Raw genomic sequence first — 64,550 nt, 5'->3', positions numbered from 1 at the left:
TTTGTGACCTTCGAATTCGACAATTTCATCCGTCTGACAGAAATCCATCCATTTTTTTATATCTATCAAGTTTCAGTATTACTGAGCGATAATTGTGACAGCCTCCATGTGGATTACGTGTACATAAGGTTTTATTAACAAAATGTTCCCTGAGCAAACGAATTACCCTAATAATGTTTTCAAGGCTTTGGATTTGTTTTGTTTATAACAACATTGCTGGTAACCACACCGAAGACATCATATGTGTGAACATATACATAAGCATATATAATCTAAATAGTAGTTTTTGTTGTATTTTTTTCTTTTTGGTATGAAATCAACAAATTAATAGCATTATCCAAGCACTCGTATTGTAAACTTTTAGGCGGCAAGTCTTTTCTAAGGCAAAGGGGCATGTAAAACGCTTTCAATATACATGCACACATTTGTATATATATTTAACGACGGTTGGCGGAGAGGTGTGAGCGCACCAGCTAATAAAATCATTTACTTCTGCTGCCATTCAATCGTCACGCTATACAAATGTCTTCATACGGAGAATCAGTATGCTATTTGAAAGAGGAGCAAAGCGACTCCAAAGTAGCAGGCATATATTTAACCGTTAGGCAGACAGGCAATGCACATATGAGCGTATGGAGATATGTAGACGGAGGAGTGAGGCAGTTAGTATGTTGATTAGACGGGAATTTGTAGGCTGGCGAGACTCTGCCATAAAGGAAGTTAGATATCAATCAAGCGCAAATAGCGATACAATATGAAATTCGAAATATGCATACCCGCTGGCATGCATGTGTGGTGGTGTGTGTGGTAGAGCCTGGTTTATGGTTTTTATTGTAGGCGATTTGTTGTTTGCTGCCTGCTGTCATTATTGCATGATTGACGCGCATTTAGTCGGTATTTGGTATTGTTGTTGTACATTACTTTGTTCACTAGCGAATTTTTATGCGATTGTTACCTTTTTTCTATTACTTTTTTCTACTCATATTTTCACTTGCGACATACTAAACATATGCATAAATGTAAGCTTTTTAATACTTTTTTTTGTCTCTTTTGTTGTTTTTCACTCCTTTAGTGGTAACAAAAACAGCTTCAGGTGCGAAGGTGGTAGCTGGTGGTGGCGCCACTAACAATGGCAACAGCAACGGTGCTGCACAACGCAGTCCAACCGCTGAGCCATCAGACGGCGCTCGCCCACCACAAACGGGGGCTAATGGCAAGTCAGGCGTCTCGGCGGGTAAGGAAAAGTCAGCATTGCTTACCAACAAATGTATACTGAGGACCATCACCGCATTTCTGGCGAGCAACAAACGCAACTCCTACAATGCACAAATGCGCGCCAAACAGACGAATAGACGACGTCGCCAGCGCAAGATGGACGAATTGAGCGGCAAAATTAATCCGAAATTTTTGGAGAACTTGCGCAAAAAGACAAAGTTCACCAAGTGAGTGCAAGTGCATAATTGTAGAGTTGAAGTAATAAATTAAAAACATTTCAAGCGCAATTATTGTAGTGAAAGAATTCTATGTATGTTTCGTGACGTGGCGTATGAGTAACTTTTAATTAGTGCAAATAGTTGGTTATAAATTTGTAACGTTCACGCTTCGTCGTGACATAAAACGTTACTGGCTTTTATCTAAAAAACTTTTATATGAAAATTTCAAAAAAATGCTAGATAATTTTTGTAAAAAAAGTAATTTTATATTAGCGTTCATATTATCAGCACTTAAAGTCGAACATGAAAATATGTTATATTAATTTTTTTGTTGTACGAAGATGATTTCTGCTCGGAAAAAAAATTTCATACCTACTCCCTATATAAATATGCAAGTACCACATGTCGTATAAGCAACTTTTAATTAGTGCAAATAGTTGGTTATAAATTTGTAACGTATACACACTGACGCACCTATTCGCAGTTCATGTAGGGTCCCATAAAAATATATATATTTTTTTTAATTTTATACCATATATGTATTAAATGCCCAATTGTATTAAATATATTATGGTTACAGGCAATGGAGACTTAAAACCCTTTTAAGAAGAAAAGTCTAGTGTCTGGTTGTAATTATTCATATGATCAAGTCTCATCTCCTAAACGACTAAAACAATATCAGTTTATATATTAATTTCAAAATTCAATCGACTTATTGGTGATGGAGTTAATATGTTTTGAAAGTAAGCTAATTTACTGCCGGAATTTACTTGTAAGTAGAATTTATTCAGAAAATTTTTTTACACTCCGCGATCTAAACGAATTTTTAAGGGGTATTATTATTTAATTTTATATTAGTTATCATTATTTACTTATTCTTTACAACTTTTCCTATAGCTAATCATTCCAACCAGATACAAAGTAAATATTTTCTTTTGATTGAAACAAACGTTTCGTTAGACTAAGTATATGTAGAATTATTTTGATTTGTATTTAAACTACCTTTTTATAAATAATTTTCTTTTGCATTTTCTAAAAAATTCTTACTCTGCCCTTAATTTGTTTATTTGCAGAGATGAAGTCGATGCTTTGTGTCGAATTTATCGCAAACTTATATCGAATTGTCAATACTCAGCAAAAGCATTAGCCACCGGTAGTTCGACTGCGGCAATAGCAAAACCGCATGCAACAGTGGAGGTAAATCACACAAAATCATTAACAATAAACTAAACAATAAAAAACGTTAACTTCGGTTGCACCGAAGCTATAATACCCAAATACAAAATATTCGTTACAAGAACTTTATTTACTCGATCTGAACAAGTTCATCGACGAATCCGACAAATCAACAGCTTTTTGTGGACTAGTTGACTTAACAGACAAACCGACGGGCGAATAGTCAGATGGACATGACTAAATAAACTCAGTTTCTCACGGTGATCACAATGAGCAAAAAATAGTAAATTCTTTAATTTAAATTTCGCGAGGAAACCCATTAATAGAAATATGTTTTTCTATGTTGGCATGAGTTCCAGTAACATCTATGCCAAATATCACATAAAAATAGGCATTAGTGTTTAGTATACGCTTCACTTTCTGAAGTACCTAAAGTGAATTCGGCGATTTTTATGATAAGTGAAATAATTCAGCAAAGAATTAAATTTCAAAATCCTGGAAAAGGCCTTCAGTGATATTTGTTTGTCGCGATCAAGTGCTTTGATTGATACAAATTATTCAAAAAGAAGTGGTGAACCACGTTCACGATGGCCATCACATCAACTGATGATCAACACGTCAATAAAATAAAGGAATTGGTGCTTGATAATCGACGATTAATAGTCAGTGCTCTTACTGGCAGCGTTGGAATATCGGAAGGATCAGTGAAAACCATTTTGAAAAATCATTAGGACCTAAGAAAAGTGAAAAATTTTTTCGAAAACGTCTGTTAAACAACACTTTCCTACTACCAGGATGTCATGAAGCGTATTAATAATAGCGATGAGTCTTGGATCAATCAGCCGAATAACGTGGCAAAATAAGCCGAAGCCGAAACAGTCACGTCAAATCAGGTACAAATTCAAGGTTATGTTGTCAGTTTTCTTCGATTAACGAGGTGTGGTGTACGCCGAATACCTTTCGACCGGTCGCACTGTCAACAAGGAATTTTATTTCAGTGTTATGCGTAGTTTACGCGAAGCTATTCGTAAAAGGAGGCCGGAATCATGGATCAAAAACTGTTGGTTTTTCCACCATGATTTTCGTGATTATTCGTGATTTTTTCGTCAAAAACCGCATTCGCATGATTTAGCTCTGTGTGACTTCTGGCTATTCAGCAAAAGACCGTTTCGGGGAAATCGTTTTGAGTCAATTGAAGCCATTAAGCATGAATCACTAAGCGCATTAAAGACTATTGATTTTAACAACTGCTTCGAGTATTAGAAGAACGTTGTCCTATATCGAAGGAGGATTACTTTGATGGCGACGACAAAAATTTAGGAAGAATAAATTAAGAATTTTAAAATTATGAAGTCTTACTATTTTTTGCTCATATTTTATTGATGGGATCTCCAAAGATTCCTTCAGGACATTGAAAACTTCGTGGGAAACTTAATATACCCTATTTAGGGTATAAAAAGTAATTCATTTTATAAAGGAAAAGTATTTTATATTTAAAATATAATAAGTCTGTTACTATTACAATTTTTCCCATTATGTTCTTTGCGTATAAAAGACCTTTTTTAACGTATTAATTTTAATATATTTCGAACTGCTACAGGGCATTGATCGCATTGTGTTCCGGGAACTGCTGCACAGCACATTCGATATTGTAACCGAAGAAATTCTCATGGAGCGCATATTTTGTTGTTGGGATCGCGCACACGAGGGCATGCCATTGCGTTTGGAGGGTTGGTTGACCGGCTTGTCGATATTCCTACGTGGCTCATTAGCCGAGCGCGCAAACTTTTGCTTTCGCGTCCACGATTTGAATAGTGATGGGTTCATCACGAAGGACGAGATGTTTACATTGTTACGTAACTGCCTTATTAAACAACCACAGGATGAAGATCCCGATGACGGTGTTAAGGATTTGGTAGAGATTGTGTTGAAAAAATTCGATTTGGACAAAGATGGCAAGGTAAAAGAGAAAACTTTATATATTTTATTATAAACAGATATCTTCGGCTGTATATTTTCTGCTTTTGTAAGTGTTGATGCTAAGAAACTGTTTCAAAACTTATAGATCTGTATATTTTTGTTTGAAATTTAAAAAAAAACTTAATCGCTTATTGATTTTCAGGTTTCAATCGAAGATTTTATGGGCACTATTGAAATCGAACCCTTGCTGTTGCAAGCATTTGGACAATGCTTACCTTCTGAGACGGCCACTGTTTCATTCTTTTCAACATTACAAATATAATATACATTTGCAGTTCTGCTTTTCAAGTATATTAAAACAGCTTGAAATGAATGAATAAATGGATAAGAAAAAAATATGTTATATCGAAAATATTGAAGCCGACTAGGTTGGATACGTAGCAAAAGAAAAAACATGATTTGAAAAAATAAAATAGAGAGGCTCAATAGACCTCTTCGTTAATAGTATATTTCTTGTGAAGTTCGTATAAAGTGTAAACAGTTCTAATTCGATTTGTACCCGAACACTCTCACCCGTTCTGTTCATTATCATCTCAGATATACATCTGTATGAATAATAAATCGAAACGGAGATTTATGTGAGAGTCCTCTTGATGACAAAATCGGACACGGAGCTTTAGATATTATTAAAAAAAATTAAGATTTTTTAAATGATATGCTCCATAGGCTTGAATATTGAACCAACTGATATTTAGCCATTAATGCGCTCTAAATAAACCACGATTATTTTTTCTTAGTAATCTAGAAAATAATTTTCAGACTCCTTTAAGAAGGTTTCTCCTAGTATGAAAAGCATTTCTTGCACTACCATTTCGATTTTTTCCAACCTAATCTTGGAATTGTGAGTGACGAATAAGAGGACGCTTTCACCAGGTTATTAAACAGATAGAAGAGCGTTATCAACAAAGGTGGAATGCTAAAATGTTAGCAGATTACTGCTGCTCTTTTATGAAAGAGGGAAAGTTAATACAAGGTCTGTGGCAAAAGAAACAGAACTTTTTAAATATAACTGTTTCTGGTGGCGCCACCTACTGATGGGTATATGAAAAAGTTTGATCTCTTGTTGACATTTCGTAAAACTTTTAAGACAATTAGATAACTAAAATCGATGTTATCGATCAAAAAGTGACAGTAGCTTTTGGTCATCGGTCGTAAAATGCATTTTGAACAAAGAACAAATATAAAATTTTGTTTTAAACTTGGGAAAACGTTTACTGAAACATTTCAAATGATGAAAAAAGTTTATGGTGATCAGTGCCTATCCCGTAGTAATGTGCATGAGTGGTTTAAGCGATTCCAAGAAGGTCGTGAGGACCTCTGTGACGATCAGAAGTCGGTCGTCTTCAGAAGTCAAAAATAAAGACAATGCTGATTTGCTTTTACGATTCCGAAGGTTTTGTACACCGAGAGTTCGTCCCACCTGGCCAAACAATTAATGCTGTGTTTTACCTTGGTGTTATGAAGCGTCTTTTGCCACGCATTCGTCGTGCTCGACCACAATACCGTGAGGCAGGGTCCTGGCGCCTGTTGCACGATAATGCGCCGTGTCATCGATTGACGCTTGTCACTGATTTTTTGTCAAAAAACTCCATATTAACCATTATTAACTCACCCTACTCACCTGATCTGGCACCCTGTGATTTTTACCTATTTGGAAAACTTCATTTGCCTATGAAAGGACACTGGTTTCAGGGCATTTCAGCTATCCAAAAGGCGACAACCGATATTCTCAAGAGCATTCCGAAAAATGACCTTAAACGCTCACTTGAAATGCTAATTGACCGGGCTAAACGCTGTATCGAAGCACAAGGAAACTACTTTGAATAAAAAAATATAACTTTTGAAAAATATTAATTTTTTGTTGTTTTTTTAACAGTCCTGTTTCTATAGCGACAGACCTTGTATATCATCATTTTCATCAAAATATTTGTGAATGAAATGTTGTAGATTTTTAGTTTTCATCTTTAGAGTGCTTGCTACCTCAAGCAACTTCACTTTACGGTTATCAAAAATTATTCTGTGGACTTTTTTGATGTCTTCGTCTAGCGTCCTCCTCTTTTGGACGTCCACTCACCACTTTTAAACAAAGCATACCATTCCTCCTTGACGGTCAATTTTCCAGGGCAGTGTCCGGAACAGTGCGGATAGACGGGGCGGATCCACGGGAGAACTATCTGCCCCAAAACTTAAAAGTTATACGTTATTTCCTTAATGAGTGACATTCCGCAAAAAAACAACCCAAGAGCTCCCCCACCTTCCCCCCAAATTCTACTCTGTATCCGCCCCTGGTCCGGAACCTCGTCATCTAGTCAAGTTTCTTCAACTGTATTTTTTTTTTCAAAAATCAATATTTTATCACACGCAAAATTTCTTTTTATCAATTTTTTTTTTTACAATAACGAAAGTTGCTTCACTCAAAATGATAAAGTGCTAATGATCCGGCAGCTATACCTGCGTCTTTTGAAGGTTAAGGCTGGCTAAACATCATACAGATTAAATTCTGGTAGAGTCTTTTATATGTATGTCATTTATATTTTACATTTTATTACATGTAGTTATATACATATGTGTATATATGATATATGCGCGCATGCCCACTGACATGTGTATTTGCAAAGTGGCAATAATTTCAATTTCTATTTACATTTTAATAAAGCCTTAAAAAAGAAATAAAAGCAAATAATTCATGCTTGCCGCCTAGTTGCGCTAATTATTATTGTTACATAAATTACAGATGCATATGTATATGTCTGTAAAGTATATAGTATGTGTGTCGACGTGTTTATACCATATACCCTGACGTGTTGATCTGCAAACTGTTGATCTGTAACAACTCGCTTTGTTGCCGACTTTATCAGCAACTAATAAACTAATGCGTTCCGATTAGAAAACACCGTCTATGAACGCTTAATAGCAAAATCATACATATACATATGTATATGATACATATCATATATGATATATGACATATGTATGAAATATTTCAATTTTAAATAGTTTTTGCTTTGTTTCTCAAACAGCGCGCGCAACACAACGACAGCACCGCTGACAGTGACTTATGTGATTGAAGAACGACGCCGCTACAACAGCGTACGCCGACAGCGCTGGCAACGGCCGCTGCATGAGCACAACTGAACTCCGTAATATACATATACTATAAATAAATAGTGGCGTTTCTGTCTTTAATTTAGTGTTTTCAGTTAGAGTTCTGAATCGACCGGTTACGGTTTATTGTTACTCTAATCTAGCGAAAGTCCAAACATTTACTAAGGACACGCAGTTTTGTATTATCCCTGACGTTCCAACTATAATTTGTGATTAAAATTTGTGCGTTTAAAATGGTGCAACCGTCGAATTCTGTGTGGTGAGTGAGTGTGTGTATTTGGCTTTATGTAGTAAAGTGTCCAGGGCGTATGAATATTATTACTGTCAGTGACCGGTGTTTCAGTGGTATGAACAACATATGAAAAGAATTTTGTTTATATAAAAACTAAGAATTTGAGAATCAATGTCAAGTGTCATCAGAAACTTCAAATTCAATGGGGAATATTTATTATCATTCGAAAGAACATTCTTTGGCTTTTATTTTTTGATCTACGTCTCAGATGGTCCATTCGTTGAGTCCGATTTTCGATAACTCGTTCGAGCATTTCGACTGGCGATTGAATGTATCGGCCCAAAACGTCAAATTATCTGCTCCCCAAAGTGTTCTCTCAATAAATCCATTGACTAATGCATTGTGTGGGAAGTGTGGACGACTTCTTGTAACCAAATGTCGCCGAAATCACGAGATTCGATTTCAGGTATCAAATAGTTGGTTATCATGGCGAAGTTAGATCTTCAAAATAACTGTGCTTGGCCGGATAAAATTTGGGTCAATTCCGGTGCATACAGTCGGCTGTTGTGGGAATTGGAGCGTAACTGTCGCCGTTAATGGTTACTTTTTCCCAGACATCATTTTTGAAGAAATATGGACCGATGATTCCACCAGCCTACAAACCACACCGAATTGTTGTTTTTTCTGGATAAAATGGCAGCTCTTGAATCTCTTCAGGTTGCTTTTCGCACCAAATGTGACAATTTTGCTTATTTACATACCCACGGAGCCAGAAATGACCCTCATCGCTGAACGAAATTTGGGTCGAAAATGTCGGATCTTCTTGGAACTTTTCAAAAGGCCATAGAGCAAACCGATGTTGCTTGAGAAGGCCTCAGTAGGCCGATAATGTTGACCATAAGTTGAGCGAAGTGCGCGAAACACATTCTTTACAGAATTGTGAATTTTCGTAATAAAGTTTGTAAGTAAGATTTGTAAACGTTATTTAGGCGTAATTCTTTCCATGATGAAATGAACAGAACTAACATGACAGCTTGACACAACTCACACGTGTTCTATCAAAAAAAGGCTGTTACAAAAAGTACCTCTACTTGGATCACCCGTTACTTGTATATGTACATTAGAGAGGTTTTTTTTATGGAGAGCCAAAAAAAAGAAAAAATCTTCTATGCGGCAAATGTTCTGTACAAATTTGCCTAAGAGACTATGGGTATGCAAGCGGTTTAGGGATCGTAAAAAAATGTCTTCGGCAGTTTTTAAGATATCAGAATGAAATTCAATGCGTAGGTGCATTTTAATTTTCGACTGATCATTTGTCAGAGTGGTCCAGATCGGACAACTACAGTAGAACTCCAATTATCCGAATTAATGGGGACCGGGACAAATTCGGATAATAAAATATTCGGATAATCGGATTTAAAAAAAAAAATGCCATTGGAGAGAATAAAAGCTACGTTTTGATATTGCACTATTTTTTATTGAATTAAATGAAAGAAACATGAAATTTTCACATGTTTTAAATATAAATAAAATGCACTTATGTACAAGTTTAGAAATAAAAATCATTGTTTTTTAAACATCTTCGTCAATTCAAAAATTCGTTTTCGGGCAGCCAGGTCACGCATTAGCTTGACGGTGAGCAGTTGCAAGTGGTCACACTCGGGCTGACGCTCCATCCACTTCAAAACAGTCTCGAGGCCGGCAAATGCTTCACTAGCTGATGGTCCAGCGTCTACTTCAACATCAGCAGAAAGTTCTTCTTCCACTTCCACTTCAACACCTTCTCTCTTGTGATTCGGATAATCGGCGATTCGGATAGTCGGAGTTCAGATAATTGGAGTTCTACTGTATATCACATATCACAGATTATTAAGATTTTTTAAAAGTAAGAAACTGAATAACAGAGGTCTTAATGTATATTATCGAATATTTGGAGTTTTATTTTAAATTTTCGGGTACCTTTTTGTCACAATGTATATACGCGTCGGTATTTTTTCTAACTATGTAGAAATATAAATATACAAAATTAATTTTATTATCTCAAAAAAACGCTACGTCATTGAGTTTTAAGCAATTCTAGCAAATTTATTGATCGTTAATTAGATACGTATCAGTATTATTCATCACTTATTAAATCAGTAACTGTAGGTATAATTATTTAAAAACAACTCGTAAGTAAAAGGGATTAATAACTTTCATAACTTAATCAACGATTTGTGTATCTCTATAAAAACAAGAAAAAACGTTAACTTCGGCTGCACCGATGCTAATATACCCTTCACAGGTGCATTTCTTTTAGTAACTATGTGTTCAGTTTGTATGGAAGCTATATGCTATAGTCAGCCGATCTGAACTGACTTAGAAAATAATCTATACCAAATTTGGTGAATATATCTTGTCAAATGTGAAAGTTTTCCATACAAGAACTTGATTCCGATCGGTCAATTTATATGACAGCTGTATGTTATACTCGTCCGATATTGGCCGTTCCGACAAATGAGCAGCTTCTTGAAGAGAAAATGACGTTTGCAAAATTTCAAAAGGATATCTTAAAAACTTAGGAACTAGTTCGTATATATACAGACGGGCGTACTGACAGACAGACGGACATGGTTAAATCGACTCAGCTTAAAATACTGATCATTTTTATATATACTTTATAGGGTCTCCGACGCTTCTTTCTGGGTGTTACAAACATCGTGACAAACTTAATATACCCTGTTCAGGGTATAAAAATACTATGCACTGGTATATATCCTCTACAATAGAAAGTTTCCTTAGTCATTCGCATCCCTAAATCCCTAATAAAACTTCTTCCTACATTGAGAATTACAGGCCCATTTCCCTCTTATCCTGTATGTCTCCAAGACATTAGAAAAAATAATTTCCTCCGATCACCTACCATTTTCTCCTTCACCTGGAAGAATATTCATATGCATCAAGATCGAACATACGTTTGCTACACGTGGAACAATTTGAATGGTAGAAACAAACCCATATGTACCTTATCTGGTTCGGAAGATTTCACAATACCTCATATCCTCGTTGACTAAATAAATAAATTTAAATAAGTATTTATTGCAAGGGTAAAATGGAGAAAAATAAATAAATAAATTTAAATAAATATTTTTTTATTTTTCTCCATTTTACCCTTGAAATCATCGCAATAACTTTCCTCAATGACATGTAAAGAAACCAACACTTTTACAAGCAATTAAATTATAAATACTGATAAGATTTACATGTGGGTTCTAGATTATGCTTTAAAAATGTCATTAATGGGGTACTCACAACGTGTCATAAAGCATGGTAAAATCATAAAATCACAAATTTTTATACCAGTTTTAAAAATTTGTTATTATGACTCTAAGTGAAACCCTAATAAGGGGTTTAGCAGCAAATATTTGAACGTGAACTTACTGCCTTAAACGTGTTTTTCGTAATATTGTGGCATGTCATTTAAAAACCAACGGCTTTTATTGCCACTGACGGTTACGTTCTCACCGCCATCAATTTTGAAGAAATATGGACTGATGATCCCACCGGCCCACAAACCACACCATAACGTTGTTTTTTTTTGGATGAAATGGCAGCTCTTGAACCTCTTCAGGTTGTTCTTCGTCCCAAATGCGGCAATTTCGCTTGTCTACATACCCATTAAACCAGAAACCATTGAAAGAATTTTGACTCGAAAACGTAGGATCTTCATGGAACTTTTCAAGAACCGCTGGGGAAGGTCTAAAGGATTTTAACCATTTTTTGTTGAGCGCAAAATTTTGTGTTAGAATATTCCTTTAATTTTAGATTAAAAAATCAATTGTCACATATGGTACATGGAAAAATTAAATTGAATTGTAAGTAAAGAGCTTGCTTATGATAATTTGTTAGGGCAAAAACTGCAACTTTATGATGTCAGGAAAAACGTCAATTTGAGCAACTTAAGGGGATGTCAACAATAAAAAAATCAACTTGGAGAAAAACGAACACCCTAATACGAGTATATATATCTATATTCATCTGTCAATGTAAAATTATATTTTGTCAAATATACCCACAAGCCTCATATTTCCAAACCCATAAGCCACAATATGGCAAAAGAATCACAATTTCCCAGGCGTAAACTTGCATAGTCATAGTTGTTAAGAAAAAACACATTTGATTGGTTTTTAATGGCTTCTGATTAACGATTAATGTCACATTTTCATTTTTAGCATTTATATTAAAAACACATTTTAGCTTAATTGCGTATATTCTTCTTTTTCTTTTGTCGTTTCTTCCTTTGGCTATTTGACGCCAATTCGAGATACTAAGTGCAGCCAGGCCCTTCTCCACCTGATCTCTCCAACAAAATGGATGTCTTCTTCCGCTTCCACCGGCGATCATTGAATCGTAAGCCTTCAAAGCTAAGTGTTCTCGTCTATCCGAACAACATGACTTTGCCAGCGCAGCCACTGTCTCTTGATTTGCTGAACTATGTCAATGTCGCCGTATATCGGGTACAGCTCATCGATTGCGGTATTCGCCATTGCCAATACGCAAAGGACCATACATTTTCCACAAAACCTTTCTCTCGAAAACTTCTAAGGCCGGCTCATCAGATGATGTCTTTGTCTACACCTTCGCACCATATAACAGGAGGGAGATAATCTGAGACTTGTAGAGTTTGTCTCTCTTTGTGTGAAACCTCCCTTGGTTTCAAACTGTTAGAGAGGTCCTTCCCGATCCTGACGGAAGCTTTTGGTGATACACAACGTCAGCTTATACCGCAGTATTAGCTTTTCGGGGAAACAAAGTTCAGACATAGCGTTATAGAGGCAGTTCCTTTTCATTCTTACGAAGGCGAATTTAAAATCGAAGAAGAGGTGGTGGTGTAGTTCTTCTTTTCACGAGTCTTTCCCAATATTTGACGCATGGTTAAAGTCTGATCGATAGTAGATTTTCCAAAGCCACACTGATAAAGTCCAAGCAGTTTGCTGACGTTGGGCTTCAGTCTTTCACACACTACGTTCGATAAGTCCTTTTAAGCGATATTAAAGAGGCCTAGTGAAGTATTCTCTCCATAACTTCAGTATGCTCTGAACATCAACCACTAGATCACTTTTCTGGGTCCTACAAGAGTATGCTTCGGTCTTGAAACCTTCCGTTAGTCGCTCCATCCTTTCGTATTACCTGTGGTCAGCTTCTAAAGCTCTTCATACTCACACATTTCGGCCTCTTTCTTTTTTGGTCTCGGTATCTATCCCACACTACTCGTGTTGTAGTTGATCGCAAAATTGCGACGTAGATTGTCCGCTTTCTCTCCTCTGCAACACGATAGTCATCATCGTACCAGTTGTTCTTTTGAACTTTCCATATACCAATGGTTTCGCTTGCAGCTATATTTAAGGAGCTTGAAATGTTGTCCCACAGAAAATCAGATGGATAAAAGAAAATTTTCCCCTTTTTTGAACATTGGAGTTCTTTATTTATTTATGAGAGGATCTAGGGTTTGAAACCCCTCTGTATGGTTCATATGATCAGTCTTATTTTCTCGAGTTCTGAGTTCTACACTAGCACACGATAATTTTACATTTTTTACTTTCTCCTCCCCCACAGCGCCAATAACTCCGGCAATAACAATAACAGCAGCATTGATATTTCCAATATAATCAGCTTGGTATTAGACATAGCACTGCTGATATTTAAGTTCTGGGTTGCGATAATCCAGTCGATAGTTTGGACATTTGTGCCACAAGAGATCGATGTCAAAGGTCAGACTGTACTGATCACCGGCACCGGACATGGCATTGGCAAGGAGCTCGCCCTGCAGTACAGCGCACTTGGCGCTAAGCTCATCTGCTGGGATGTGAATGAGGAGGGCAATCAGCAGACAGTCAAGGAAATCAAGGCTTACGGTGGGGAGGCGTACGCTTATACGTGAGTTTATTATTGTTTACATATAAATTGTCTTTATTTAGATGTAAATGTCTTCCCTCATAAAGGTGCGATGTAGCGAAACGCGATGATATCAACGTCTTGGCTGAGAAGGTCAAGCAAGAGCATGGCTTTATCAATATTGTTGTAAATAATGCTGGTATTATGCCCTGTCATCCAATTCTTGAACACACCGAGACTGAGATTAGATCTATGTTCGATATTAATGTGCTGGCGCACTTTTGGGTGAGTAAATATATAGAAATATGGCTTAAAAATTAATTCGTTACCTAAGAAACAAAAAAATTGGCCCAACAATCGGAGCTGTATGTGATCAAGACATTTCATTTTACCTTCCGAAGAACAACTTTTTTTAAAACTAAAAAAATTTAAAATATGGCGTATCTTATCTTTGCTGTGGTGTATCTCTTTCTCACGTATTCACAAAACTGTATGAGGAATTTTTAATGCGAGTTTTATCTTTTTGTTGCCATATAGCGCAACTCGATCACATAAAATACAGTTAACCAAACAAATCTATTGAAAAAATTATAAAATATTTTTTTACTAGATCGTATATTAGACTCTTTAAAAAGATACAATTAAATTTTTTATTACAGGTTATCCAAGCTTTCCTCCCCGATATGCTGGTACGCAACGAAGGGCATTTTGTCGCTTTGTCATCGTGTGCTGGTCTCTTCGGAGTACCTAATTTGGTGCCTTATTGCGGTACAAAATTCGCTGTACGCGGTTTCATGCAGGTAAGTAGTAGAAGACATGTCATCGTTGGCGTCATTTCGCCAATGAAGAACAGCTTCTAAGCCATGCTTTTAATATTGATCTATTTTCAGGCGCTGAGCGAGGAATTGCTGCTCAAGAATCCACAGAATAATGTGAGTACTCACTTTTCTGTGCACAATTAATTAATTTTTTTTTTATGTTTTACAAATCGTCTTTCTCAACACATATTTTCAGATTAAATTTACCACCATCTATCCATACATGGTCGATACCGGTCTCTGCAAGCGTCCACGCTATCGCTTCCCCAACCTACTCCACCTAGTAAAGCCCTCAGACGCGGCAGCGAGCATCATTCGGGCACAACGCACCAGCCTGGAGCACGCCAGTGTACCACGAGCATGGTTGTATGTGGAAAAAATTGGACGTTTACTGCCACGTAACGCTATGCGTTTAATTGATAGCTTCCTCGACTTTGGCGTGGACTCAGATAAATGAAGGAGGACGTTGGAAATTCGATAAATGTTAAGCGATTTTTCATAAAAAAAGTATAGGCCGTATTTATATGCCATTTTGTTTTTTTTCATAAAATACCAAAAATTTAGACCTTATAAGGTTCATAGTTTTTTTCTGCTGTTCTCTGTTTCTTTATTTAACATAGGAATAGCTTGAAATGGATGATAAGTTTTTTTGAGAATATATAATTAACACTTCGAATTCGCTGAGGAAGTGAAGCATAAATACTAGGTTAAAGAAAGAAACAGAGAACAGCAGAAAAAACTATGAACCCTAAAACCCATTAGCTAATTTCTTGCTACTGACCATTAAAAAGGAAAGAGCAATATATCACTGAACAGCCTCAAATATAACCTTGAGCTTGCTTAGTTTTAAATTGGTTTAAAGTTATATAGTACATTGAACAACCATATTCAATAAATAAAGATATATTAACAAAAAATGTTCAAGTACTAGAATTATTTAGTAAAATTCTTAATCATTGCTAAAAATACTTAAGCAACCTTTTGTTCGTATGAAGTTTGTTTCCCTTAGTCAGTTCGGATCATATTTTTAGACATGGCGTTTTCAAGATATTGAAGGACACATCATGCATGACGCAAGATAAAGCGTTCACCAAATGCGTAATTCAATACTTAGTCTGCTTCGTTGGGTGAATAACACGTGGGGTCGTCTTATTGTCACAAAAATGCATGTCTCTATATCGTTCTCCATTGACTGTACATTATGGCCGTCTACATTTTTGTAGAAATATGACCACTGATTCACTCTGCTCATAAAGCACACCAAACAGTGACTTTTTGATGATTTAAAGGTAATTCAACAATGGCTTGTGGTTTATCATCACTCCAAAAGTCCAAACCAAAGGTAAGCTTCATCGCCGAACAAAATTTTCTTGTAAGAATCGTTCACATCTCGTACTGGGCCCATTCACCAAACGTACGAAGCACTTGATGATCATTCACGCACGATTATTGTTAAATCCAAAGTCTATATTTTTTTAAAAATCTGTAAATTGAATGTTATTTTGAATGAAAGTGAAATGGACCTGAAGTGGACAGATCTTTGAATTGTTATAACTGACCTTTAACTTCATTTATGGTAGGAATATGATACACTTAAGACATGCACTCCATACGAATTTTCTACAGGCTTGTCTTCAATCTTTTATTCAGCTGAGGATAATAATTGCTGAATAAAACGCTGACAGCAAAAGCGGCTGGAATGCTTGTTTGTATATAAATCATATACATATATTTATAAGAAGTTAGTTAGTTATGGAAACATTTCGTTTTGTCAATAACATAGCAGGTTCAAGGCAGGGGCAACAGTTATGCTCAATCGTTGCATCGGCATTTCTATTTAACGAAGCATAGCGACTTGCTGTCCTACCTTAACTCATTCAACGGTATATTATACGAGTAATGTGGAGAAATTTGTGCTACTTGCCAAAGTAAACATTACTTTTCCGCGCTGTTTTTGCATAAAATTTCCATGGAAACCGGAAAACTTTGTTTATTTGGCAACAAAAGTATGTTTTCGCTTCGATGTTACGGAATGTAGAGGAATTTTTGTGAAATATCGAATTAAGCAAAATGGTTGAGTTTGGTTAACTAAATTAAGAATAACTGGAAAATACTTTTCAAACTTTTTGTTAAAGTGACTTTTAGGGGCATAGATTTTATAATAATGTTTTCTTCCAAACTCATGTGAAATGCAGATAGTTTTTAGTCTTAAAATTTCAACGTAAAGTGGGAAAAAATTCAAAAAGAATTGCTTAAATTAATATATAAATATATGTAAGTATGAGCTTTGAGAATGGAACACCAAAGTTAAAAACCAATTTATAGAGATAATGAATATATTTAATAGATCTTTATCCACTTGGTCTTTCAAATGGAGTGGAGGTCTTCCTTTTCCTCTGCTTTCCCCGCGGTTACTGCGTCGAATATTTTCTGAGCTGGAGTGCTTTTATCCATTCGGACGATATGACCTAACCAATGCAGACACTGTCTCTTAATTCGCTGAACTATGTTAATTTCGTCGTATATCTCATACAGATCATTGTTCCATCGACTTCGATATTTGCCGCATATCTTCCGCAGGATCTTTCTCTCGAAAACTTCTAACGTCGACTCATCAGATGTTGTCATCATCCATGACTCTGCACCATAAAGCAGGACGGGAATAATGAGTGACTTGTAGAGTTTGGTCTTTGTCGTCGAGAGAGGACTTTACTTCTCAATTGCCTACTTAGTCCGAAGTAGCACCTGTTGGCAAGAGGTATTCTGCAGCTGACATTGTTGTTGGTGTTAATACCAAGTTAGACGAAATTATCTACGATTTAGAAGTTATGACTGTCAACAGTGCCGAGAATAATAATGACACGTGATATTTCGTGTTGCCCTTATGCGCTACCAGAACCATTTGCTTCGCTTCCTCATCCAGTCTGGAGTAAGCAGAATTAACGGTCCTTCCCGATCTTGACGGAGCTTTTGGTATTGCTAAATGTCAGTTTACACAGTCGTATTGGTTTTGCGGAGATACCAAATTCAGTCATAGCGGCATAAAGGCAGCTTCTTTCTGTGCTGTTAAAAGCAGCTTTGAAAACGATGAAGAGGTGATGTGTGTGGATTCTCTTTTTACGGGTACTTTCCAAAATTTTTCCAAGATATCTGATCGGTTGTTGACTTTCCAGGCCTACGGTCCAATCCGTTTGTTGACATTGGGCTTTAATCTTTCACACAATCCGCTCGATAGAACCTTATATGCGATGTTGAGGAGGCTCATCCCACGGTAGTTAACGCAGATTGTGAAGTCTCCCTTTTTAGAGCACAGTTAAATTCCAATCGTAGGGCATGCTTTCGTCCGACCATATTCTACGAAGAAGCTGATGCATGTTCCTTATCAGTTCTTCGCCGCCGTACTTGAATAGGCGCCGCTTTGTTTTTCTTCAGATGAATAATTGCTATTCGAACTTCTTCATTCAGCAGGCAGGAGAAGTGTTCCCTCCATAATTTTAGAACGCTCATCTGTCACTAGATCATTTCTGGAGGTTCTACAAGAGTTTGGAAACCGTAATATTTGCATAAAGAAAGGTAATACCAGCGAAGATAATCTTGGAATTGCGTGAGCTGCCAATTTCAGTCATTAAATTTAGAAGAACTTCTGTTTCTGTCAATATTTCTCTCTTCTCTTACTAACCATGTATTTATTCCATCCTTTAAAGAAGTAAGAGGCTTTGCAGCGAAATATATGATTTACCTTCATAGACATATTATTTCCAATGGAAGTTTTTTAAAACCACACGAGTGAAAATGGCTGAATCAGTTGTTAACTCCCGGATAGCGGTGTTTTAACTGAGCTGCGGTGAATACTTCAAGCTTACTCCGAGATATATTTCGTTCACATTTTAATAATTTCATCAGAAGTTTATTTAAATTACGTAATTTGTAATTTTTTTTTAATTAATTGAAAGTGTATTCCAGTGTTAGCAAAAACTACCCAAACCGGATTTTTCAATCTTGAAGTGACGTGGCGTATCAGTAGCTCTTAATTGGTAGAAACGAGTTTTAAAGTAGTAACGTATACGCCATGTGTGCTCCCATTTTAGCTGATATGTATTTTAACCAAGTAAACTGCAGTAAAAAAAGCTTTTGATAAGCGTATTTGCCCACACTAATATTTTCTATTTATATACCATTTAGCTCAATTTCCCTTCATTCTATAAAAAATTTAATTATTGTCACTAATCTTAATCTCTTCCACCTACATTCTTATACACACATTTTAAAGAAGTTTTCATGTGATTTAATTAACTGTTAAAGTTCGCTAATTAATTCACACACTCCTGAGCCAATTTGACAAAACGCCATTTACCAAAACACAACACCACTTCCGACTGCTGTTCACACCGACTGTTGATAGCACTATTCTCCTATAGTTGAAATTAGTCGCAGAAAAAACGGCAAATGAAAAAGTTGCACTGAACCCAGACAGTTAAGCTTACCACCAGGCGTTGGTGTTACCGCTTATATGTAGTGAAGTTTCGAAACTAAGACAGCATGAAACCAAACATTTAAACGCGCTGCACTAAAACCGTTAGCATTGCTGAACATTAGAATGTGTGTTACATATGTATGAACACGCTTGGAGTATCACTCAGAAATTAGTGCTGTTTCGAAGTATCCAAGTATAAGGTAATCGAAGTTGGAGATAGATTTTATAAAATGTATGTTCATTAGGGTGGATCAAAAAAAATTATTATTATTATTATTATCAAAAAAATATTTACATTAAGAAATTTTCGATAATAATGAGCTCTTAAGGGGGTACTCTCATGTAATCACTTCGAAAAACCGATTTTTTTCATATTTTGACAGTAAAACCTATTGAAAACATGCTGTGAAAAATTCAGACCTAAATTCATAGTATTTGATAAGTCACAGCTCATAGTCGCCGACGTGTCGTAAGCGACTGTCTACCAGGCGCCATGACAAGTCTGCAGCTGCTACGTTTCTAAACGCATTTTTCTCGAATCATCATTTTCTGAAACTGTCATGGTCTTAAAAAAAAAGTATTAAACCGATTGCTTTAAAATTTACACATGTTCTTCTACTCATTTATAGTTATCGTCCCTACCAGCATTGTTTATTTTCGAAAATATTTTCATATTTTTTTAAACGATTTTTAAAGAAAAAAAAAGATTTTCGTGACTTCTTTTGAAGGTTAACATTTTTTTTATTTTAATGAAATTGATTATATCCGTATTTGATAGGGACGATATCCGCAGAAGTACTGAATAATAATCCATTCGACTTTTTTATTTCAGATAAAATGAACAGCCGCTATCACAATGAGCAGTGAACTACTTTTTTTTTGTTGGGGACTACTTTGATTTAAAAACAAATATATTAAAAATGTAAAAAACGAAAAAAAATTTTTTTTTGTACATTTCGAAATATAAATAACAATATATTAAAGAATTAAAAAGATTGAATTTTGTTGTCGCATAAAAAAAATTTTCTCAAAAAGTGGTAAAATGTATGCGTTCACATTGAGAGTACCCCCTTAATTGCATCAGGAAGGTCCTCCGCTTTTACAGTTTTGTAGTTTTTTTATTAGATTTAAACATATCTAGTTTCATAGATAGGAATTGAATGTTCTTTAAAAAATATCTACATCAACTTTTTCGAAAATTTGACCGTTTAAAAGCTATTTACAATTAAAGGTTTCTTATTTTATGGCAAATTTTTTCTCAATGAAATTTAAAAATTAAAGTTATAGAGCGTAAAATTTCCTAAAATAAGTATACGTCTCCCGATTTAAAATATCATTAAAAAATTAAATTTTAAAAATTTGATTAAAAAAATTTTATTTTTTAATTTTAAAAATTTAATTAGTTTTATTTTTAGATTTAGTTTTATCTTAAAGACATTTTAAATCTGGAAACTGATAATTTTTTAGGAAATTTAACGCTCTACAAAAAAATTTTATTTACCCACCCTAATGTATATACGTTAGGTTGCTACATATCTTTCTATAAACAGAACTATTTTCAAAATATAGTAATGGAATTAATTAAAATATTTTATTTTATTTTCGATTTAATTCTACTTGGAGTTTATAAAAAATATGGAGATTTTTATTATTATTATTTAAATAAATTTTTTACCTCTTGTATATAAGAATAGTATATGTAAAACCTTATAATTTTTAAAATAATAAAAATTGTTAAAATATAATTTGTAAAAAAATTAAGAAAAATCCTTAAAAAAGGTTATGGTACTCCCATTGTAATGAAGTCAAAATAATTTAATTGTGGAAAGTTCTATCAAGTGGTTCACGCAAAGGTTATTTTAATATGGATATCCTTTTTAATGATATTGAATGAGATTTTTTCGAAATTACTATTCTTCAAGATTTTAGCAATGTTTGGTAATTAAATTGACACATTTTTATTTAAATTCTAAAAAAAGTAGTTTTGTCACCTTCAGATTCGACAATTTCAGCCTTTTTTTTATCTATCAAGCTCATAAATTTTTTTATATCTATCAAGTTTCAGTATTACTGAGCGATAATTGTGACAGCCACCACGTGGATTATGTGTACATAAGGTTTTATTAACAAAATGTTCCCTGAGCAAATGAATTACCCTAATAATACAAGGATATGTTTTCAAGGCATTCGATTTGTTTTGTTCATAACAACATTGCTGGTAACCACACCGAAGACATCATATGTGTGAACATATACATAAACATATATAATCTAAATAGTAGTTTTGTTGTATTTTTTCTTTTTGGTATGCAATAAACAAATTAATAGCATTATCCAAGCACTAGTAAGTATTATAAACTTTTAGGCGGAAAGTCTTTTCGAGAGCAAAGGTGCATGTAAAACGCTTTCAACATACATGCATACATTTTATATTTAACGACGGTTGTCGGAGAGGTGTGAGCGCACCAGCTAATAAAATCATTTACTTCTGCTGCCATTCAATCGTCACGCTATACAAATGTCTTCATACGGAGAATCAGTATGCTATTTGAAAGAGGAGCAAATCGGATTCAAAGTGGCAGGCATATATTTAACCGTGAGGCAGACAGACAATGCACATATGAGTGTATGGAGGTATGAAGACGGACTGTGAGGCAGTTAGTATGTTGATTAGGCGGGAATTTGTAGGTTGGCGAGACTCTGCCATAAAGGAAGTTAGATATCAATCAAGCACAAATAGCGATACAATATGAAATTCGAAATATTCTTACCCGCTGGCATGCATGCATGTGTGGTGTGTGGTAGAGTCTGTTTTATGGTTTTTATTGTAGGCGATTTGTTGTTTGCTGCCTGCTATCATTATTGCATGATTGACGCGCATTTAGTTGGTATTTCGTATTGTTGTTGTACATTACTTTGAATTTTTATGCGATTCTTACTTTTTTTACTCATATTTTGACTTGCAAAATAAGCATATGCGTAAATGTAGGTTTATACAACATCAATATACAACATTTATACCAATATTTTATTGTCTCTTTTTCACTCCTTTAGTGGTAACAAAAACAGCTTCAAGTGTGAAGGTGGCAGCTGGTTGTGGCGCCACTGGCAATAGCAACAGCAACGGTGCTGCACGACGCACTCCAACCGCTGAGCCATCAGACGGCGCACGCCCACCACAAACGGGGGCAAATGGCAAGTCATCCGTCTCGGCGCGCAAGGAGAAGTGAGCGTTGCTTACCAACAAATGTATACTGAGGACCATCACCGCATTTCTGGCGAGCAACAAACGCAACTCCTACAATGCACAAATGCGCGCCAAACAGACGAATAGACGACGTCGCCAGCGCAAGATGGACGAGTTGAGCGGCAAAATTAATCCGAAATTGTTGGAGAATTTGCGCAAAAAGACAAAGTTCACCAAGTGAGTGCAAGTGCATAATTATAGAGTTGAAGTAATAAATTAAAAACATTTCAAGCGCAATTATTGTAGTGAAAGAGTTCTATGTATGTTTCGTGACGTGGCGTATGAGTAACTTTTAAATAGTTCAAATATTTGGGCATAAAGTTGTAACGTTCAGGTCTCGACGCGATAAAACACGTTACTGGCTCTTATCTAATAAACTTAAAAAAAAAAATAAAGACAAAAATGCCAGATAATTTGTAAAAAATGCATTTGATAACATTGCTCGTATTATCAGCATTAAAAGTTGAAAATGAAAATATGTTATATTGATTTTTTCGTTTTAAGAAAATGTTTTCTGGCCGGAAAGTACATTTTCATACATGCTCGCATAGTATAAGTATTCAAGTACCACATCTCGTATGAGTAATTTTTAATTAGTGCAAGTAAGTGGTTACAAATTTGTAACGTATACGTACCGACGACACCTATTCACACTTGATGTGTGTCCCCACGAAAATATGTACCTATGTATATACTAAAATTTTATTTTTGAAATTTAATGCCATATACCTTTTTAAAAAGGAAAGTCTAGTGTCTAGTTGTAATAATTCTAAAGATTAAGCCCAACCTCCTAAACGACTAAAACAATATCATTTTATATATTAATTTCAAAATACAATCAATTTATTGATGGTAGAATTAATACGTTTTCAAAATAAGCTAATTTACTGCCGGAATTGACTTGAAAATAGAATTTCTTCAGAAAATTATTTAACACATCGCGATGTTAGCGACTTATAACGGGGTTACATATAATCGAATTTTATATTATTTATCTTTTTTTACTTATTCTTTACAGATTTCGCTATAAATATTCATTCCAACCGTACATAACATAAATATTTCTTTTTGATTGAAAACTTTCGTATGATTATTTAACATAACAAACGTTTCGATAGACTAAGTATAGAATTATTTTGATTTGTATTTAAATTGGCTTTTTATAAATAATTTTCTTCTAAATTTTTTAAAAAATTCTCACTTTACCTTTTATTTGATTATTTTCAGAGATGAAGTCGATGCCAATATTCAGCAAAAGCATTAGCCACCGGTAGTTCAACTGCGGCAATAGAAAACCACATGCGACAGTGGAGGTAAAAATATGCTCAAAATGATTAGAAATGATTAGAAATGAAAGTTAACTTCGGTTTCGCCAAAGCTACTTACCCACAATTTCTAAAAATTTATTGCAAGAACTTGATTTATCCGATCTGAAAAATTTCCTCGGAGACTGCACCAATATCTTAGACAACAAACCACGCCTAATTTCATAAAAATATTTCCTGTCGGCGATTCCGATAAATCAACAGCTTTTTGATGCACTGGCTTACTTATATAGATACAGACTGACGGACGGACGGACTGACGGTTTTTGATTAGTACAACTTATTCAAAGACGGTCGAGAAGGCGTTGACAACGAATCACGTTCAGGATAACGACGATTAACTGGCCTCATCGGAATATCGAAAGGACCAATGAAAACCATTTTGATAAGAAAATTGAGAGCAGGTTCCAAAACAATTCAATTTGTTCGAAAAATAGCGTCCCTTTAGTATCTATGACACAATGCTTTTCGACTACCAGGATGCCATGAAACGTATTAAAAATGGCGATGAGTCTCGGATGTATGCTAACGACCCGGAAACAGAAGATCAATCCAAATATCGTGTCAAAGGTGAGTCGAAGCCGAAAAAACACACCAAAGCATATCAAAAATCAAGGTTATATTGACAGTTTTCTTCAATTATCGATATGCGGTGCTTTCCGAATTCCATCCAACTGGTCAAACTGTCAGCAAGGAATACTATTTGGGTGTTATGCGTCATTTTCGCGAGGTAATTCGTAAAAAGAGGACGGAATTATTAGCCGAAAACTCTTGGTTATTGCACCACTTTAATGCACTCTGCATTAATTCTTCGTGATTTTTCTCCAAATTTACAACCAATATCGTGCCGCAGCCACCATAGTCGCCTGATTTAATTCCGTGTGACTTTTGGCCATTCAGCAAACTCAAACGACCGGTCTAAGGAAACGATTTTGAGTCAATTAAAGAAATGAAATTTGAATCGCTACGCTCACTGAAGGCTATTCCGGAATTTGACTTTGACAACTGTTTCGAGGATTGGTAAAAACGTTGGTTTTTTCGAAGCCTTCCAAAGGGTTTCTACATTAATTCTAAGGGTATAAAAAGATTACCCTACTGACCTTTTTATGAACAAAGTCTTACTATTTTTTGCTTATATTTGGTAGGGTTTCAGACGTTTCCTTTTGGGTGGTAAATTTTATATACTCTATTCGGGGTATAAAAAGTAATTAATTTGAGAAAAATAGTATGTATTTTAAAGTTTATATATAGTAAGTTTTCTGTTACTTTTACAAAATTCCTCATTATATTCTTTACTAATAAAACATTTTTTTAACGTAATAATATTAACATATGTATTTCGAACTTTTATACGGCATTGATCGCATTGTGTTTCGCGAACTGCTGTACAGCACATTCGATATTGTAACCGAAGAAATTCTCATGGACCGCATATTTTCTTGTTGGGATCGCGCACATGAGGGCCTACCATTACGTTTGGAGGGTTGGTTGACCGGCTTGTCGATATTCCTACGTGGCTCATTAGCCGAGCGCGCAAACTTTTGCTTTCGCGTCCACGATTTGAATAGTGATGGGTTCATCGCGAAGGATGAGATGTTTACATTGTTACGTAACTGCCTTATTAAACAACCACAGGATGAAGATCCCGATGAGGGTGTTAAGGATTTGGTAGAGATTGGGTTGAAAAAATTCGACTTGGACAAGGATGGCAAGTTAAAATAGAAAATTTTATTTATTTTATTATAAACAGATATCTTCGGCTGTATATTTTCTGTTTTAGTAAGTGTTGGTGCTAAAAAACTGTTTCAAAACTTACTGATCTGTATATTTTTGTTTGAAATACTGATTTGATTTTCAGGTTTCAATTGAGGATTTTATGGGCACTAATGAAACTGGACCCTTGCTAATGCAAGCATTTCTAGCGGTTTGTGGGCCGGTGGAATCATCGGTTGACCATTCAATATCAAGCACTAATATACATGTACAGGCATACACATTTAATATTATATATATATGTACATATATACAGCAGGCAGACATATCGATAACAACTAGTACTTTTTTGTTTTTGTGCTTTATTAGCTTTATTTTGTTTACAAAATTGAATTTTTTGTTGTTGTTAAAAAAAAAAAACAATTGGCCAGTAATCCAAGCGTCCAAAGTCTCTTTCGTTGCTCATTCTAAGAACACATGCCTGCGTGTACTGGCGAAATTAATTAAGAAAGAAATAAAAAATAAGAGTCACTTTATTTTGATTGGTTTGATGAAGATGATTATGCTGTGGAAGAACAAAAACAACAATAACAAGTAAGGATGGGCTATATATTCCACAAAATCATTCAATCATTTTTCACACCAGCTCCCATAAAGGCCTCTCATACCACCTCGGAGGTAAAATTTTATGTTTCTGGCGTAATTAGTTATTGACTTATTGCCCGTTTTGTAGTTTTGAACAGTCCCGTTATATGGGGAGTGAGCGGGGTTATCCTCAGATTTCATCCATTTTCAGACTGTAGTAGTGCTTCAATATTATAAGCGCTGAGCAAATTTTGTTGTTATAGCTTTATTGGTTTAGAAGAAATGTACATTAACCTTATTACAATGCGGAGCCACTCCCACTTTTAAAAAAAAAATTACCCACAGCTGTTCCTACTTTGCAATTGATATAAGTCGTTTTTAATTCTTAAAAATTCAAGCGCATTTCTCCCCTTCTAAGTCCCGTTCTCAGATCACAACTTAAATTATATCCTTTCCTTTCATTTTAGTAATGTTATCTTACTTTTCTGATATATTTCATACTACTATAACTTCTTGCCAAAATTAGCGACACTGGTCTATGCTTCTAACATGATTCCCATTGCTCAGAAGTTTACCTAATGCTACAAAAATTATATTAAGCTGTGATTACTGTTCAAAGCACTGACTTGTTAAAAATCACCCTACCAATCTATATACATATAAAGGTAAATTATAAATATTTTGTTTATTATTTTGAAATTTTTATATCAAAAAAATTTTATTTTATTTATTTTTATTGAATGTTGGTTAACAGCAAATGGCAACAGAAGTAATGTGACTGGGAACTGATATATGTATGTATGTACATATTTTTTGAATTTACGCTCGACTGTGCACAAAAGTACAGAGGAACTTGACGCAATGAAGACGGAAATTAGAAGAGGCATTCAAAGATATTTACTTTTAAGAATTACTACTCAATCTGTTGGCAGCTAGTAGAAGGATCTAGATTGATACAGTGGCAACTAAATCCCTTAAATTTTATACTTGCTCTGGAAAGCTTATATACGCATATATGCATATGTATATGTATGGACAGTATGTACATATGTATATTGAAGATAAAAATTAAACTTTAATTTAAAATAAATGTGCAATAACTTGCCATTAAAATACTAATTTCTGCAAAAATGTACCATACAATAACTATTTTAATATTTTATTAGCACTTACCGCAATTCATTGTACTTTGTTTCGCATTTTTTGCAATAAATTGATACACTTTTCCCTACTCTAAGCTCTTTTCACTACTTCTCACACTTTATATATGTACTACATTAACATAACATTTTATGTACAACCACTGGCAGAGCTCTGCTTGCGCCGACGCTTTATTTTCATTAACATAACACAATTAACATTAGCATAACATTTTATGCACTGCCCCCGGCAGTGCTCTGCTTGCGCCGACGCTCAGCGCTCAGCTTCTGCACTCACTAATTTTCACTTTCACTTTAACTACTCAAATAACAACGCCCGATAACTTTTTTTACTTTAAAACGACTAAATTGATGTACTTCCACCGAATTCTACAAAAACTCCTTAATTGCAGCTTTAATTCCTAAACTAATTTCACTTTTCACCGAGCTTCTGCAAATGCCACTTACACGAACGCGGTACAAGGAAACGAATGTTCAAAATGGCGGCGGAAATTAAGAACGTCAAATGACATTCAAACTTCTAAATTGATGTGGCCTCTGTACCACAGGGTTCACAAATAATTTTGAACTACACAGATAAGTCAGAGCTATGTATATTCAAATTATATACCAGAATTTTGAATCTTATAAAAAAGACTGCATTTTTAATTAATTTGTCTTAAGCACATTGTTTTTAACCGAATTTATGATATTCTTCTGTCTAATGGCAACAAACATTAGTGGATATCATGATCATAAACATGACCAACAGATGGCGCACTTATTGCTCTTCGAAATTATCCTCTTCACAGCTGTTATTTTATTTGTTTATTACGAGCTAAAACATTCAAAGTTGGATAATATTGCGCTGACAAAAATGATTTTTAATCATCTAATAACAATTTTCAATATATAAACTATCGAAACTCGAAAACATTCGAAGAATTATCGCAGAAATTAACACATATACATATATCGTGGACCTCATAAAGATTTTGCACAAAAAAGCGTTGAATAATCACATATGTAGACAAGAGTTTCGGTAAATTCTACCTTAAGAAAGTCAAAGAAACTTTAACAGATGTACCTAGTAGCACTATTAGGTAGTTAACCGGTAATTTAATTGATAGCTGGTTGGTGGTGATCCTTCTTCAATCAGACGACCAATAGAGGGTGCCATTTTATAAAGTATTGTACAGGTAAAATAAAAAGTATGATTGTTATTAGCTTCATTTAATCTAAATAACAAGCCAAGTGTACGAAACTAACTTGAAATTATATTTATTTTACATATACATGTTTTTATAAGTACATTGAAAATTTATGATACCCTGTGCTAGTTACTGAAGCGGATTATTGTCTTTAGATGTCGCTTTCTTTTTAACAGCTGGTTGTCTTTGGTCGTTCTTAATTTCCGACGCCATTTCAAATATACATTTCCTAGGTTATCGCTTACGTCGGTGCAATTTGCAGCAGTTCGGTCAAAAGTGCAATTATTTTAGGTATTTGAGCTACAATTTATAGTATTTTCAGTACAATTTGGTAGTATTTAGGGTAATTCGGGATTTTAATCGTTGAACAGTGAAAAATGTGATCGGACGTTATTAGTTATATATTATATGTATCTACAGTGATTGGTGGCAGCAGGTGCAAGCAGCGGACTACCGGAATATGTATATAAAATGTGTTTAGATGTAGGTGGGGGCACCAAAATGGGGAGCAGAGTGGGCTTTAGAGCATTATGTGAGGTAAGTCCTGTTAAAGTATACTAAAATTTAACAAAAAAAAATATTATTAAATTCCGACGTAGGCCCTGCTATTACTGTCCCTGTTGAATAACATTTTCTGTTAGACTATCGTGCTTAGCATCGGTCATTAACATTTCTGCCAATGAGAATACCTGCTTACAGAACAAAGCAGAAAGGAAACGAAAAAAAATTAACATTAAGTAAAAATAAAACCTAAAAAAATAAATAAAACAAGGTCTATTTTCGCACTGTCAGTAGGATTCCTTATAATATTTAATTTATTTCGGTTATTCTAACTTTATGGGTTTAGGAGTACATTAAGCTTATTAAAGGGCGGGCCACGCCCTCTTTTTCAAACTGTTTTGCTCACAGGTGCCCGTTGCTGCAGCGATGCCCTGTACCAAATCAGAGTTTTATATCTTAATTTAGCTCTTAGTTATGGATATAATATATGTATATACATATATATATAACCCTATATCTATCTCGCTTAGTTTTAGGTGACTGTGTTCAAGCAGAGAACATAAAAACATATTGTTTTTAGTGAGTGTTTTTATGTTCTCTGGTTCAAGTGTGAAACACTGATTATAGTGACCCTCCAACTTTTCGATAGCTTTTTTATAGCACAATTTGGGCTTTGTTTCAAAATAGGCCTCAGTTCCGGCGGTCCCCACTTCATTTAAAGAAAATTTCTTCCCAGAGAGCTTTCTTTTGAGCTCTGAGAACAGGGAATAGTGGCTGGTGCCAGCTATAGAGAAAAAGGTATAATGCAGAAGCAATTCGAAGCACAATTCATGGAGGTTTGTCATCGTTTTCACTGACTAATGACACGGTACATTCTCTTGGTGAAACAGCACTTTCTTTTCTTTCAAATATTCAATAATGCTATATTATAATCGCTGTTGATGGTTCTTCCTCTTTCAAGGAAGTCGATAAAAATGATACCAAAAATACAGACGCCATAACCTTGCCAGCCTACTATTGCGTTTTTCACGCTTTGGAGCGGGACGATGTCACATATGGACGCAAATACTAGACTTTTTTATGCTGGAACATCTCCAAACACTGCTCCGAATCATCAACTCTTCGTTGTTTTTTTTCAAAAATGAGCTCGCGGAGCACTCACTTTGCACAGAGCTCTGTTATACCAAAATATGCGTGAATGATATGCTGTACATGTTCAGTTTTTATCTTTAGAGTACTTGTTATCTCAAGCAACTTCACTTTGCGTCATCCAAAACTATTTTGTGGACTTTTTTGATGTCTTCGTCGGGCGTCCTCCTCTTTTTGACGTCCACTCACCACGTCTAAACAAAGCATACCATTCCTCCTTGACGGTTAATTTTTCTATTTTTTTCGATAGTCTTATTTTATTTCGCGGGCATCGCTCAACTTATGGTCAACATCTTGAGGTCCAGCATTCATTACTGGATAATATTCAACCGAATAGAATACGTCCAGCACGCAATGTATATTACGATTTATATATATGTATATACTTTTTATTGGGCCTCCTAAGTTTCTTCTGAGTAAACTTAATTTCTATAAAAATAGTTCTCTATCAGATTGATTATTACAAAGCAGTTTTGCTATTTCAGCCCAAATGAGCTTCGATTGGAAGTCTACTAGCTGCATTTATCTCCAAACTTATCAAATGCTATACGTCTGAAATGGCTCCCAAAAAGGTTATATACTTTTATGAGAATCCATTTTGATATTACTTTAAAAATATTTACTCCAAAACCTTTACTCTTAATTTAATTTGTAGATTACCCTAGTCCCTTACAGCCATATTGGTGAGTTATGATTCTTTCACTTTCCACTACACAAATTAAGAAGTAATTAATATAACGGAATAAAATTTTGCAGTAATATTCTCTTAAAGTAGGGCACCTTATCACCAAAAGTTGTCGAAACCAATCCAAAACCGCTCAAGAACTTCCGCACCGAATATGCGGCACCCAGTATCTACAAGATGTGTTCCAAAGTAAACAGGACTTCTTGAATCTAGCGCTACCTTGTGGCGCCATATACATAGTATATGTCGACTAGCTTTAAAATCTGCTATCTTTATCGATTGTCCAGTGAGCATTTCATGACATTTCATTGAGTTGAGGAAGTGAAGCTATTGCGTTTTAAGTGTCAGTATGTTTGTGTTATCGGTGCGAAAATGAGCTTCGAACAAAGAGCCAACATTAAATTTTGTTTTAAAATTGGTAAAACTTTTACCGAAACGTTTCAATTGGTGAAACAAAATTATGGCGATGAGCGCCTATCCCGTAGCAGAGTGCACTATTGGTTTCAACGTTTTCAAAGTGGTCGTGAGGACAGAAATGACGATCAACATGTGGGCCAATCAAAATCCGTGATCACCGGAAATTCCATCGAAACTGTGCGTGAGTTCATCGAAAATCAGCCGAAATCATCATTGTAATTCATGGAAATGGAATTTAACATCTCCGAAACATCGATTTATCGCATTTTTACCGAACATTTGAGCTTACGAAAGGTGTATGCACGGTTTGTTCCGCCCAAATTGACTGACGACTAAAAATTGCTCATTATCCAACGTTCGATTCAAGGCTTGGGACCGATTATTTGACCAAAAATCACATTTTAACCACTAACCACTCCCCGTATTCACCTGAAATGGCACCGTGCGCCTTCTTCTTTTTCGGAAGAATGCATTTTCCTATCAAAGGAAGCGTTATGCAGACGTAGAGGGCATTCAAAAGGCTTGTACCGGCATACTGGCAGCCATACCGGCCAACGAGCTAAAACATTCGTTCGACATGCTTTTGGACCATGCAAAATGCTGTATTGAAGCAGAAGGAAACTATTGAGCTAACTTGATTTTGCCGAAAAAACCTTTTGTTCTGTTTTTTTTTTTTTTTTAAAGTCCTGTTTACTTTGGAATGCATCTTGTGTAGTTGACTTTTGACCGAAAATATCGATTAATGTGTGAGATATACAATTGAAATTCATACAGAAACCTTTCCTGACAATAGCGTCTCTGTGTATCCAAAATGGGTTGAATTGGGTTAATTACTCTCTGAGCTGCAATACACCTAATACAAAAATTTTCGTACTTCCAGGTGACTTTATGCTGGATAGATTTCCAAGTTGCAAGAGTATAAAATTTTCGGTTGCACCCGAGCTTAGCATGTTGAGAGTAATTTATGATATAAGCCATATTGCAAATCTGGTCAAACCTATGAAAAACAAAATTTGGTACCATTGAAATATCACATTTTTATAGCATTTATACCACTGTAATAAGTTATCCTCTTACTCTCTTGTATAAATTCAACTCGATAACATTGTTATGGCTTTACATGGAGATTTCGTGACAATAGTGTAGCGCAAAAAGCCATGGTACTGTTCCAATAGAACTTTCGGTGATTGGAACCATTTACAGATGAGTGATAAGCCTCAGAAAGCGATCGCAGTATCATGATCGGCTGTGCACAAAAGTATATTTTTAATAATGAGTCAAAAAGGCAATACAGACAAATGTTGGCCGGTTCAGCAATTTCATATACATAACAGAGCATATAAAATAGTAAATATATAAAATATTTGTATGAAAGACAAAGTGCACTGTAAGTTACTTACTTATTAGCGTCAACAAATACACATTTCGAATTTCTTATCTCCGCGTCTACGTGTCTTTACGATCGTGAACCAATGCGATAGTCGCTGCTTTTATCAACTGGCGACATTTATTTGTAATTTTGTAAGAGAAAGTAAAACTAAAAGAACGTTACATATGCACACACGCTAGGGTGGTTCAAAAAAATTTTATTTTTTTACAAATATACTATGAAAATTTCGACCGAGATGATAAAAAAATTTTGTTAAAATGTTTGTTTCTAATATTAGTACTGATTTTTGATTTCCCGATTAAAAAATAAAGACTATCATACATCATCATTGGAAGTATTAAAAATATTTTATTATGTTATTAAATTGATGACACGATATCTAGGAAAAAAATTAAACGTTTTTAGGCCACCCTAATACACACGCATATTTGTAGTATCCCGCTTTTTACGGGCTTTATCTAATAAACTTGTGCGTTCCGATTAGAAAACACCGCGAAACGGAATGCTAAATGTAAAACATCGCCTATGAACGCTAAATAGCAAAATCATACATATACATATGTATATGATATGTACATATGTATGAAATATTTCAATTTTAAACAGTTTTTGCTTTGTTTTTCAAACAGCGCGCGCAACACAACGGCAGCACCGCTGACAGTGACTTATGTGATTCAAAAACGACGCCGCTGCAACAGCGTACGCCGACAGCGCTGACAACGGCCGCTGCCTGAGCACAACTGAACTGAACTGCATTTAAAATGGTGCAACCGTCGAATTCTGTGAGGTGAGTGAGTGTGTGTATTTTGTTTTATAGTGTCCAGGGCGTATGAGTATTATTAATGCCAGTGACCGGTGTTTCAGTGTTATGAACAACATATGCAAAGAATTTTGTTTATATAAAAACTAAGAACTTGAGAATCCAAGCAGTTGCAAATTATGGCTAATGGCGTGCATAATAAATAATTATTTAAAAATACGCAAATATGAATGCGTGGGTAAAATTAGAACAAGCGTTTACATATAATGGGTGATCCATTTCGGGCTCCTTACTTTTTTAAAGATAAAGCACAGAAACTCTAAATTTATTGAGGAATGTTTATTATCATTCGCAAGAACATTCTTTGGGATTTTATGTGAACCGATATTTCCACCGGCCCACAAACCACACCAAACCGTTGTTTTTTCTGAATAAAATAGCAGCTCTTAAACATCTTCAGGTTGCTCTTCGTCACAAAAGCGGCAATTTTGCTTGTTTACATACCCATTGAGCTAGAAATGAGCCTCTTCGCTGAACAAAATTTTGCTCGAAAATGTCGGATTTTCTTGGAACTTATCAAGAGGCTATAGAGCGAAGCGAGTTAACTTGGGAAGGTCGAGCGGCTTCAGTTCTTGTAAAACTAAAAACTATATTTGGTACGTTTTCAATTTAAGATTTCAACGTAAAATGTTCCAAGTCGTTCCATACGTCAGTCCAAGTTACTGCGAATGGCGCCGAATCGACTTTTCACGGTCTTCGTGTAAGCTCTCAGCTTCTTCTTCTTTACTGGCGTAGAAACTGCTTAGGCGGGTTTAGCCGAGTTAACAGCAGCGCGCCAGTCGTTTCTTTCTTTTCGCAAGGTGGCGCCAATTGGATATTCCAAGCGAAGCCAAGTCCTTCTCCACCTGGTCCTTCCAACGGAGTGGAGGTCTTCCTCTTCCTCTGCTTCCCCCGGCGGGTACTGCGTCGAATATTTTCAATGCGGGAGTGTTTTCGTCCATTCGGACGATATAAGCTAACCAGCGTAACCGCTGTCTTTTAATTCGCTGAACTATGTCAATGTCGTTGTATATCTCAAACAGTTCATCTTTCCATCGAATGCGATATTTGCCGTGGCCAACGCGCAAAGGACCATAAATCTTTCGCAGAACTTTTCTCTAGAAAACTCGCAACGTCGACTCATGAGATGTTGTCATCGTCCATGCCACTGCACCATATAGCAGGACAAGAATAATGAGTGACTTATCGAGTTTTGTTTTTGTTCGTCCAGAGAGGACTTTACTTCTCAATTGCCTACTCAGTCCGAAGGAGCACCTGTTGGCAAAAGATATCCTGCGTTGGATTTCGGGGCTGAAGTTGTTGTTGGTATTGATGCTGGTTCCAAGAAAGACGAAATTATCTACAACTTCGAAGTCTGTTCGTTTGATGACAGGAGATATTTCGTCTTGCCCTCGTTCATTCCCATCCTTAAACCTAATAAACCTTCTTCCCACATTGCGAATTACACACCCATTTCCCTCTTATTCTCTATGTCCCCTAGACAATAGAAAAAATCATTTCCTCCATCACCTTGAAGAATATAAAAACATTCATAATAGTAGAAACAAACCCATACGCACCTTATGTGGTTCGGAAGATTTCACAATACCTCATATTCTCGATGACTGCGCAAACGTACAAAGCAAATAGTCTTGATTTTTCGTAACAACAAACCATCTGACTCAGTCGTTCGGACAGATGACAAAAAAATTCAACTTTTGTAAAATATTTGCGAATACGCAAATTAAATATTTAATATACAGGTAACTATAGATCAAACTAATCATTAATTTGCCTTAGACTTAAGTACTGCAATTGTAATTATTTAATCTGTAAAAATTAATTAAGCCGAAGGCCCTAGCGACCAGTGCAGTGTACATATGTATAAGTGGAATAATTGATTATATTTGTTCTCTTCTAAATGAATAAAAAAACAAAACCATTTTTCTCCATTTTACCCTTCAAATCATCGTAACAACTTTCCTCAATGACATAAAAAACAAAAAAACGCTTTTACAAGCAATTAAATTATAAATACTGATAAGCTTTACATGTGGGTACACTTCTAGATTATGTAATTAAAATGACATTGAGTATATTAACGGTCAATATTTGCACGTGGCTTACTGGCTTAAACGTGGTTTTCACAAAATTGTGGCATGTCATTTAAAAACCAACAGCTTTTTATGGCTGTAGAAAATTTTATCAGCATTATTTTATAATCATTTTATAATATTACATATTATTATAATCTTTCTCTGCTTCTACCAGCGATCACTAAATCTAAAACCTTCAAAGCTGAGTGTTCTCTTCCATCATGACAACATGACCTTGCCAGCGAAGCCGCTGTGAACTATGTAAATGTCGCCTTATACCGCGTACGTCTTATCGATTGCAGTATTCGCCATCGCCAACGCGCAAAGGACCATACATTTTTCATAAAGCCTTTCTTCCGAAAACTTCTAAGGCTGCTCATCAGATGATGTCATTGTCTACACCTTCGCACCATATAACAGTACGGAAATAATCTGAGACTTGTAGAGTTTGTCTCTCTTTGTGTAAAACCTCCCTTGGTTTCGAACTGTTGGAGAGGTCCTTCCCGATCCTGACGGAAGCTTTTGGTGATACACAACGTCAGCTTATACAGCCGTATTAGCTTTTCGGGAAACAAAGTTCAGACATAGCGTTATAGAGGCAGTTCCTTTTCATTCTTTCGAAGGCGAATTTAAAATCGAAGAAGAGGTGGTGGCGTAGTTCTTCTTTTCGCGAGTCTTTTCCAATGTTTGACGCATCGTTAAAATCTGATCGATAGCAGTAGATAGTAGATTTTCCAGATCAAAAGCCACACTGATAAAGTCCAAGCAGTTTGCTGACGTTGGGCTTCAGTCTTTCACACACTACGCTCGATAAGACCTTTTAAGCGATATTAAAGAGGCCTAGTGAAGTATTTTCTCCATAACTTCAGTATGCTCTGAACATCAACCACTAGATCACCTTTCTGGGCCCTACAAGAGTATGCTTCGGTCTTGAAACCTTCCGTTAGTCGCTGCATCATTTCGTATTAACCCTGTGGTCAGCTTCTAAAGCTCTTCATACTTACACATTTCGGCCTCTGTTTTTTTAGTCTCGCTATCTATCCCACTTTACTCGTGTTGTGGTTGATCGCAAAATTGCGACGTAGACTGTCCGCTTTCTCTCCTCTGCAACACGATAGTCATTAACGTACCAGTTGTTCTTTTGAACTTTCCGTATACAAATGGTTTCGCTTGCAGCTGTATTTAAGGAGCTTGAAATGTTGTCCCACAGAAAACCAGATGCTTAAAAAACAGTTTTTCTCCTTTTGTGAACATTGGAGTTCTCTATTTATTTATGAGAGGATCTAGTTTGAAACCTCTCTGTATGGTTTATATGATCAGTCTTATTTTTTCGAGCTCTGAGTTCTACCTTAGCACACGATAATTTTACATTTTTTTCTTTTTCTTCCTCCACAGCGCCAATAGCTCCGGCAATAGCAATAACAGCAGCATTGATATTTCCTTGGTGTTTGACATAGCACTGCTGATATTTAAGTTCTGGGTTGCGTTAATCCAGTCGATAGTTAAGACATTTGTGCCACAAGAAATCGATATCAAAGGCCAAACTGTACTGATCACCAGCACTGGACATGGCACTGGCAAGGAGCTCGCCCTAGAGTATAGCTGGTATTATGCCCTGTCATCCAATTCTTGAACACACCGAGACTGAGATTAGAACTATGTTCGATATTAATGTGCTGGCGCATTTCTGGGTGAGTTTATATATAGAAATATGGCTTCAAAATTAATTCGTTACCTAAGAAACAAAAAAATTGGTCCAAAAATCGGAGCTGTATGTGATAAAGACATTTTACTTTACCTTCCAGCTAGCGAGTCTGTCTAAATACTCATCGACTTAGTTCTTACAATATCCCTTAAGTTTCACGAGTCTGCTTGCGTATAATTCTTCCATAACCTTGATGTTTTCTATAGGAGTCGATTTCAACGAAAGCATCGTTGGATGGATGATGTTGTTCTTTCAGCGCAGCAGCTTTCTACCTTTCCCTGGTGACCCTAGTGGTCTTACATATTTATGGCCTTGACTTATTACTTTGGATCATACCAACAATGGCTCCCTTAAACGATCCACTTGTCCACTTCTGACTCATAGTTGATGATCGATCAAGAATTGATGGTCAAAAACGACAGAACTAGCATCAAAACCTAGCAAAATCTTCTTCTTGCGCCGGCTCACCGCGATTCCACCACGACCAGAATCTTAAATGGATCGATTTTGTTGCGACTCATCAGCGACTAGCGGTTAGAAATTCGGTGCGTGGGGTGATTTTTGTGCCAAGCCAAGATCATGGTCCAACGAAACATCTAGAGCAAGGTGCATCTTTCGCTTCAAAATGACCGATTTTTGGCTGTCACAGTATCTGATCAGTATAAACTCTATTCACAGTTTCAGGCGCCTGGCTTGCAATTTCGGTTTTTCGAAGAAAAAATTCTAAATATGGCGTGTCTTTGCTGGGGTGTATCTCTGACGTTGCGTTTAATTGATAGCTTCCTCGATGTGGGTGTAGACTCAGATAAATGATGGCAGGCGTTGGAAATTGTATAAGTAATTCGAAAAATTTTGTAGTTACGCCGTGAAAACACCAAAAATAAATATTATTAAGTAACACTCACGCTAAACACATACTATGTACTACTATACATATGTATATGTATGTACATAATTTTTTGCCACTTTTTTTAAGTGTTTGTTAATCGAGTACTGAGATCAAAATAAAACAACGAGTTTTTCGTAAAATGTTACATAAATGTGTTGGTTGCTTTTTTATTCTTTATTTATGTACATACAATGGTACATAACGGGTGATGTATGCCGTTGGCTTTCTATTGAATTTTGAATAACGTTTTGTCTTTTGAACATGCAAATACATACAGACATTATGGATTTTGAAAAAGAAGAACTCACATGTATGTATATATATATATTTCAATTATTGTTTTGTGTACATGTATACATAGATTTGTTTGTATGTGTGTTTACATATATTTTGTGTTCCCTTTCGGCAACTTTTGCGTTAACTTTCCTTTCGCTATGTTTTATTTTTAATTTTGCTATTTCCTTTTTATTGCTATTTGCTTTAATTCGAGTTGGTGGCTACATTCGGTAACTGTCAAACATACACATACATATAAATATATATTTCAAAAACTCTATTAGCTAATATTTGTAGTTGTGTGTTTTATTTGTGTGTAAAAGACATTTCTGGAAATCACAATCCCTCCCCACTTTTTTAACAAAATCACTTAGAAACTTAACTATTACGCTAAAACATACATATGTATTTCATATAATATCCTTTTGCTATAATTTACTATAATGAGTACTTGCTTTTTGCATGCAATTACAAATAATTACAGTTAATGTTGTGTTTTGTGTTTTTCGAATTTTTACTTTTACATACACAAATATACTTTGGAATGTCATTTTTTTTTTGTGCATATTTCATTATTATTCGAAACTAATACTGGTTATTATTTTATTAGAACAGGGTTGCATATAATTGATAAAAATATTTAAATTTAAATTTTATTTTATTTTTTAATCACAAAAAACTGAATTAAAAATAATTTTCGAAATTTTAACCTGAATTGAAATTTTATTTGTAATAAAAAGTTGATTTTAGTTTTTTATATAAATTTGTTTTTTTTTTAAGAAAAGTTTTTAATTCGGAAAAAAAATTTATTTTTAACAAAAAAATGTTTTATTTAATTTTTTATATTTATTTATAAATTTTTATTTAAAATAATTCTAATTTCTAATTCGAATTAAGAATATATTTTTATTTTTATTTATTTATTTTATTTTTGATATTATTATAAATTTTATTTATAAATTTTTCATAAAAAAATTTTAATTCGGATTAGAAATTTGAAAATTAATTTAAATAAAAAATTTAAAAATAAATTTTTAATCCAAAATACCTGATTAAACATAAAAAAATAATTCCAATATCGGGACAAACAAATTTTAATGCCAAACATTTATTTTTAATTTTTTAATCCCGAATGCCGGGTTAAAAACAAATTTTCCAAAATATCGGATTAAAAAAATGTTCCAAATACCGAATTGAATAATAAAATATGTTAATTACAAGTATATTATTAAATTTGAAATTTTTGTTTTCAATTTTGGAATTAAAAATAAAATTTTCAATTCAATTTCAGCAAAAAATTTTTGTTTTTGTAATTACGAAAATCTAAGAAAAATAATTTTCAAAATTTCACCCAAAAAAAAATTCAAAATTTTACCACAAGTACAGGAGTGAAAATATTTAATCCCAAATACTGGATTTGAAAACTAAAAACAAATTTTTAATCTCAAGTATCAGATAAAATAAAAAATTATGCCAAATACTGAAAAGTTAAAAAAATTTAATCCCAAACAATTTTTTTCAATCCCAAATACCGAATTGAAAAACAAAATAATTTAATTATAAGTATATTATTAAATTTTAAATTTTTATTTACAATTTTGATAAAATGTCCAATTCAATTTTAGCGACAATTTTTGTTTTTATAATCCCGAAAATTTTAATTAAAAATAAATTTAAATTTTTTACTAGATTGAAAATATTTAATGCCAAATACCGGATTTAAAAACGAGAAATAAATTAAATATACGCGGGGTTGAAAATAATGCATTAAAAAAATAATTGAATAGATTTTGATATTTTTTCTTTATTTTTCAATCTAAATACGGGATTAAAAATTTAAAAAAATTCAAATCCAGGTTTAAAAAACAATAAAAAAAATTTATCCCACATACCGGATTAAAAAAAAATAATCCCAACTACCGTATTGAAAATTAAAAATTTGAATCCCAAGCGCAAAATGCAAAAAATAATACTACCTGGTTGCAAGTATACGTATGTACATATATAAATAAAATTTTTATTTTTATTTCCAAATTGCAATATTAGTGCTGAACTTTCAGTTTTTAATTCCTAATTGAAACTTTAATTCCGAATTGAAAGTTTAAAATTAAATTAAATTTATAATTAATTTTTAAAATTAAATTAAATTTATAATAAATTTGTAATTTAATTTATAATAAAATGTATGTTAAACTTTCAATTTTTTAAAACCAAATAGAAAATTTTAATATCTAATTCAAGTTTTTTTAATTAAAAAATTTGCAACCCTGTATTGGATAAATTAATGAGTCAAAATAAAATTAAAAAAACAATATTTTCAACAAAGAAATTCAAAAGAATATACACAAGACATATTTAAAACTTGAAAAAAAAATCGTCACATTTACAGTTAAAAATCAAAAATAATATCTTCGCACAGAAAATTGTCATATTTCATAGAAATTAATTAATTATCACTAAAAAACGTTAGTTTATAAACACATACATATGTATATAAGAGATTTAATAGCGGGTTTTGACATAAATGAGTGTAGATGCAGTAAAAAGGAGCCAAGCGCTTTGAATAATCACATTTTCTTAATATATTACCACCTAAAAGTTTAAAGCCATATATGGTCACTTAGTATATACATACATACATACATATTGCGTATATATAATGCCCTTAGAAGTAATGTTGTATATTTTGGTTGTAAAATTGTTTTCTTTTTTTTACTACTTTGGTGCTAAATTTGTTTCTTTGCTTTGTTTTCACTTTTGCTTTTGCTTATAAACACTATTTACCATTGGCGAAGTGATGTTGTTGAAATTGCAAAGGTTGTGGCTTTTCGTATGGTTGTTGGTATGTTGTGTGCAGCTGATTGTTATTACTACTGCCACCACTGCCTGCTGCAGCCGCCGCAGCTGCTGTTGTTGTTGTCGATGTGATCAAAGTAGTAGCGGCATGACTGTAGTTGGTTGAGCCCGCTGACGCCGTTGTGTTGTGGTGTGCGGCCGATTTCGCACCCGGCAGTTTTAGCTGACGTATCTCGGGGAAAAATTCGATCATAAGAATTTCAAGCAATTCCTGTAGGTGATTGGAGTACAGAATGTTTCACGAAAACAAGAAAAATTGCATTTGGACTCACATAAAAAAGTTGCTTGTTGTATGTGGGATTTTGCATCGCTTCAAAGACTTTCAGCACACCATGTTTAGCCGTTTGTGCGCCCACTAGATTGCACAGCACCTCAGGTATATGGTCCATTAGCAAGTCCTTGGCAGCGTTGCGTGTCATTTCCTTGATGTCGTCCGAACGTACGGGATACGAAGAGGCCAGCACGCCACCGGGCCAAAAGGATTTTAATATGGCGGAGAAGTAATAGTGCAGCATCGATTCCTCAAACAAATAGGCAACCGATTCGCGAATTTGTCTGGAAGAAAGGCCGAACAAAATCAAATGCTTGTAAGGAAAACTTTTCTATTTGACAAAATATCTTCACGACATTTTACATCAATTATTCCTCCAAAGCAACAAAATCTCTGGAGAAATTGTTCAGATCGGATACTATTACATATATCGGGTGATTTTTTAAGAGCTTGATAACTTTTTTTTAAAAAAAACGCATAAAATTTGCAAAATCTCATCGGTTCTTTATTTGAAACGTTAGATTGGTTCATGACATTTACTTTTTGAAGATAATTTCATTTAAATGTTGACTCATGTGGTTTCAACAAGATGGCGCTACATGCCACACAGCTCGCGATTCTATGGCCATTTTGAGGGAAAACTTCGGAGAACAATTCATCTCAAGAAATGGACCCGTAAGTTGGCCACCAAGATCATGCGATTTAACGCCTTTAGACTATTTTTGTGGGGCTACGTCAAGTCTAAAGTCTACAGAAATAAGCCAGCAACTATTCCAGCTTTGGAAGACAACATTTCCGAAGAAATTCGGGCTATTCCGGCCGAAATGCTCGAAAAAGTTGCCCAAAATTGGACTTTCCGAATGGACCACCGCGGTCAACATTTAAATGAAATTATCTTCAAAAAGTAAATGTCATGAACCAATCTAACGTTTCAAATAAAGAACCGATGAGATTTTGCAAATTTTATGCGTTTTTTTTTAAAAAAAAGTTATCAAGCTCTTAAAAAATCACCCGATAGATGTCTTAGAAACTGATCGTTTGTTAAGGATTTTATAGCTTTTTTTCGTATAATATTTTTCCACATTTATTTTCTTACCTATTTATTGTTCGGCCATAGGTGATCTGCACAAACGATATCAAACTCTTGCGCAACCACTTGAAAACACCACCCATGTCGAAAATTTCGCCCAGCAAAGCATATAATGGTTCCGCTATGGAGTCTTTGCTATCTAAATCAGCTAAAAGCTTTGTGTCCACACTGGGATCCCCCTCCAGATAAGTCGAAATATCTTCATCATCACGATGTAAACCCCAAAAGGGATCATTCGCCTTGCTTAATTCACCGGCCTTCGCAGCGTCACTCTTGAACAAAGTGGACAATGAGAATTTCGATTTTTTCGGTGAGGGCAACGTCTGTTTGAGATGTTCCGAACTGGGGCTGAGAAAGCTGTAAATAGCTTCGCTGCCATTTAAATGATCGTCCTCCAGTATGAACTGGTGTTTCAAAAGAAAAAAATTAAATAATTAATTTTACAACAACAACAGTGCTAGTTGTATTTACATTTAAAAATTTCTGTATTTGTCCTTTAGCCTTTTCGAGCGCGTGGCGATCATTTTTCAGAAAGAAAAATTTGAAGTTCGTTGGCAGATCGAGCGATTTAATATTTGAATTTACATGCCGAAGCTTGCGTTGTAACTCCTGAAAAGAAAATATTGAGGATTCAAGTATAAATATCGATGGCCTCTTCCTGCTACTCACATGCACTTGATTTAATGAACGCATCACGACCCAACCACTGGATATCGCACCCGGGCGGGCATACAGACCACCAGCCTTACCTGAACTGCTGCTGTTTTCGGCAGAGCGCGGCATATTGATGTCCTCATCAACATGCACTAGTATCATAAATTGCAAAGACTCTTTCTCGTCAGAAATCTAGAATATAGACGTTGTTGTACACATTGGAAATTAGTAACAAAAAAAATAAAAAATATATACAAAAATTTAAAAAGAGTATACAAATATGTAATAAAAAAAGTAAAAAAATATATTAAAAAATATAAAAAATAAAAAAAATATAAAAAAAAAAAAAAAAAAAAAAAAAAATTTAAAAAAAAATATATATAAAAAATTTTAAAAAAATGTAAAAAAAAATAAATAAAAAAAATTTTTAAAAAAAAAAAATAAAAATTTAAAAAAATAATAAAAAATTAAAAAATAAAAAAATAAAAATATTAAAAAAAAATAAAAAATATGTAAAAATATCTTATATATAATATATTAAAAAGTAAAGTTAAAAAAAATTAAAACAAATAACAATATTAAAAAAATAAAAATATTAACAAAATAAAAAAATATGTAAAAAATATATATGTACATATATAAAAAAATTAAAAAAATAAAAAGAAATTTAAAATTTTAAGAGAAGGAATTAAAAAAAACAATAAAGAATATATGAAAAATTATATAAAACAAGATATATAAATTTATTTAAAAGGTTTATAGCACTAATTAAAAAAAAAATATAAAAAATTATTAATTTTTTTATTTAAAAAAATATTTCAAAATTATAATTTTTTTAATAAAATTTTGTTAAACAAAATATAATAAACTAGTTTAAAAAATAAATATAACAAATTATCAATTTTTTTATAAAAAAGTATATAAAAAATTATCAATTTTTTTATTTAAAAAAAATATAAAAATTATATATTTGATTAAAAAATATATAAAAATTATAATTTTTTTAATAATTAAATTTTGTGGCACAAAATTAATAAAAAATAACGAAAGCGTTTACTTATACCAGGCCTACCTCCACGCTTTGCAGCGTCGCCTTCCACTTGCCCAAATGCTCAGTCCATGCATCCGTACGTTTCAGATGCGTCTCCGTTTGTCGTTTTTCATTTTTCAACCACTCCATCTCCTTCTCCAATATCTGCAACACCTTGGACTCAGGCTTCACCGAACATTTCAGCGCATCCAAAGCTTGACTCTTCTTATCTATGCGCTCCTGCAGCTGTTCGAGCTTGCGACGCGCATACGACGTATGCGCTGCCACATCCAATGTTGTATTAGCACCGTCTACACCCTCAAGTGCAGTATTTGACTCGTCCGCTGCAGCATCGCTACCGTTGATTGTACGCAGCAATAAGGTGGGATCTTTAAAATCTTCCGAGTTGAGCGCCTCACGCAGTTGCCGATATTGTTCGCTCAGCACAAATGAGGCGTAATACTTTTCTTCTAAGCTTTTTAAGATATTCTTTTGTATGTCATAAAATATATCGGGACCCGTGTCGCCGAGCAGAAATGTTTCTATAAGTTTGCGTTCATGTTTGTCTATCTGGATTTCGGGCTTTGGCACGCGTATGTAAGTGTAGAAAATTTCCGTACCCAATTGGTGCCAAGCAGATTTATGCGAATGTTTCAATTCCTCTACGGCCAAATAAAAACCAACGAGTGCACTGGCCTTTAGCGGTTCCAAAAATAGGGTTAAGTAACGGCGTCCAACTGCGGTGCTTAAGACTTCAATGAGTGATAAGTCCTATAATAGTTAAATAATTTTGTCAATTCGTTTGTGAGGTGGTAATAAAACTGTAAATTATTTTACCACATCACTGGTATAGTTGCCGTTCCAACCGTACTTGGACAAATTTTTCTCACACTGCGCTTTGGCAAATGTCAGCTGCTGCACATAACGTTTCAAACGCACAGCGGCATTCATTTCCGATTTCGACAGACTGTGATCGTCGGTGTCGGGATCAAGTCCTAAAATTAAATCATTATTAGTATGTATAAAAACAAAAAATTATGAAAAAAAAAATTATGTATTAAAAAATTTAAAAAAAAATATTTAAAAAAATAGTACAAAAAAAAATATTAAAAAAAAATATTTAAAAAATTAAAAAAAAAAAAATTTAAAAAAATTAAAAAAAAATAATAAAAAAATATTTTTAATTTTTTAATAAATAATAAAATTTGTATAAAAATAAAAAAATTAAAATAAATAAATATTTATAATCACTCAACCAGCCACACACCTTTGGCACGTTGTAAATTTTGTATTGTTGTCGCATGCATCAGATCATTTACTATACTCTTCCGTATTAACGACAACTCCTCCAAATTGCCTGCATTGTTTATGATTTTTAAGAAGTCTTCAAAGCTTGCTGCATACTCGTAACTGCGTTTACTAATGGCAGCCGCTGCAAGGCGTGTCTCGATATTTTGTACAATTTTCTGATTGATGTAATCCGGTGATGTGAGCATTTTTATCAATGGAAAGAATACTGCAAATGCAATGGAAAATGTTAATAAACAATAAAAAAGATTTAACAGCAATTTATACAAACTTTTATAAGAGAGTATCTCGCTAAGTAGCACTTTAAGCGGTGGTAGTGAGTAGCCGCGTGGCAGTAAAAGAATTATCATAATTTCACTAAGCCTGCGCAGAAACTTTAATTCCGTATCCTCATCCACCAGATACGAATTGGTGGAGAACACAAGTGGATTGCCGGTTTCAGCGCTAATAAGGATGAAAAGTTAAGCTTATTAAAATTAATTTTTAAGGTTAAGCGTACATAAAAGTTGAGTGAACATGAGAAAGCATTAACTTCAGTTGCACCGAAGCTATAATAGTATATATATTCTACGTTTACTTCTGGGCATAAAAACCTTGTTCAGGTATACAAATCTAATAGAATTTAGTCATAATATAAACACTATAAATTCATTCTCATTCTGACACAAGAAATATAAAACTTACGTTCTTGCTTCCGCTATCCGTATTTTCTCTAAATGCACCGTGACACGATTCACCATATCCACAGCTATAATCTTAGCTGCATCAATTTTCAAGCCACGATTGTGTAACTTTTGTATCGCATTCCAAAAGTCTTCGCGCACAATATCGTTCATCAATTTCGGTTGAGTTACCACGTGACTAAAGGGGGTAAAGTGTAAAATTACAAATATGTATACATTAAATTTACTTGAAACAAAGCAGGTGACATATGGAACAAAGGTATATGATAAGCACAGCGCAATATTTAAAGAAGCTCATTTAAAGATTGAGTCATGCCATTATTGTTTAAAGAAATGTGGCACCAATGGAACACATAGTCACGCTGTTAACATGTGTCAACCATTGGTATGCGCAAATATTAGCATGGAACATACCCCAGCCAATGGGTCATAAAGTCGCGTAGGACATATTCAATAATCTGCTGCAGCTGCAAGTCCACAGTTTTTCCAAAGATAAGTGGTAAATTTGATGCATTCTTAATGGGAATGGGCAGGTCGAAAATGCTGCTCCTTGAATTTAAAAAAATACAAAATAAATATAGACATATAGAACATACTAAATGTTTTTTTGGTAAAATTTGCACTTACTTCGTTGCATTGTAAAGAATGTTTGTTGGTTCACGTTTCGGTGGCGGCGTCTCTGTGCTCGTAAATATGTAGTGCACGTATACTGTGCCTGCCACAGCTGTGAATTAAGAATATAATTAAATAAATTATGTATTTTTCCAGTTTGAAGAATGTGTGGTTGAAATAAATGCCGTTAACTAGCAATCACTTCAACTCAATTTAAATATTTTTGATTCGATTATGAAAGTGATATACGAGCAGAAGCGCAACCGCACAAAAGTACAATTTGATGCCACGTAATATGACTGATAAGCCTGAAAATTGATACACTAAACAAAAATTAAACAACTGGGGCGTTGCACAGACGCTTTGATAGTAAATCTACATACTTACATACATACTAGTAAATATTTTACACTCACCTGCTATCACTAGAAACGAGGAATATATGAAGAATATGAAGAAAAAGAAAAATGCCGGGTAGTACCAAATGATGGCTAATAGCGTCAGCACAGCTGCGGAAGTGATTACCTTCCAATTCAGTTGTAGCAAACGTAAAGCGCGCGTAGCCAAAAGGAATGCGTTGCGTTTGGTTAGTTTGCCGGTGCTTAGTATGTGCCATGTAGACAGTGGTGATGACGTTGTCAACGATGCAGTTGCAGCGGACGTCGGCAGCGGATCGATGGGAAACAACGGTCGATCAAGGGTCATTTTGAGGCGGCGTTGCGCCAACGGTAGTTGACGTGTTGTGCTATCTCACAGCGACCTAGTTGTCAGTCAGGTGATTTATTGCTATGAAAGTTTTTACTTTTTAATATTTGATAACGTTGATTGCACGCATTGTACAAAACGGCCTTGTCACTGTCGATTGTGGATTATAGCAGGTGCTGTGTCACACGTTCGCCTACCAACATATGTACGGACATATGTATGCGTGTATACAGCAGAACATACAGCAGCAATATTTCAGCAGCCGTTGTACAGAAGTTATTTTATTTAATAATTCTTTAACTTAATAAAATCTAACTAATGTTAGTTTTCGTCAATAATTTCTTTAAACACAGTTAGATGTACTACGAGTATATAAGCACCTTAAGTAGGCAACAAGTTGACAAATTGGCACAATCTGCTAAAATGTTGTGGGCGTCGACGCGGACAGCAGTTGTCGTTGTGTCAGCCTCCCAGTTCCTCAAAGTAACTGTGTACATTCATATATATTTACATATACATATAAGTATATATTTATCGCATTAAACTTCCTGGTAAAAAATCTTGAAACTCAGCGCTGCAGCTTTACATACTAGGCTTGATTATCCTCTACATTTTTTTATTATTGCGTTTTAAATATCCATTTACTTCCGCTTCCGATTAAAATTTAGTTCGTATTTACGTCTGAAACGCTTATTTGCTCTTTTTATGTTGGACTTAGATAACAAATCAGACTGAATCATTCACTAATCATCACAACATAAGTTTCTTTTCACTAGCTGTTCATTAATAGTACCAATTTTTATGTGCGCACTTCTCTTTTCATGGGAACTCGCCCGATGACTACTTCACTGATTTCTGTTACGGATTTAATTGCCCTACCACTTAAAATTCTGATTGACTCCAATAGAAGACGAGCTGAAAATTTTTTACAATCAAGTGATTTGCGAAGGACGTACGAAACAAAAACGATAAAATGCGAAAATGTAGCTAATAAGAAAATGTCAGAGAGCAGAATGTGTGAGCAAAACGCAGAGCCCGTGTTTTTGTTCCAATTTTGTTTGTATTTCAGATTCGTAACTTTCGCGCCAATTTGAATAAACGATTTATTTACTTAAGATGGCGCTGTCGTCCTTGTGATATTGCTTTCGTAATTTTCGTAAACAAGACGGAAAATGTGCAGAAAGAAGATTAAAATAAAAGTGTAAAAGATAGATCAAATAAACCCTGCGCGAAATAATTTGTTCATGAGAGAAAAAATGAAAATATTAAGGTAAACTCCTACTACTACTATAAGTAAAAAATTTCTTCGGCTAGTTTGAAAAAGTAATCTATTATTCCTTGTATGTTTTATCCTGTTTATGCAATTACATTTGTGTCATTTTGTCTCCTTCTATGCTACCTTTTACAGGTGTTGTTTTGGTTGGCAGTATGACATACATGGATTATCGAATCTGTATACAGACTGTTAGATCTAACAAATGCATTTGTTTCCGAATATGTTAGCTGAATATTAGCTCTGCTATCCATATCTGTTAGCGATTGTGCAATCTTCTTATTGCTTTTATTTATTTATAATTCGTGTGACAATTTCTCTTGCGTATTTTGATATTCTCAAACACATTCAATCTTTGAATGCAAAACAATAGGTAAGAATAAGGTTTTATAAATTCATTGTTTTATTAATGAGTGCCTGGTACATAAATAAAAAGCATATTTATGTTTTAGAATTTATTAAGAAGATCTTTGAATAATGTGTTTGTGCTATACATTTATATATTCTTTTTATTAGAAACCCCTACAACTCACATATGGGTTAATGTGCAAACATTCATTGCGAAATTACAAATCGAACAGAACTGTGAAAATTGAAAATTTGTTAACAATTATCACTTGCCGGGAAACAACAAAAAACAATAAATACATCTACAATATCTAAACTAACGCTATTTTCAACAGGATTCATTCTGTGAAATACCTAAAAGCGTTTGAATTTTATTTAATCCCTAACAAACTGGAAATTTCGCAAATCTGGATGAAACTAGCGAAGTTATGATTGCCGCCTCTGAACCTTTGGTGAGACGATAAATAAAGTAAAGTTTAAAAATAAATAAATATATTATATTATTATTTTTATGTAGGAGTTCATTCCTCGGGGTCGACAGGCGGTTGAGGAGCATCCGGGTCCCACCGATGTAAAAGCGCACAATCACTTGTCCACAGAACATGTGCTCCTACAACGCATGCAGAATGTAAATATTTCCGCATCGGATGAGCATAATGAATTTTGGTGTGTGCGCGAAATTTTCGAGGATTTGAATGAAGATATAGCCGGAGTTCGTGGCAATCAGTCAACAAATGTTCAATGCGACAAAGATGAAGGTGACAATAAAGCATATTTGCAACAGCAACAACGTGCTGCATATGCGGACGTCGATTATATGTGCGAGTATCTTGTTAATTCCGAAGAGGAATTGTATGTGAAAAAGAACACGGCAGTGTGGACAAAAGGTGCTGGTGATAATAAATACTTTAAATCCTATTTCTTAATTAATGTTCAATTAAACAGGCTTACTAGATGAGAATGGCGTTATGCCGCGTTTATGCTTCACCTGTGAGACCCCAATTAAATTTGCTTTCTTCTGCAGTAAAGCATTTGTGATAGGCAAGCGCGATGCACGTAGCAAAAATACAGCTTCTACCAGAAAGTCAAATACCGAACAGGAAGAAGACTTCAGCGCAATTTGCCTAATTGGTAGATAACCTCACATAATTGTGTATATTATTTAAAATATATTTATAAATTTTAATATGTAGATCAAACAGCTCTCCACATTTACTGTAGTAATGGTGAGGATTATCTCTGCAATCTCGAATTTCCGGTGTCGCATGTGTGGCCCACATCGTTCGGCATTCTTTTGGAGAAGGTAGCGTCCAGTGCCATTATACAGAATACCGCAATTTCCATGCCACGTCTCTTCTCGCTCGCACATCCATTACAAGAAATTTGTCCCGTAATCTGTAAAACGCCTACAAATGTCGGTTATCTTGTCGAGTCCGACTACAATATAATATATACTTCGGAAAACTCAGATCTTGTGCTGTTGTATGACAATCGAATAGGAAAGCAATTTATATCACGATTACGTAAAGCGACCGAAGAGGAAATACAATATGTGGGCATACAAAATGAAACTGCACTTGGGGGCACGGTTGGTGGACTGCCGCAACACTCTTTAAATCGCGGTGCCGCTGGTGGTATTGGTGGAACAGGTAACTAATTTACTACTTAAAGATTTTATTTTAGTTTTTTGTAATCCAATTCTTATTGCTTAGCCACACCAAAACACAGCACCGCACATTTGGGACGCTCCAGCTTAGGTAATCCCAATTATTCCGCGCATATTGGCAAATTTTTGTCGAGCGCACATTCATTGAGTGGCGCGTTTGGGAATTTAAAGTAAATATATTTGCAAAATACATATAATAGCAGTAAATATTTGTTGTAATCGCTTTTTTTTGTATTTAGTCGTACCGCATCACCTTTAAATCATCTGCAGTCCACTATCGGCCAGCACTCTATATCAATGCAAGATATACGAAAAGTGGGTCAGGCGCAGCCCTCGAAGCCCATAGTACCGGAATTGTGTTTGGAACACATTTGGACTGAAAGCACATATGGAAAGTATGTATTTAAATGAAAGTATTTATTTTTATAAAACTTATTAAATTGTATATCTAAAATATTGTTATATTGTCTACCTAAAAAATTGTCATATTGTCTTCCTATTATTATTGCATTGTATTATATATCTATTAGCAATCGTGAATTCGGCGAAATCTCAAATCGTGCTTTTATACACACCGATTTGGTGGGACAAATATACTTTTGCTATTTGTTACCATTCTCCTGCAAGCTACAGCTAGTGCGTCTGGTTAATTATGGCACAAAAGAGCTAAAAATATCTAGTAAAACCTTAACTATACCAGCCAAGGATGCGGTGTCATTAAAGGTACTCGGAAGTTTTGTTAATTAATAATTGACTTACATTAATTAATGATTATTCGAACTGTAGCGTCTGCGCATGATCGCCGTTTTGGATCCATCCGGTAGTTTAATCTTGTATACAGGCGCAGTTATGGTGTCTAAAGTACATGTTGCCGCCGCAATGGCAAGTACTAGTGTATGCACGGGCAATGTGACGCCAACTACAAACGCAACAGCAAGTACGCTGGCCGGAAAATCACCAAACACATCGTTTCCTCGGTAAAATTTGTAATTTCAGTGTACAAAATATTTTTTTTTATATAGTAATGTTGACTTGATTTGTATACGCTTATGTATTACTTATTTTCAGACGTAGCAGCCTTTTGCCAACGATACAGAAACCCACCGATACAACGTTCGAAGAAGAATTACATCTGTTATCGCCTGTACATCCACTACAGCCACAATTCCCAAATCGGTAAGCCTGAACTTTCGTTTATATTTCTTAGAAAAACTTATATTGCCTTTTACAGCAAAAACAGCAACGTTTGCTTGAGTTTGCGAGATCCGGCTGGGAATCGTTTGACTTTGGTCTACCCATTTGGCAAAATGTATCGCATTGAATTACCACAAATTAATGAAACGAAATTCATTTCCCGTTGTATGGGTGCAATGCGTCGTATTTTGAATAGAGCACAATTCATGCAGCTAATAACCCGTTGGTATGGTGCACGCAATCCACCAGGGTCACGTGATTACAGCAGCGCACAAGAATGGGAAATTTTCCGAAATGTACTCATGGATCTGATGGGTTGCAGTGCAGCCACACATGAACCTACCACCAACACGTCATTTTCCTATAATGCTGACGAGCCGAAGAAGCGGCGTAAAAACGATGAAATTACCGAAGGTACTGCTGCTGATTGGGAATTTATGTTGGCTGTACTTAATGAAGATGTCAGCGGCTGTGTTAACGCTGACATAAAAATGGAAACGGAACCTGCTGCTGCGGCGGCGTGTAATATCGATGTGAGCGCGGGTTTGTTCAACAGCATACCGGCAATCTTCTATGGTTTACATATGTTGTATGAGGACTTTAAGCTGGATGAAACTATGCATGATTGTTTACCGCATTTGGTGAAGGTGAGTATTTAGTTTATATGTGTATTTATATTATTATACCTTGAACATGCTCAAATAATATCTTTATTCCATAACATTTATTACTTTTCACAGTTTCTGCATCAATTCGCGCTTGACATGCAACTGACCACTTATACATTTCATTATACCCTGGATTATCCACATTTGGTACACTCAACAAAGAAATTGTGCAAGTTTACAGAAGAACATGCCACACATATGAGCTCCAAAGGGCTGTTGCAAAGCGTTGCCCCAAGCGTTTATAAGCACTTGGAACATATTTTGCGCGGAAGAGACACATCGCAGTATACTTATGTGGAGGGACTGAACGACTTGAGTCGGAATGTGCTACAGGTATGTACAGGTTGGGTTGAATTTGAAAGATTTACTTTATTTTCCATGATTATTTTCTCTAAAGGTCATATCACTGATAATGCATGGCGCAGAGAGAATAAAAGATTGGATTAAACCGCTAGAATTCGCTGACTCGGTGCATTCCTACTATCCGAAACGACCTAAACGTTTTATATCCACGACTGTGCCGCGTGCCGAGCAAGTCATACAAATGCTGCTAAATATGAGTAAGTTTTTAAAATCCAGAAAGAAACCTCGGATACCATATAAAGTTATATAAATGATCGGCATGAGTCGTTTTAGCCATGTTCGTCTGTCTGAATCCACGCATACTAGTGCCTCGGTTTTTGAGATATCAATCTGAAAACTCGCACACCTTATTTTCTCCCTAAGAAGCTGCTCATTTCTTGGAATCGTCGATATCGGATCACTTTACGATAAAGCTGCCATACAAATTGTTAAATTAAAATAAAGTTCTTGTATGAAAAACTTTTTTATTTGACAAGATATCTTCAAAAAATTTTGCATAGATTATTGACCAAGGCAACACTACAATCTTCCAACATATTGTTCAGATCGGACTACTAAAGCATATAGCTGCAGTACAAGACTGACCGATCAAAATAAAGTTCACATTTTTTCTTCTTTATTTTTTTTTTAATATCAACTGCGCATAAGTTTCTAAGATCAATTTTATTACCAATAGATATTACACGTACCGACATCGAACGTCTGCCCGTCGCGCTACACCTCATCATCGCTGAATGTTTAGAGCAAGCACGTCTATCGCCGCCGATCGGTTGCTCAGCTGCCACTTATGAGTTGATTTTACGCACAGAATTAGTTGCACATGCGCTGTTGCAAGACGATTCACCTTCTAATGGTGTGTGTAGACCGCAACAAAAGTCACATGTTGATGCCGAGGACTCATTGTCGGCACGCTGTCCACCCGCCACGAACGGCATATCACACATGGAAGCCGCACTCGACGACGGCATGGATAATATAGATACTAAGTTGTTGAATTTACGCTTTCCCGATGATATGCGTATTGCCGAAGTGCGGCGCCTACTCACATCATCAGAGCCGGTGCTCATCGATATAGTGCAGAAACCCGGCATGACGGATCATCGTTTCATTGAGGAGCAGGAACGCCAATTATTCGCTTTGTGCAAGCGCACCATGGCGCTACCGCTGGGACGTGGCATGTTTACATTACGTACCTCCATACCGACACCCACCGAACTGATGCCTATACCGAAATTGTGTCTCTCCGGCAAGGAGCCTGTCAAGGGCGCCACAATTGAAATGCAACAAATTGAATTGCCACCAAATATGAGTCTCTGGCCGTCATTTCATAATGGTGTTGCGGCTGGTTTGAAAATTTCACCAAATGCGCGTGATGTTGACTCCACGTGGATTGTTTATAATAAACCGAAAGGTCAAGAAGATGTCTCCACGGAACATGCCGGCTTTCTTATGGGTCTTGGCCTTAATGGTCATCTCAAAACACTTTCGTTTATGAGTATTTATGAATATTTGGTGAAGTGTGAAGAGATGACGAGCGTCGGTTTACTCTTGGGCATTTCGGCAACACATCGGGGTACTATGGATACAACAACAACAAAACTTTTGAGCGTACATATTGAAGCATTATTGCCTACCACGGCGCTGGAGTTGGATATACCACAGAATATTCAGGTGGCTTCGTTGATGGGCATTGGATTTTTGTATCAGGGCTCCGCGAAGCGCCATATAGCCGAGGTTTTGCTACAGGAAGTGGGTAAGTGTTGAAGAAAAGTTTTATTATCGGTATTAAATTGGTACATTTAATGGATTAATTTTGTTTATCAATAATCACCGCTAACATTTAATTTCCACACCGACAGGTCGTCCACCCGGCCCTGAAATGGAGAACAGCGTTGAACGCGAATCGTATGCTTTAACCGCCGGTCTTGCCTTGGGCTTGGTAACTTTGGGACTTGGTGAATCGCCGGCCGGTTTACTTGATCTACAAATACCCGATACATTGCACTACTATATGGTCGGCGGTAATAAGCGACAGCTCAGCGGTTCACAAAAAGAGAAGTACAAATTGCCTTCGTTTCAAGTGCGCGAAGGCGACAACGTCAACATCGATGTAACTGCACCGGGTGCAACACTGGCGCTGGGTCTAATGTTCTTCAACACCGGCAATCGTGCCGTTGCCGAGTGGATGAATCCACCGAATACGCATTACCTACTCGATTTGGTACGACCCGACTTGCTCATGCTGCGCACCATAGCACGCGGCCTAATACTCTGGTCCGATATCAGGTCGGACGCGGATTGGTTGTTCGGACAGTTTCCGTCAAATTTCAAAATAGATCTTGAACGTCCCTACTATTGGGGTGATAAGTACGAAACGAGCGTTGATTATGAATCCGAAGCGTAAGTGCGATTACTCGATTTTGATAAAGCAGTCATATACAATTTAATTTGTGTCCATTCTGCAATTCTTTCCATACAGTCAAGCTTGGTGCAATGTCATTGCGGGCGCCTCATTCTGTATGGGTCTGAAATATGCTGGCAGCGAGAATCAGGAAGCCTTCAAAACCTTACATAAAGCATTGAAAACATTTATTGGTTTCCAAAGTAAGCATGTGTTCGAATTCGCTGGCTACACAACAGTGGAATGCTGTCTTATGGTTATTTTGATTTCCATATCCTTGGTATTCGCCGGTTCCGGTGACTTGGAAGTATTACGCATTATACGCTATTTGCGTTCGCGCATCAGTTTTCGTGATCGTTGTCGTGTCAATTATAATCCGAATGTTACATTCGGCTCGCAAATGGCTATACACATGTCGCTGGGCTTGTTGTTTTTGGGCGCCGGTCGTTATACCATTGCGAATACACCAGAAGCTGTAGCCGCGTTAATATGTGCCTTCTTCCCGAAATTCCCAAATCACAGTAACGATAATCGGTATGTATAAGTAGGGAGTAAACAGTACTAGAAAGTCTAAAAATTGCTTTGGGTAGACAAACGTGTATCAGTAATTGAATATTGATATTTTTAACCAAAGAAATTACTTTTTGTAAAAACTATTTACTTTTTATATTCTTATTATTATACCTCACTTTTACTTAATCCTCATTACACCGTTTCAGATATCATTTACAAGCCTTTCGTCACTTATATGTGCTGGCCGTCGAACCACGCCTCTTTCTGCCACGCGATATCGACACGAAGAAGTTGTGTCTCTGTCAGATATCAGTGCTGGAGGTGGGCAGCAAGGAGTTGCGTCGCCTACCGATGGCGCCTTGCATGCTGCCACCATTGCACACTTTGCAGAAGGTGATTGTAGACGATGCCAATTATTGGCCGGTTTGCTTTGAGAAGGAGCGCAATTGGGCGCAGTTGCTGTAGGTGTCACAGCCCACTTCTACGACTTCGTCAATTAATTAGTTATTTTTTATATCTATAGCAAAGCTTTGGAGAACTCTGCTTGCATAGACATCAAAAAACGTTCCGGTTGTCTTTCGCATCTCGAGGATCCCGATCGTCTGAAGAGTCTTTTCGCACAAACTCTTACCACCGAACAATATACGTGCTGGCATGTGAACGCTACCGCATTAGAGCGCTTCTCAAATGATCCATTCGTTACTAGTTTCACCGATCGCTTTCTACACATCGATGCAGAGATTATCACACAAGACGAGCTGCTCAAAATACAGCAGTTGACGATGCTCTTCTATAATGCTGTTATCAAGGATAAAATGCATGTGCTGCCCATTTATTTAACTACATTCAATGTGAGTGATTATATTTTTTCATAATTTATAATTTTCGAAAATTTTTGGTGCGTTGAGGCGAAGTGCTGAAAAATCTAAAAGTGACCGATTTTCTAGTTTTAACTTTTAATATAAAAAGAATCAAGTAAAAACGTTAATTTCGGTTGCAGCGAAGCTATAGTTTCTTCACAAATAAACAAGTTTTCATACAATAACTTGATTTTGATGGGTCAGTTTATATGGCAGCTATACGCTATAGTTGGTCGGATCTGAACAATATATTAGAAAATTGTACTGTGTCCTTAGACAAGAATCTATGCAAAATTTCGTGAAGATATCTTATGAAATAAGAAAGTTTTTCTTACATGAACTTGATTTTGATCGGTCAGTTTGTGTGGCAGCTATATGCTATAGTGGTCCGATCAAAACAATTTATTCGCAAAATGTAGCGTTGTTTTGAACAATAAACTATGCCAAATTTCCTGAAGATATCTTGTTAAAGAAAAAAGTTTTCCATAGAAGAACTCGATTTTGATCGGTTGGTTTATATGGCAGCTATATGCTATAGTAGTCCGATCTAAACAAGTTATTCGCAGAATATAGCGCTGACTTGGAGAATAATCTACGCCAAATTTCGTGAAGATATCTAGTGAAATAAAAAAGTTTTCCATACAAGAACTTGATTTCGATCGGTCAGTTTGTATGAAAGCTATATGCTATAGTGGTGCGATAACGGCGGTTCCGACAAATGAGGAGCCTTTTGGGGAGAAAACTATGTGTGCAAAATTTCAGATCAGATATCTTTTCACATAGACGTATGGTCATGTCTAAATCTGCTCGGCTATTATACATACATATGTACATATGTTTATTCTTTATAAGGTCTTCGACGGATGTCACAACTTGATGACAAACTCAATATAAGATGTTTAGAATATAAAAACTTATAACTGTAAGCGCTGTAGCCTAAGTCAACTACCTCGTTATATGTTCCCACGACAGTCGGGTCTAAGTAACCGGAACGGACACGGATTTGGATCTTTATCCGGCTAAGGACTCTTAACTCGGCACCATTCTCAAAATTTCTTTAGCACTGTTTCTCTGCCGCAACAACAACAACTACAACCTCTTTAGATTGTTGCTTTTGTTCACTAAAAATCCTTTAAACACATTTTTCTAAAAATCTGAAAAAATATAAATTTCTAATAATTTTCTTTTTTCCTTCCAGCTAATTCAACGCGTCCAACGCAAGCCCGAAGGCAACGATGTCTGGCAAATAAAACTAATCGACTTGTATATGGAAAAGTATAGACAAACGCACCTACTCCTGACCAGCGAATTGATGGGCGCACTACTCGAGAAATTTAAAGTGTTCATCGAAAATACACGTCGTGCAATGGCGTCCATTTTGCATAGCTTCATCAGCACCAGCGCACTTGAGCCAAGTATTATTAGCGAATTGTCAGAGGTGGAGCTGGCACGCCTCTATTCCGTGGTGAATTTCTATAATTTGACGCCGAATTTGTTGATTTTGGTTGATCTTAGCGGTACAGTTAACTACCTAAGGTATTTATACGAGTTCAAGAAGCTCAACTTGGACGTGCAAACCATACATTGTTTAATTAAAATATTGCTGCAAACCAGCAGCAACGAAGCTACTTAAAATTCAGTGAATTTGGAAAAGTAGCATAAAAGAAAAAATAATGCTTGTTATCAGTGCGAAGTTGATAATTTTTTTTTTATATTCAAATATAAATATTTATTGCACAAATACACTGCGTATGCGTAAAATCAGTCGCCGTGGGTTATACTTAAAAAAAAAAAGACAAAAATTAGTAATAAAATATTATAAAATACTGCCTACATTTAGGAGTTTTTGAAGGATGAGGTTTACCTAAACAGTAACAGACAAGTTGCCAACTCCCCTAATTTGACTCAAAAAGCATTATTAAACAACATTTATATAAGACATAAAAAAGTGATAAACTTCAGGACGGATTGTCGCTTAGAGATAAAATTGATGCTTATAACTTCAGTGAAATATTAGAAGGGCTGCGCTTAAAACTATACTTTCTGTCCAATCATAAATTCGGAAAACCATCTAATGCCTCGAAAAAAAATCTTTTCGGATATTATGATAAAAAAATACACCTCAAAATGGCTTAAAAAATCAAAATTAGTATAAAAAATCTTATTCCTTCGATTATTAGCTGACAAATATATATAGAGGGTCGAGTGAAAATTTCAACTCCATCGGTTCAGCTACTCGTTATGGACAAATTTTCCTCACCGACTCTGAATAAAGGTTTTGGAGAAAAACGCACTTAAAGTTTTGGGATCAGGCTACACTAAATTTTAAAAGTCTCTGTCTCGCTAACTATTTCCCGGATCGACTTCAACTTTACTGGTAATATTATCCAAAGCAAAGCAAAAAATTTGATTTTTTGAAATTCAATAGTAGATATAACTTCTTAAGTGAACATAGTCCTAACTAAACGATCGATTTTTTTTAACAAAAAAAGTTGTTGCCTACATTTAGGCTGCTGTTGAAAGAACGTAAAGTTGAAGTAAAACATTTAAACTTAAATAAAAAGCGTAATAATAACATATGTACAAAATACCGTAATATAAAATTAAAATATTATTTTGAAGGAAAATTGATATTTTTCAAAAACAGTTAACACGAAAACATTATATTTTTCGCAGCACGAAACCCAAAACAAGCAGTAAATATTTCTCGTCCTTTCAATTTGATCATCTCAAAAATATTGCACACTTTAAGCTGAAGTTAACATAACATAAAAAGACTGGTAAAACAAACATTTTCTGAAGTAATTCAAGCCAGGCGAAGAACGAACTGGAGAATGAGTAAATACATAGGAACGACAGCTTCAAATATCCGATGAATATAAACGACTAATATCTATGTGTAGGTGTATTGGTTGGTTGCGTCTCTGGCACGCCCTCCCGGATGCCACGTTCGGCACAACGCTTGTAAATATATAAGCCCAGCAGTGGAATTGGCGTTAATATAGCCACGGAGACGGGTATGACTGTGGTGAGATCGGCTTCTGGTTGTGGCAGACTGAAACGCAGCAGGAATATCGCTATGCCGGTGTTTTGGATGCCCGTCTCGATGGCAATGGTTAACGAATCAACAGAATTTCGACGCAAAGCCTTCGCCGCGCACCAAGCCAATATGTAGCCCGCCCAAGGCAACGCTAAACCGGCTACAATGATCTACAAAATTTCAAGAAGCAATTGGAGTTAAAGCTAATTGTTTCAAAATCGCAACTTACCTGCCAGGAGAACAACTCAAACAAGTAGAGATTTGTGATGATAGCAAAAATGATAATAAACAGTATGAGGCAGGTGGAAATCGGTTTGAGTAGACGCACCAGTATGCGTGTCAGGCGTGGCGACCAACGTTGTATGGCCAAACCGATGGCGAGCGGCACGACCAGCGATACCGCGAACGTGGCGATGTTTTCATAAGGCACAGTTATGTTTGCACGATCGAAAATCAGTTGACCGAGCGTAAAGATCCACAGTGGCATCATGCCGAAAGCGGCAAAATTGCTGATCGTTGTCATCAGCACGGAAAGATTAATATTACCACCCAAGATGACGGCCCATATGTTTGATGCGCCACCACTCGGCGAGACGCCCGTAAAGAAGAGACCCAACTGTAATTCTGGTGAGTCCGGAAAGATGAGCACACCCAAACCATAGCCGAGCAGTGGCATAATAATGAATTGCGTGAGAAAGCCAATAATGGGCGCCAATGGTCGTGTCAACAAAGCGCGTAGCACCGTTACATCCAAAGCAGCGCCAAAATTTATATACAACAATGAGACGAGCAGCGCCACGGAGCCGGTGAATATGTGATCGATGATACGCGTACGTCGTATAATCGTCAAATCGAGTGCGTCTTCTGCGCGTTCGCTGCTATTGACGCGACGCACATAGACTTTGGTAGAGCCGAGGAAGAGCGCATCGATGGTGACGTTGCCGCGCCAAGTGTGTGTGGTGGGACTTATAACATCAGCGGGTATGAGATGTTCCACACTGGCAAGATGTGGATTTTCACTTAAAACCTCAAATGAGGCATCCGTTGGTAGATCTGTAAAGGTAGATGTAAGAGAGTAATGGTTAATGAATGGTGTTGGCAATTCTTCGGTCTATAGTAGAAGACAAATTAACGGTTTACGGTAATAATGTTATTGTATTGAAATTTTGTCGGTAGATTTTACATATTTCTTCAATATCACAGTTTTTTTAATGACTAAATAGTTTAGATTAGGTGAGATCGCAGGGTTGATTCAATATCGATAAATCTGACCTGGACAGATATTCGTTCTTTGTGTTATCTGTAAACTACTAAAGGTGAATCAACAGATCCTCATAGATCGACGAAACGTTTTGAGCTTTCCACAAATTTATTGAGGTGGCTAGTATCAATCCTAGCAACTTCGCTAAATTCGCCGAAGATGTGTCCACCGATATATTTCAGTCTTAATCTGGTTACAGTCAGACAACAGAGAAGGACGTGACAAATTGATTCCACCTCGCAAAGAGCGTCCAACAGAATATTTAGCCAAAATTGGCGAAATTGAGCTAGTAGTTCGGAGGTTCTCTTACCAGAAGAGGACTGGGCCGGAGGGATCACGCAGTTGCACTAGTTCTGGTTGTTGACCAGCTCCTTGTTGAGCTCACTGGCGGTCCAAAGTTCCAAAGCCAGAACGCAAAGGTATCAGAAAACCAATCGCTTATAAGCGAATGAAATTTGAAAATAATCTAAGGCTTCATAGTTTCCAGCGCTTCCGTTGTGACCGGGCATCCATGCGAGTCTAATATGGAAGAAGCTTTAAGCTATTGCTTAAGAGTTCATGCACTCCTTAACTAGTTTTGAGCGCACTGTCAGTATAGCCGCTCGGCTATCAGAATGAATGTACACCTCTCTGTATGAAGCTGCACTTCGGAGCAGTACATCTACTGCTGCCTTGATAGCAGCCACCTTCGCTTAAAGGACGCTACAGTAGTCTGCAACTAAAGTTGATGGAGAGCTCCCTACAGTAGACTCCGATCTCAAGCAGGACCTCCGAGAAATGGTGTCTGACTGTGAGTAAACTTTTTCTATTTACCAAAAACTGTATTATTACAATAGATGAGCACACATAAAAATTTGATTTTTGAAAAAATTGTGGCTAAAAAAAGTAGCTTTTTGTGAAAAAATTTACACTTCAGAGTGGCTTAAAATTTTAAATTATCAAAAATCTTGTGAAACTGACTGAAAGCCAAACACTTCAGCCGTATCGGAGAACGCTATAAGAGAAAATTTCAAGGGTCGACACCGCAGTTTCAGTGAAATTTTCTCACCGACTCTGGAAAACGGGTTCAATATTGGGTAGTCGAAAAAGTCTTTTCGTATTTTGTCAATATATGTACATATGTATGTCGTTGTAGTCGTATATCTCCAAGGCTACCAATCACATTGTGTCATATAGTGTTGGAAACCTGAGATTTTAAGCTTCATTTAACAAAAAATAAATAAATTCGAGGAAGTTGAAAAGAAGTTACAGCTGTTCAAAAATGAGTGAAAATAATGAAGAAATTCGCTATATTTTGAAAATTTTGTATGAAAAAGGAAGAATGCCACGCAAACCACCAATGAAGTTTGTGAAGTTTAAGGAGACGATGCTGTATCAGTTCGTGTAGCACAACAATGTTTCGCTCGCTTCCGTCCTGGAAATTTCGAAATTTCGATTAACACTGATGGAATAATATCTCTAGCGGAAAAATGGCAAAAAGTGGTCGACCAAAAAGGTAAATATTTTTTTATTTATTTATTATTATAAATATAAAAAATAAGTCAAAATTTGACTGGAAATACGAAGAGACATTTTCGACTAACCAATATTTTGGGAGCCATTTACACCAAGTTAAAAAACCTTGCAAATACGTTCATATATCCGAAACTAATTGCCGGATCAACATGAAGTTTTCGAAGAATTTTATAAAAATTCGATGTTTTGAAATTTACGTGCGGGTTTAACCCTTTAAAGCAGAATTTCCCCTTCGACCTTCAGCTTTTCTGCGGTCATTAAGCAATTAATAATAAGTTAAAGAATCTAAATAAGCGAGTTATCATGCTGGAATTAGCTCCACTCTCTTTTCACTATAGAAAGGGCTTGATAAGAAATGTACGTGTTCGAAAGATAACTGCTAAAATCTTAAAATCTAAGGTGAGGCCTATCTAAGCCTACAAAACTGAAATCATTTATTTGCTGTTGCTTTTTTAAATATTTGCATGTGTATTTATAAGAACAAAAGCCATAATTACTGTTATTTTGTTTTTTGTTTTTATAATATTCGCTTTTGATTATAAACAATTATAATTTTTTTTTATGGCTATCACATAACCGCCGTAATTCACTCATTCTCTATTATAAAGCGTATAATATATGTATATCCATAAACACACTCATACCTGTGAGTTCCAACAACACCTCGCCACTCGTACCCATATGCAATTGCAGTTGTTGGGGAGTGAATTTAGCATGCCAGCTGGGGGCGGCTGCCCTCAAGTCGTGCTTGCTCTCCGCGCCCAATTTGTATGGTGTAACTTGTTGCACTGCTGTGTTGACTGTTGTTGTTGTAGCGAATGTGGAAATTGCAGCGAGAAAAGTGCCACAAAACAATATTGTATGGGAATACATCTTTTGCGCAATTTGATAATTCAACAGGTGATTTAAAGAGGTTTAAGCTATATACATAGTATGTACAATCATACATATGTGCATGTATACGTATATGTAAGCGCTAACAACACAAAAACAATCAAAACGCTCACTAATTCGCCAATTGTTACACTAAAAAGTTGTTAAAGATTTCTGTTGGTGGTGTGTGGGGACGTGTAGAATCACACATACATACATTTATAAGTATCTGTAAGTACACACTGCTTATCACACAATTCAGACGTTGGGTGGATAACTTGTAGATATAGTACTTATTTTTTATATTTCTTTACATTTCCTAACACTTCTACGAGAACTTCAAGACAATTTCAAAATTTACACAAGAGAAAGTAAATACAATAAGTCGCGTATAGGTAAAGTGAAAGAAATTAAATCACAACACAAAATGCCGAAAAACACGAAACGCAACGAAAATGTGTGCAAACACCGACGAAGCCAAGCTAAAGTCGCTACACCAGTAATTTAGTGAAAACAAACATTGAGCGCTTGTGCCGCTACACTGAGCCCGGATTGCGTGCGAGTTCTCCAGTTTAAAAAAAAAAGTACAAAAGTCACGAAATCACACTCAAAAATTGAACTCGTGTCCGTCTGCGCCAGGCATGCTTTCATGCTCTTTTGCTCAAACCTCCGTCGACCGGCAAGTAGCAGTAGTAAAATGCGAATGAAGGTCTTGCGAGTATTTGTGTCGTCACCGAGTGAGTACAGCACAATTGGACTAAATATTATTGAACATTCCGTCGCCACTAATATTTTATGAACACTGAAAACTATTAGCTGCTCTAGTTTAAAAGTAGCTACACCTTCGTCACGCAACTGCGATAACACAGAATCTATTTTTTGTACACGTTTTTGTTGTAGCCGGTTTCTCAGATAAGACTTTTATCTCTTTATGCTCTTTAAGATCGGCAAATAGTATATGAAGTGAGGTGTATGACACAAAAATAGAACAATAAATATGATTAGATGAAGAGCAATAACTCACGCACACTTCACTCGCCCTTGAACGCTTGGGGTTAGGTGATGATTAAAAGGTGTTTTGAAATTATTTTAAGGGGATATTCTACTCTAGAGGCATGCATTTCTAATATATTTTGAAAAAGACAGC

General features: G+C 35.5%; 6 protein-coding genes, 1 long non-coding RNA gene and 1 pseudogene across 11 annotated transcripts in view; 5 read left to right on the top strand and 3 right to left on the bottom strand.

The window, feature by feature from the left end:
* LOC120775901 (EF-hand calcium-binding domain-containing protein 1-like) overlaps nt 1–5,036 on the top strand; it is an 8,850-nt gene extending 3,814 nt beyond the window's left edge. For both annotated transcript variants that reach the window (XM_040106293.1, XM_040106292.1), the window contains exons 2-5: nt 1,073–1,442; nt 2,507–2,630; nt 4,210–4,569; nt 4,732–5,036. In XM_040106293.1, coding sequence (XP_039962227.1) covers nt 1,073–1,442; nt 2,507–2,630; nt 4,210–4,569; nt 4,732–4,851 — 974 coding nt within the window. In that variant the 3' untranslated portion in view covers nt 4,852–5,036. The remainder of the gene's footprint in view (nt 1–1,072; nt 1,443–2,506; nt 2,631–4,209; nt 4,570–4,731) is intronic.
* A 2,732-nt stretch (nt 5,037–7,768) lies between these two features.
* On the top strand, nt 7,769–15,536 carry LOC120775903 (estradiol 17-beta-dehydrogenase 11-like). Its single transcript, XM_040106295.1, has 6 exons — nt 7,769–7,953; nt 13,522–13,842; nt 13,908–14,085; nt 14,460–14,600; nt 14,691–14,732; nt 14,815–15,536. Exons 1-6 carry the CDS (start codon nt 7,928–7,930, stop codon nt 15,073–15,075), a joined length of 969 nt encoding a protein of 322 aa, XP_039962229.1. The 5' UTR covers nt 7,769–7,927; the 3' UTR covers nt 15,076–15,536.
* Nucleotides 15,537–15,918: 382 nt separating this feature from the next.
* LOC120773819 lies at nt 15,919–25,913 on the top strand (annotated as a pseudogene).
* Nucleotides 25,914–31,833: 5,920 nt separating this feature from the next.
* Nucleotides 31,834–32,556, bottom strand: LOC120776173. Its single transcript, XR_005705397.1, has 3 exons — nt 32,465–32,556; nt 32,142–32,310; nt 31,834–32,061 (listed from the first exon to the last, which is right to left on the bottom strand). It is a non-coding gene; the product is annotated as an uncharacterized LOC120776173 (long non-coding RNA).
* A 600-nt stretch (nt 32,557–33,156) lies between these two features.
* Nucleotides 33,157–37,254, top strand: LOC120775773 (17-beta-hydroxysteroid dehydrogenase 13-like). Its single transcript, XM_040106105.1, has 3 exons — nt 33,157–33,241; nt 36,745–37,040; nt 37,155–37,254. The coding sequence occupies exons 1-2, from the start codon at nt 33,216–33,218 to the stop codon at nt 36,980–36,982; spliced, it is 264 nt and encodes an 87-aa protein (XP_039962039.1). The 5' UTR covers nt 33,157–33,215; the 3' UTR covers nt 36,983–37,040; nt 37,155–37,254.
* Nucleotides 37,255–40,705: 3,451 nt separating this feature from the next.
* On the bottom strand, nt 40,706–48,361 carry LOC120774937 (sorting nexin-25). Its single transcript, XM_040104817.1, has 13 exons — nt 47,140–48,361; nt 46,739–46,835; nt 46,526–46,660; nt 46,113–46,289; nt 45,700–45,872; nt 45,388–45,636; nt 44,958–45,115; nt 44,163–44,891; nt 43,106–43,282; nt 42,908–43,045; nt 42,443–42,840; nt 41,348–41,630; nt 40,706–41,286 (listed from the first exon to the last, which is right to left on the bottom strand). Exons 1-13 carry the CDS (start codon nt 47,426–47,428, stop codon nt 40,996–40,998), a joined length of 3,294 nt encoding a protein of 1,097 aa, XP_039960751.1. The 5' UTR covers nt 47,429–48,361; the 3' UTR covers nt 40,706–40,995.
* Nucleotides 48,362–49,322: 961 nt separating this feature from the next.
* LOC120773511 (anaphase-promoting complex subunit 1) lies at nt 49,323–59,198 on the top strand. The gene is made up of 18 exons (XM_040102462.1): nt 49,323–49,501; nt 49,567–49,936; nt 49,995–50,180; nt 50,243–50,698; nt 50,762–50,885; nt 50,955–51,110; nt 51,246–51,438; nt 51,502–51,692; nt 51,784–51,891; nt 51,947–52,556; nt 52,650–52,910; nt 52,975–53,137; nt 53,617–54,693; nt 54,800–55,340; nt 55,420–55,875; nt 56,061–56,315; nt 56,378–56,705; nt 57,913–59,198. The coding sequence occupies exons 1-18, from the start codon at nt 49,478–49,480 to the stop codon at nt 58,345–58,347; spliced, it is 5,934 nt and encodes a 1,977-aa protein (XP_039958396.1). The 5' UTR covers nt 49,323–49,477; the 3' UTR covers nt 58,348–59,198.
* A 147-nt stretch (nt 59,199–59,345) lies between these two features.
* On the bottom strand, nt 59,346–64,195 carry LOC120773512 (P3 protein-like). 4 transcript variants are annotated; one of them, XM_040102466.1, is made up of 4 exons: nt 63,617–64,195; nt 63,175–63,556; nt 59,984–60,807; nt 59,346–59,924 (listed from the first exon to the last, which is right to left on the bottom strand). In XM_040102466.1, the coding sequence occupies exons 2-4, from the start codon at nt 63,401–63,403 to the stop codon at nt 59,601–59,603; spliced, it is 1,377 nt and encodes a 458-aa protein (XP_039958400.1). In that variant the 5' UTR covers nt 63,404–63,556; nt 63,617–64,195; the 3' UTR covers nt 59,346–59,600. The 4 variants fall into 4 exon arrangements, with proteins under 4 accessions (XP_039958400.1, XP_039958399.1, XP_039958401.1 ...); XM_040102465.1 differs by having other exon boundaries at nt 63,621–64,195; XM_040102467.1 differs by having other exon boundaries at nt 63,175–63,450; nt 63,621–64,195.
* Nucleotides 64,196–64,550: the final 355 nt, after the last annotated feature.

This window comes from Bactrocera tryoni, chromosome 4, assembly GCF_016617805.1.
Source record: "Bactrocera tryoni isolate S06 chromosome 4, CSIRO_BtryS06_freeze2, whole genome shotgun sequence".
NCBI classification, from domain to species: domain Eukaryota; kingdom Metazoa; phylum Arthropoda; class Insecta; order Diptera; family Tephritidae; genus Bactrocera; species Bactrocera tryoni.
The sequence above is the reverse complement of the archived record's forward strand: the minus strand, read 5'-3'. Positions and strand labels throughout refer to the sequence as shown.

Excerpts from the sequence above, each read along its gene's own strand:
- LOC120775903 (XM_040106295.1), top strand. The coding sequence starts at position 7,928 with ATGGTGCAACCGTCGAATTCTGTGTG. Across the intron at positions 14,086-14,459 it reads ATGTGCTGGCGCACTTTTGG|GTTATCCAAGCTTTCCTCCC; the intron begins GTGAGTAAATAT and ends TTTTTATTACAG. Across the intron at positions 14,601-14,690 it reads CTGTACGCGGTTTCATGCAG|GCGCTGAGCGAGGAATTGCT; the intron begins GTAAGTAGTAGA and ends ATCTATTTTCAG.
- LOC120775773 (XM_040106105.1), top strand. The coding sequence starts at position 33,216 with ATGGTGCAACCGTCGAATTCTGTGAG. Across the intron at positions 33,242-36,744 it reads CAACCGTCGAATTCTGTGAG|CGCCAATAGCTCCGGCAATA; the intron begins GTGAGTGAGTGT and ends CTTCCTCCACAG.
- LOC120774937 (XM_040104817.1), bottom strand. The coding sequence starts at position 47,428 with ATGACCCTTGATCGACCGTTGTTTCCCATCGATCCGCTGCCGACGTCC. Across the intron at positions 46,290-46,525 it reads TTTATGACCCATTGGCTGGG|TCACGTGGTAACTCAACCGA; the intron begins GTATGTTCCATG and ends TACCCCCTTTAG. Across the intron at positions 41,631-42,442 it reads TATGGCCGAACAATAAATAG|ACAAATTCGCGAATCGGTTG; the intron begins GTAAGAAAATAA and ends CCTTTCTTCCAG.
- LOC120773511 (XM_040102462.1), top strand. The coding sequence starts at position 49,478 with ATGATTGCCGCCTCTGAACCTTTG. Across the intron at positions 49,502-49,566 it reads TTGCCGCCTCTGAACCTTTG|GAGTTCATTCCTCGGGGTCG; the intron begins GTGAGACGATAA and ends ATTTTTATGTAG. Across the intron at positions 49,937-49,994 it reads CACGGCAGTGTGGACAAAAG|GCTTACTAGATGAGAATGGC; the intron begins GTGCTGGTGATA and ends TCAATTAAACAG.
- LOC120773512 (XM_040102464.1), bottom strand. The coding sequence starts at position 63,403 with ATGTATTCCCATACAATATTGTTTTGTGGCACTTTTCTCGCTGCAATT. Across the intron at positions 60,808-63,174 it reads GGTGTTGTTGGAACTCACAG|ATCTACCAACGGATGCCTCA; the intron begins GTATGAGTGTGT and ends CTACCTTTACAG. Across the intron at positions 59,925-59,983 it reads TTGAGTTGTTCTCCTGGCAG|ATCATTGTAGCCGGTTTAGC; the intron begins GTAAGTTGCGAT and ends GAAATTTTGTAG.